The following is a 66,382-nucleotide window of genomic DNA, read 5'->3' as shown; positions in this document are numbered from 1 at the left end:
GATTATGCACAAGTAACATGTCAAATTCCATAAATATCATACCGACTTCTTATATGACATCTTAAAAATAAGAATAAAAAGAACAATGTCCTGAGTAAGAATGGTAGCTTGTGGGATATTCTTCAATTATCATCTTCGGGTATAAAATTATGATGTAATTATAAATATTATACAAGAGATTAATGTAAGTTAAAAGGTCTCTTCGCACAACTGTGTAAAGAACATTTAATATAACAAAAATATATTTATTGTTTAAATATTCATCAGCTCCAATTGAATAACATAGGTTTACATATTCATCATCTCCAATTGATTAACTCAGGTGTGTTTATTACCTCCAATTGATTAACATAGGTTGAAATGGTTAAACCTTGACTATTCCTTGCTCGATTTTAAAATGAGATATACGAGACCCAAAAAACAGTGATTCACATGTGAACATGAAATTTAAATGCAAGCCACTGTTAAACGAATAATACTCGAATTGAACATTCAAGTTTACAACATTACAACATGGAAAAGCTGTATAAGGTGAAATTTTATGCAATTACCGTTAAAAGAATAATACTCGAATGCAACATGTTAGTCAATATTACAACATAGAAAAGCTGTACAAGATGACATAATATGTCAACATCTCATTTTGCAGTATATATTGAATTATTTCATTCATATTTGGTAATTATCATTGAGTAACGCGACCATTTGCTATTGTAAATTACAGCTTATAATTTAGGTCACCTATTTTAGTCATTTAACCTGGTTTGTAATATCTCAGAAGAGTTCAGTCTTGTACCATTGGCGACTTAAACACGTTTAAATGTGATATAAGAAGTATTGCCAGTATATATGATTTCGGAGCTGTCTGTTTGTTGACATTCCTTTAAGTGGTTTGTTAAAATTGGTGGCCGTGTCATTCTAAGTAAATCGATCGAAAAATATTGTACAGGTAGGTGTATTGTTTCTTTATGCAAATACTTGTATAGAAAATATTTACTTACTGGTATGTAGTCATGTTACTATATCCATACAACCTGACTTCGTGTACTGTTGTGTGTATTGGGTGTATATACCCTTGGTCTCATGATTATATGTTTCCTCTGTTCAGTGGAGATTTCTAAAATATCAGGTTATGTTTCAGATATAACTTTATATCTAGTTTTAACAAACATATTTCTTATATACCATCCATAGTCCTCACTTTGTTAAACTGTGAGTTTACATAAACTAGTTTCTGTTCTGGTGCGCATCTTCTCAAATGATTTGATTCAAGATTTTTTTGTTTGATATTTGATTCTGTTTTTTCAAATGAGCCATATTTCTTGGTAAAATTATTTTATAACACAAACCATTTAGATAAAGTTATTTTTCATTAAAAAAACAAAAAACGTAGGTTTACATATTAATTTGATTCAAAACAGGTGTACCTATTCATCACCTCCAGTTGATTAACACAGGCTTTCATAATCATCACCTCCAACTGATTAGCACAAGTTTACATATTCATCATCGCAAATTAAAAGAGGTTTACATATTCATCACCTCCAACTGATTAACACAAGTTTACATATTCATCATCGCAAATTAAAAGAGGTTTACATATTCATTACCTCCACTTGATTAACACTGGCTTAAATATTCATCATCTCTACTTAATTAACATTGATTTACATATTCATCCCCTCCAATTTATAAACACGGATTTACATATCTATCGACTTCAGTTGATTAATTCAGTTTTACAGACAAATCAGATTCTATATTCTAACGTGACACTACATGTATATATCGCCAAATGTAACAAATGAATAACCTTCCAGTGAAAATATAAAAAGGGCAGAGAGAATATAAAGATTTGAAATTCATCTATTTCCGGGTTGCCTCATATCACGCGATTAGTCTTAACGTTATCATTAGTGTGACAGAAGCAACCAACAAAAGGTAAGTACATAATTATTACTACAAGTGTGGTTTGCGTCCATAAGTAAACGTTTTTAAATTATTAATATGCTGAAGATATAGCCAGTAACAAAACTTAAATACAAAACGAAAGTACAATCAAAAACTTCGGCTGGAATTTCTTATGTTTTGTGTGTCATTACACAGTTGTTTACGGGTGACGTTCCTGTGAAGGACAACTTCTGTAAGTATATATATATATGTGATATGACATATGGATTGACCTGTTATAAACATCGGTATCTTTACAAAATCGTAATCATCACCATCATAAAAAGAATCACACTGATTTTAAGAATACGTTGTATATAAAAAAATTACATGTGGTAGCAACTTACCGTGCGTCATCACTTCTTAACTAATCTTTGCAGTTAATGTAATGACATCAAATACTTATCTACTAGTTTCTAGCGTCATTCAAGATAAGTACTGTCTTTTCGAAAGTTAACTGACATTTTTATGTATTTTACACAGTTTTAAACTGTTAGAGTATACAAATAAAACATAATATACAAGCTTCAAACATTTCATGAAGCATTAATAAACCGTATCTATATGCTTGGAACTTCGATTGTCTTTGATTTTATTATTCAGTATGAATGGTGTATGCAAAGCTTACACATATAGAGTATGGAAATTAAAATTAAAATAACACATATTTCATTATCTTACTTTCATGTACATTGCATGTGCATATAAATAGTATACACATAGTTTGGCAGCATTACAAGTTTTTGACCAGTGACGCTGTCTTTTTAATGATATTCATAGGTAAGTATGACTCACTTGACTTTGAAACAATCTATTTTAAGTGCAACTGTTTCCGAGAAAATAACACTAGCCTACGGCTTGTGGAAATTTCCATAAACATGTATATGTACATTTGTTATAAATAGTTTTTGTCATGGCTGATAAGTAGTAGTTGATTACTTGAAATGGCATCTTCTTGGACATAAAGTTAAGATTCAATGAAAAATATCATACGACAGATTTGTGTTAAATAAGCTGTCCCTTTCCACAACTGTGAGAACATTTAGATTTATATAAATGTGTATTTAATGTTATCTATGAGTATTTTTCTTTACGATTACACGGCGTTTACGGTACTTTGTCTTCACTTACTCTTTTCAAATTATCAGATATATGAAAATAAGGAAATTTTTCGAGCACAAAATATATTCTGAAATCGCCTGCTAGCCTTGAAAATTCAAGGCTCTTAGCCTCACTGACGAGTCCTAGAAGGACGAAGTAGCTTTATGGTGTTGGGGAACATTTCAGTATTGCATGATTTCAAAAGTTTCGAAAGTCTCAAAGTGCAGGTAATTAGATGTAAAATATCAGTTACATGTATTTATGGAAAATTTTTTGGCAATACCGTGTCATAGTTCGAACCACCTGATAATATCTAAAACATCTTTTACCCCTTTAGCCATATACATATATGTTACAACCAAAACATCAGTCTTACATGATTCCGGATATCGTGAAGCGTGATTAGTTAAGATTTATCTTCAGCATTAAGAATGACATTATTATAAATATTAATATATTTACGGGAAATATGCAAAATCGCTTTAGAACAAGTATTTTGATGTATGATATGTGGCTTCCGTCATCCAAAAACAAAATTCAAACCAAACTTGATGTTACTTTTATTGTTAGTTACTCTTTCATCTAATTAGTGTCTACAAACTATTGTTCTGTTCTTATACACAAAAAAATATTTGTATCCTTATAAATTTTGAAATACTTACACTCCATCACCAATTCCTCAATATAATCATGAAACTTTGATCAGCAGAATACCATTTTACATAAACCCTTTCAAATTTCTGCTCAATACCAGAGTCGAGACAGAACTTTGAACATTAGATAAAAGAAAGCGACCCATATACATGTAAATAACATCGTCATAAAAAACTTTATAGATACAGAATATATGCAAGGTAATGAAAAAACACCATGCAGCTGTTTAATTCTTCAGATTCTGCAGTGATATTAGGCAGTAGAAGGGTTGAAAGCAGAAATAATACATTGCAAATAAAAATATGAAGTATACAAGAGATGTGGAACGTGTCAACATATCATAACAGGGAATTCCATACAATTAAAAAGTGGAAAGAAGTGGGAAGTTAAAAGCAGTATGAACTGTAAATCAAAAAATGTGATTTACTTAATCCTTTGTCCAAAATGTGGAAGTTTCTATATAGAAACGCGTAACATTACATCGCGAACAAATATCCCACGAAAGATATAGACATCTACCAATCAGCCGACACATAGCAGGATGCAACGACGGCTTTTTCCAAATCTTCCCTCTGTATAATTTTTCATCTGAAACCAATCGAATACAAAGAGAAGCCAAGGAGTCAGAAATTATAAACATTTTAAAACCAGACTTGAATATTAATGTTTAACCGCATTGTAAAGTTTGCAAAATATAATTATGCCCCTTTTATATTATGACGTCATCAACAGATAACATGTTGTGACGCCACACCATTATGTACAGTTACTATGCACCTGAAGATCTAATACAGTGAAAGCGCTAGTGCAAAATGTAACGTCTTTCTTCTTTTGTCAAAAATCATTTTTATTTATATATATAAGGTTAATGAACGTGAGAACAATGTTCATCAAGGAGACTGATCTCGAGGTCTCTCAACCCTGGCAGCTTCTTTGAAAATAATTTGTTTATGTAGCAGTGTAGATCTTTGCCAGTTTAAACACCAACAAACACACTTGTAAAGGGTTCCCCGATTTATTGATAAAACTACATTTATCACCCTGTAACAATATAAAATATAACAATCTTTAGCGATGGCTTTACCATAAATTACTTTGTAGATATCGCACATATACAGCACAATATAAATAGTTTGATAACAAGCCGTTCGCTTATACATGTAGGTATAGAACTATTAAAATTACAAATACTTTAACTAGATTTACAGTTTCAAATATAATAGTTACATGCTATATTGAACATAATTATATATAAAGAATATTGCAAATTTTATCATCCATGTACATACAGAACAGATCGTTAAAAACGCAATAAATTGAATATACATCAGACTTTTAAGAGCGTACCCATTTGTGGAATAGGGCAGTGGAATCACTGTACAGCCGACGATATAGTACTAATAAGTAACAGTAATCTGCATAAAAAACAAACACAATACAGTAAATTAAAAAAAACCATATAGCGTTACCGGTACATATATAAATCCGATCACGATTACACAAATCGAATATACTTTCAAAGGAAGCAAATGAATTAGTAATTGCACAATTAATTTAGTGAAAATTAGTAAATGTCTTACCTGTCAAAATTCCATCCTGTCAGTCAAGTGCCTATGGACAGAGTGCCGAATAGCGCGCCAAAAATTACCAAAATACAATAACGACAAAGAAAACACTGACCATTGGCTAAGGAAAGAGGTACTGACGGGATTATCAGAAACTGACCAATCAAGAAATAGAAATACCTTAAACATATACCAAGGCCAAAATAACGGGAAACGCATATTTAAATTAATAGACGGAAGCTATAACGTATATATGTATTGATATAATAAAAACATGTAATAACGAAATATCGTCTCTGCCACATTTACATATGGATAGTAATGAAAAAGCTACTTCTCCGTCAGCTGTTCTATCTTTTCTTACAACTATGGTTAATGCCACCGAACACATGGTTACAGCAGATGAAACCATCACTCCAAACGCTAAACGACGAGAGTTTCTCATAAAGGTTTCTTCATATCGTAAATCCCCGTCCATTAATTGAAATGTGAATTTCAAGAGGGTTATGAATTCCATTGAAAACTTCGACAGAGGGTGGGTGTACGAAAGCATGTTGTATTAGATTCACTTTCAGAGTGGTAAATGATATCCGTTCCAATCCACCATTCCTAAAGGAATTTGCAGTTTTATATCTAAAATGAAAAAACAAACAAACATAAGTCAATGATCCATAGTTCTGCTGTTAAATCCACACTTAAACATTTATATGACAAGTATGTTATTGTACCAGCAGATAAGGTATTCAATAACTTGAATCTTGTCTTTAAACATTATTACCTTCCCTGTTTAAGAAAACTAGGCTTGCTTGATAACGAATTAATGGTAATTATATTTTAAAGAACTCCAAAGAGCTTTTGCCCAACCATGAACACCTCCATGGACATCAATCCACCAAGCTATATGATAAGCGTGATGATCTTAATCTAACTTCTGTAAGTTTCTTTCTCTTGATAACGACACCCCTGCATCCCCAACCTATAATTTTGTTTACATGTCGTAGTTGATTCGATATTCAAGGGCTTATTGCCAGTATCACGATTTTTCGTGCAGGATATTGACGACTGACAGAAAAAAAAATCACAACACTTGGTTTCGAAAGATGCAGATTGATGAAAATTAAGAGTAAGTTTTACGGTCTTCAGAATGATCTTAATTCAACATGTTCTATCCCTTTGTCGAACAGGAACGTGTTGGATATTTGTTAGCTTGCCCGTTGGTATCGTTCTTGAGTTCTTGTTCTCACCTGTTGGTATCGTCCTTGTTTTTTTTTTTTTTTTTTTTTTTTTTTTTTAACAAAAACATTAATATTGAATGAAAAGATATTTAAACGGACAGAATATAACAATATACCAAACACAACGATTTTATAAGGATAACTATTGGTTACTAATGTTACATATTCTAATAAATATTTGCGTCTGTTTACAGATCTAATCAGTGGCTTCCCCAGTTGAACGTACTTCTCTCATCTGACCCATCCTGATGGTTCAACTGCCGAAAGAAAGTTTCAATTAGTGACAAATCCACATTTTTTAAAATTTGTATGTTTTCTGTTCAGACCTGATACACACATACCCCACCTCCACCCCTTTTTTGGTTCTCAAAATCGAAACTTTGGTTACAGCACACGACCCTTTACATCAAGTGAAGTTATGAAGTCAAGATATCCCTATCCGACGATTAAAAGGCTGGAATTGGAAACTTCAATACACAAATTGTGCTATATTTCCCATTATTGACTAACATAATTTGAACATATTCCGAAACTGATATGATTGAAGTCGTAATCTGTGCACAATAATCATTTCTGAAATTGAATACAAAGTTACCAATGTCCCTATTTTAAAAAGTTGCTTCTTCGATAGATAATCTAAATACAGATTTAAGTACAATTGTACAAATCCCTTTGCATGTTTCTGGAATGCAGACTAAATAAGTACCTTTTATAATCCAATGTGTAATATACAATATATATATTGAGACAACGAACAATAATTAATTAGCAATAATTAAGGACTTCAAACAGATGTTCTCTAAAACATTAACATTAAGATTATGAACGTCTCTATACTTGATTAATCTAAAGCTGCATGATGTTAAGAAAAAAAGAAAGGTTTAAAGGTCGCCTCGCTATTACCACTGGTTTGTAATGCCTATGATAGAATCAATCACACAATCCCAAACAATAACATTTTTCGATAACAGCAACATGCAAAACAATATTCATGAAAGCCTCAAGTCTCGCAAATATTTGTTGGCAATTCTAGACACGTTGGTTTTTAACGTTCATGAATAATTACATGTGATTCGTCTCACATACAAAAACATAAATCAATCTCCCAGACTGACAATTTAATTTTAAGATAACACAGTTTGAACATATGATTTTAAACAAACATTTAATGCCAACATTTCTAACTGTGGCAGTAAATATTCAGCAGTAATAATTATTTTCGTTTCATTTTTCTTTTCAGATGCTTTGAAGAATGCATCATAGATTGTTCTGTAAGTTGAGTGCTCCAAAATTACGCTATTTGAGAACTGTCGGGAAAAATCGTTGTCTGCTAGCCAGTTCTTCTTTCTACGGAATCTTTGACAGTGAGGATCACGGACTGGTTGGTGATAACATATAGGATATATTAGTATATAACAACTTGCATGGTTTTTCCCAGCTTTATTAAATTCTTGTACAAGACATTATTTTTATTTTGACTGCTGTTGCACAAAGAACGGCGATAAATTGCGCCAGTCAAAATCTGCAAGGTTAGAATCACACTTAGCAGACGGTTTTGATTTAAAATAAGTTTAGTTGGCAACAATGTCAGACGTTGCAAATACCAAATTTCCTGGACTGGTCTCGCGAGGTAATACAGCCGACAAAGATGAAAGGCCAGTTGTTATAATACAGAACAATAACGATTTGTTGGAATCAAGGCAAAAATGTATCGACCGAGACTTCTATAAAGCTCCGGGCAGTCTAAGAATAGCACCAGTCGATGCATGTCCCTGCAATAAGAGCATCTGTAAAGAAAGACGTGAGGCCCTGACATTTGAGAGGTACATTCACGAGAAGAATGAGAACAAATTGACATCAGCAGGTTATAGCTACTACTGTTTGAACACTCCGGCTTTCGTTGCGTTGAAATATCATTCGCCTGAAAAGAGAATGTGTACCTTTATGGAAGACAACCGCTGCAATGACAACCAATTCAACGGGAAACTTTCAAACGGAGGTTTTTATTTGCAACCTGAAATTGACCAGCAAGGTAAATCACATATTTTCTTATGCAAAAGTATTGTACTACTTGCTGAATTTCAAAGATTTTTATCTGGATACATCATTAAGTTTAAAATTTGATTGAAGTAATCCTATTATTTTTAACGATATCTGTTATAACATGACTCTTTTATTACGAATATAGAACAATAAAATGAAGACATCTATTCTCTATTTACATCAAAGTTGTATTTTGTGACATGATTTATATCATTTTGGTTTAAGATATGTTTTAATGAGAGATAATAAAACATGCACCAACATATCGATGCTGCAGATCGTAATTTGTGGCTGACATGCTATCGCTGTCCTCTCAGACTTCGGATGTTGGGCGTGCAATATGATCCCATTCGGGAACATGCGCGATGGTTCCCAACATGTGCACACGTTATCAACCAAAAAGGGACGGAATTTATTCACAATGTCCTAGAGGTAAATCAGAATGACTCGTTTTAGTTATAGCAAGGATTTTGTTAATCTGTTAAATTCGCCAAAATATGAAATATTAATTAACGTGTCTCTTATGAACAGAAATTGAATAGTATGTCTGCCATGAAATCTATAGATAGGCAAGGTAGAGTAGACGGGAAATCCGTTTACGAAATACATAAAATTATAATATAATACAAGAAACAACCGATTATACTAGTCTGTTTTGCTAGCAGCATCATTGTATTGTATAATAACTCAAAAACATGTTGTTTAACCTAAGCAAATAAGGCGAAATCAACACGTGTATTTTAATTGCAGATTACAAGAAAGATACAACAACAACAACAACAACAACAACAACAACAAGATGAAGGTAAACATGTGGTTCACTATATTCAAGTCGTTGTCAGAACGTATATTGGAGATAAGTAATCACTTCACATCCTGGTGAATACCTTTGATCGATCAAATTTAAGTTAAGACAATAACACAGACTCTGTAAGAAAGCTAGAATTAAAAGCATGAAACCGTAGAAACAGTCGGAATGACAGTTTTTCACTTTGTCGTCAAGCCAAACAAATCATTTTCAGAAAACTCCAAAATTGTCTACTTGAAAAGAATGTCCCTACAAGGTTATGTTAGCGAATTTCCAAGTCTATTATGAAAATCAACAAACAAACGCAAAACCCAATACAACTTCCTTAAAAACAACAAAAGTATAATTATTCCGTCCTCTGATACGCTAGATTACCAGATAACTTATGGTTTGTATGTCTGCTGGAAGTACCCCATATATAAAATACTGTCAGTATCAAAATTAATTTAAAGGCGAAGGAGAGATACCGTGTTTTTATCATAATACAATTTGCAACGTCTACTTAATCTCAAGATTGATATAAAATTCCTCAATGAATGATGTCATTAGAGTGATGACAAGAATTTCCGAAAACAAAGTAACAGTGACCTTAACCCTAACTAGACCCCGCAACCTTGAACTGATCTATGACATTATAGCCTTTTATAAGAATGTTAGGTTTGATCGAAATCCGTCTGAGAATGAAACCACCAGAATTCTGATCAGGTTTTCTTTGAATAGTAAATATGACATTGCCTTTGACTTTGTAATTTTTAAATTCCAAAATGAAATGGTACTTTCTAAGTGTGTGAAGTTTGATATGATCAAATCCCTTGATGAAAACCGCTAGAGTACTGTCAAGGATATGTGTTACTTTAGGGACAGAAATAACACAATATCCTCTCTCTGACTTGATCACGCGGGGATACGCATTGATAGATATCTTTACATGTAATATAAAACATAATGATCTTGGGATTTGTGAACATCAATCTGGAATTCAGACTGGTGATTCCACAGTTTCACAACTTATCAATATAAACTTATAATACCGTATAATTTATAATATTTAATAAATACATATTGTCTTCTGTGATATAAATAGCTTTTGATAGAATATGGCATCTTGGATTATTGCACAAATTCAAAAGTACTAGAAAGGCAAGTTACATAATCTGTTTAATGTCAGAGATTGTATAAAAGGACGTACATGAGAATAGTACTTTTAGTGTTAGTTACAGTAGAGCCAAACAATTTACTTATCTAACAATAAAAACAAAGGTGTTTCTCAGTAACCAGCTTTTCATTATTACCCAAACATTAAAATTTTAGCTGATATTACAAATTTCTTTGTTATAGTTAACATTAATTTTGATGTACAAAGATTTATTAATGATGATATGTCTTCTTTCCTTAACTGGCAGGGAAGCAATTTCCCTTAATCCTAGTTCACAAATTATAAAAAAGTACAAATTACATATATGTACAGTATTATTAACAAGTTAGGCATATGTACAAAATTATCAACAAGCTCTAAATACGTACAGTATTATTAACAAATGATAATTGTGAACAAAATCAGTTACAAGCATGCACCTCCATGTCTCCTAAAACATGTATAGTCATTCAAAACAAGTTACAATAATTACTTGGATATACATTTATGAATTAAAGAATCTACATTGTGCCCGTTGCGACAGCTAATGGCAACACAGCTACATGTATTAACATTCTATCAAAAGCTGAATCATTCTTGAGTTATCTACAGCGGATTCTGTTCAAATCTCAAAAATAAATGTAACCTTGTTTATTTCTGACATCGTTAATCAATTGCAGAAAGCTTAATTTTTAATACATCAATTGTGCAAAAATACACGTGACATAAATCTTGACAAAAGTTTGGATTATCTGTATGGCACACTTTTACTTCTAACTTCTCCTTGATTAATGATATTATGCATCATGTTTAACACTATAGTATATGTTGGTGTATAAGAATCATAATGTTTCACATTGCATGATATAGTTGCCACTCCTACACTCAGACATACTTAATCATGAAAGTTCAAGGACTTTTAAAGTAATTAATTTATAAGTATAAAGGCGATCAATTTTCCAATTACTAATAATGCTTATTATGTGTGAGAGAATGAGAAATAATCAATCAACAACCCTGCTACTAATCGATAATGTAGATCAATTATCTTCAAGTCAAATAAAATAGCTTAATCATACTGTCCTGCTTTTGTAACCTCACAATGAAACAGAGACTCTAATTGTATATTTCATCTGCAGGCGCATAGTTTTAAATCAGTGTTGTATAATAGCATAATCATTAATTAAATGGTAGTGGAATATTTGTGAATATCGTCGAAAAGGGGAAAAAAACATTCCACATTTAACGGGTCAAATGTTTTAAAAGTTGTTATTATTTAATTCAATTTTATGGATGCAGAGAGCGCCAGTTTACAGGTCAGTGCACAGTAGATTACCAGGACTGGAGAGGTAAGATAAAAATTTTTAGTTTAGGCATCGATAATACACGTGATTATATAAGTGGAGAGATAAACACAAGACTAATTTTTTTTCTTTGTTTGAGGAGAAATGTACTTTAACAGTATGTATGGTATTACCACAAATTAATACTCCATATAAAGATTTTCGATTTTTAAAAAAAATACAACGATTTAAAGTGAAAATATAGACCCCGAAAGCAAACTTGTACCTAATATTTCTTCAGCATCATTTCTCACCACCACCCACCCTCAAAACTGATGTTGAACATCACAATAAGTTGTTTTTGTCTTTTCTTTTCTTTTGACAACGATTTATCTTATAATGGGCCAGTTCAGATAAAAAAAAATTCGGTTAATATGTAAATTATTCTACATCTAGAAAGACACGTTTCAGAAATATAATTACTATGTTCTGTCTTTTTACGTAAATGAAATTAACAGAATACCTGGTATTCAAGTAACTTTCCATTTTTGTATGAACCACATGTAAAATTTCTACGTGTATTTATCTTTTAACTTCCTCGTGTTATTAGCGCTACCTACACGTAAACATGAGAATTTAGACTAAGATATAGCAAGTATGTGCTTTATTAGACGTGGGAACTAATTTGTTTGGTAATCGTCGATGGGTTTCCACTTATAAAGTTGTACATTAAAACATGCATTTTAATAACCATGTAATATTTATAAATCAGATATAAAACAATATATATTACCATAGCAACATTCATTCGATATAGAATAACAAAAAATAGAACTTGGACTGTCGAACCGCTTTAAATTACTTTCCGCTGCAGAATAACTTACTTCTCTAACTTTCATTTTTTAAATTTTTTTACAGGTGGACAAAATTTCAGTGTTATTATGACGCCATGAACATGGACTACAACCAACTTGTATTTTAATTGTGGAGTAGAAACTTTGACATTTCAGTAGTGAACAGAGTTTACCTGTTGATAGGGTCATAACGACAAATTCTACGAGGTTTTGGTATGGTAACCATGTACTAAAATGCGCATCAACTTCTGATTGTTAGAATAACAATACTAATTGAACGACCGCCAGTCGCTTTGGCACTTATCTTTCCATCAGTGTATCATTAATTGATACCGTGGTGTTGTAGATTGTGTAAAACATTGCCTGAATACCGACTCGTGCATGGACCAACAAACTTTCGCGTTTTATAAGGGAGAAATTCTTACTTTTGACCGCGCCTAAAACAAAAATTAAAATCGCGGATAGTTAGAGATGTACAAATCTCGATGCCATACCGTTACGACGACGGCAGCCATATAGCTGTCTATCATGTCTAGCTACCTACTACATATGTACATTGAGAAAATGCTTTCGGTGGTCGTTGTCTTAAACACAAAATGTACTTCGGTATTGACAAAAAGCAAAATGTGGTGAGCCTTAGGCAAGCTACTTTTATCTTTCTGTCCCGAACCAAATACAACTTATAGTTTAAGACCTAAATTAAGTATTCTATTTATTCTGCTTCATATCTTGAAAATTTATATTATTGAAACTTTAACAGTTTGTTGTTCAATCCCTTGTTGACCTGATGTTTACGTTACACTGTGTTTGGCCAAATAACTGCTCCGAGTAAAAATATTGTTCCAATGACTTTCGAAAAATAAAGTCGTTCATTACAACAACTGAAGTTGCTTAATTAGGCTGCAAGTCATATTTTTAATGAATGTTCGATAGATCAGAAAAGTAATTCTAGCAAACTGAAGTACTGATTCCGACAAGTGCAATACTTGTAGGATAAAGAAATCAAGACAACGTTGCGTTACTTTAATCCAAGGACTGGGGACGTTAAACGTCAGGTGTTATAAGATTGAAATATGAGATAATCTCACTACATTGCAGAGAATAGTTGGATCCTTAAAAGACAACATGTGTCCAAAAATGTGAGGTTTTGATTTTGTTTTATTATTTCTGTTATTCTCCACTTTGTTATTTTAGATATTTCTGTGATTTTTTTTAACATAACAAATGTTGTTTGTAAATATTAATCTTTATTACCCCACCATCATCAGATGGTGGACTATTCAAATCGCTCTGTGTCCTGCGTCCGTGGTCCGTCCGTCCGTAAACAATTTTTGTTATCGCTATTTCTTGAGAAGTGCTGGATGGATCTTTCCAAAGTCTCATATGTAGGTTCACCTTGGTCCCGATTTGTGCCTGTTTTATTTTGGGACTGTTTAAAAAGCAAGATGGCCAACAGGCAACCATCTTGGATTTTTCAATGAAGTTTGTTATCGCTATTTATTGAAAAGTTAAAGATAGATCTCTCTCATTTTTTATATGTATGTTCCCCGTGTTCTCTTGTTGTGCCCACCTAATTTTGGGACTGATCAGAAAAACAAAATGGCCGAAAGGCGGCCATCTTGGATTTTGACTAGAAAGATTGTTATCGCTATTTCTTGAAAAGTACTCAATGGATCTTTCTTAAATTTCATGTGTATGTTACCCTCGGTCTCTAGTTGTGTCCAGTTGATTTTGGGTCTGATAGGAAAAACAAAATGTCTGGTAGGTGGCCATCTTGTATTTTAACTTTTAAAGTTTGTTATCGCTATTTGTTAAGAGGAACTGGATGTCTCTCACATTTTATGTGAAAGTTCCTCTTTATTCCTAGTTGTGTCCATTTAATTTTGGGACTGTTCAGAAAAAATAATGGCCGACAGACGGTCATCTTGGATTTTTATTTTGAAAGTTTGTTATCGCTATTTCTTGAGAACTCTTGTATGGATCTTTCTTAAAAATCATGTATGTAGATATACCTTGGTCCTTAGTTTTTAGCCATTCGATTTAAGGCCTGATGAGAAAAACTGAATGGCCTGAAGGCGGCCATCTTGGATTTTGCCTAATACAGATTGTTATTGCTATTTCTTAAGAAGTCCTGAATGGATGTCTCTCAAATTTCATCTTTGTGAACGTTTGATTTGGGACTGATCAAAAGAAATAAAACGGCTTCCAGGCGGTCATTTTAGATTTGGCAGGTGAATATTGTCATTGTTTTTTCTACGAAGGAATGTTCAAATGTCTTATCAATAAGAGCAAAAACATAGAAGAGAAATGAAGGGAAAATATTCAACTTTCAAAGAACAAATAAAGATCAAACAATGATGGGCGCCAAGATCCCTCTGGGATCTCTTGTGTGTTATATAATGAATTATGAGTGATGTGACAGAGACATAATTCTTAAGTCCATACTGGGACATATCATTTTATCAAGTCTTATATTACGGCTTTTGACTTAGTTGACTTAGTCCGCAATGATGATGATTTATATATAAAGTTTGAATGCTGTATTTGTTGTGTTCATAGATACATGTAGTGCATAATGTTTAGCTTTTCTTTTTATAGCTTTTGTCACACTGATACTAATCGCTTGTTATCGTTCAATCAGACTCGTGTTGTTTGCACAGCGCGCGAGACTATTTGTTACGATGTTCGGCATGTTGCTATCCGCCATTACTAAACATTACTAGGAATTCCACTTCTTTGTCATAACTTCGTCACTGATAGTAAACGTGAAATCCCCCTTGCTATAAATCATAAGAAAAATGTTTACAAGTTTTGGTATATATATGACACTGAAATCTGGCACGAATTCTCGACCCACTGTCCACTTGTGGGTATGTATTATAGTAACAAGGGGTGTAACTCTAGAAAAAGAAAAACATATTTCAAAAGTCTTGCAGTTCGAGTGAATATCAAGACATCCCTGATTATATTGGCGAATTGAATTTTTGAAGGGGTGAAATTTAAACGCAGCACTATGATGTAAATTTTTAATTCATTCATTAAAAGTGTAAATGTTTTTCTAAATATTTTGAAATTTATTTGAATGGAAATTTTAGATACGGTACGGTGTACGCTAGTGATCGAAGACATAAAAAAGCGGTTTTTTTTTCAATGTTTAGAAAGTGAACGCCGTGATGTAAATGTAGAAATTCCACAACGTACGAGACATGGCAACATCAAAAGACATGTGTGGATAAGGTAACTGTAGACCGCCACATAGATCTTACGTTTGTTTTCGGCATAGTTATTGAGGTACCCATTAGAGACGAGAGCGTGTTTCAACCTGACAGGGAAATATCTACCTAGCCATTTCTACCTATATTTCCGAATTCGTCAGGTATTCCATTTTGCCAGGTAGTTTTGCTTGCCGACATTTCCAAATAACCTTGACCCTATTAGACGGGGTCTATATATGTAAATAGACACAAATTGTATATAATGTATTGTACTTAATATCACGCCATTAAATATAATCTTGATTATCATGTTTTGTTTTATTTATTTATTTATTTATTTTTAGTTGTAGATTTAAATCTTTTGTTAAGACATTTATCATTGTCATCAGTGAAAGCACTGGGAAGTTAAGCATAGTGGTCTGTGTGACTCTATCACTGAAAGTGTATCACTTTCAATAAGAACATATGACTTTGTGGTGATACAATGTTCATTGCAAAATAAATATAGGAATTGAATGAACGACATATTCAACTTAGCAAAATCATACACGAAAGAAACCTCCAGAGAAAGACTGACCTAGTTTTAACGAATTCCCAGCAAATTATTAGCACTAGAACAATTCACTAAACCTTAATCTACTGTAAATATTTTATTTTTGGTCAGTAAAAAAAAAGAGAAGAACGACGCGTTAATAAAATCAAAGTACTGTAAAGGATTATTTTTGTAATGTACAATACATGTTTATTTAGAAATTTGATAATATGTAGTACATATAATCATTGAAGCTAACTAATCCTTCTTTTTCTGGATTACACAATTTCCAATAATAACACGTTCAGTCTTTCGACTAAATATCATTCATCTACAACTTATGATAATTTGATTATGTCGAGCACTGATTAATATTTGCAAAGACAATATTTGCCAATAAAATACATTCTAGTTAAAATATCACCTTGACTTTTGACCTCGTGACCTAGTTAAGTTCTCTTGGAGTTTTGCATGTACATATATGTATCATATAGTTAAATTCCCATTTGATTCCAGTCAGTTATTTAACCGTAACACATTTATATGATAATTTTCACAGTAAAACCTCAACAGTTTGCTGCTTTCAATGTTTTAGTGGTATGTTCTAGGGCGAATATTCAAGGCCTTCAGGTTATTGTCAAGAAGTAAATTGGTGATATTGATATATTAAGTAATAGTTTATGTGGTCTTTTTTTTTTATTTTGCAAAACTTTGATATATACTTACCACCATATTGTCAAACTGATCCTTGTTAATCAGACAGTATATCATTTGGTAATTTACGCTGTGGTTTTGATATTTTTTCAGATGAAAAACTGAACCCAGTCATACTCCTATGGTAACGACACTAAATGGGTCGTAGCACAGGCCCTATGGACATTTTGAATTATTCAATCCTATTTCATTGGTAGTCATTCAATGTGCTACAGATTCCATCCACTTTTTTATAATTTGGTGCGTGGGCAAAATGTCATTGTTCCTGAGATAGATCCTTTTGTTGTAGAGGGCGCTAATACCTCTCATACGCATCACGATGGGTATTTTTGAAAGCGCATTTTGCAAATTTGCAATGACGATAAAAAGGCTACTGAACGTCAATAATGCACTTCTTCCTTAGCTCAGGGGAAGTCTCAGTATATGTTGCTTTAACATCCGTATTCCAGTATTGTTTTAAACGTAGATTGAACTTAAATAAAGGAATGCATGAGTGCTCGCAAGTGATTAGAGTATCTGTGGTTATGTTATTGAATTAATCAATGACTTCTTTGATTTATTTTTTATTTGGTATCAATAAATATTAAAATATAACAACACGGACTTAGATGTAGATTCTAAGATAACACTAGATAACTATAGTCCTATGAAAAAATGTTTACTTCTCAGATAGACAGTATGGTTTCCTACAAGGAAGGTCAACATCCCTACAACTTTTGAAAGTATTGGATAAATGAACAAAGGCTTTAGATAAAGGAAACAAAATAGACTGTATATATATGGACTATAGAAAAACATTTGATACGGTACCACATAATCGCCTGATCAGCAAATTGCAGTCATATAATTTTCCAGAATAGATAGTTGTCTGGATAGCAGCATTTCTAAAGTCAGATACAAAAAGTGACAGTAAAAGGCGAAGGTTCCAAAAGGGCCGAGGTGACATCTGGAAACCCCAAGGAACTGTACTTGTAATCTTCGTAAACGACCTTCCGAGTGTAGTTGATTCAAACATTTACCTCTTTACAGATGATAATAAGATTTTTAAAGTCGTACAAGACGAGAAGGATGTTACTAGCCTGCAGAAGGATTTAGATCACATGACAAATTGGAGCAACACATGGCTACTTAAAATGCATCCTGACAAGCGCAAACACATCAGATTGTATAATGGAACAGCCAGAGGACAGGAAACATTCACGCAAATCTACCAACTCCAGGGGAAATCCTTGCAGACTAGGGCTCAGGAAAAGGATATCGGAGTTATCATAGACTCGGAATTATCATTTGGTCATCATATAAGCGAAAAAGTAAAGAAAGCCAGCTCCGTGTTTGCATTTCTCAGAAGGACATTTCAGTTTATGGATCAACAATCTTTTATCCCATTGTGTAAATGCTTAGTACGCTCTCACTTGGACTTTGTGGGCTCAGTTTGGGCACCGTACTAGATGAAGCATGTTGATAAAATTGAGCAAGTTCAAAAAGAGCAACTATATGATTAGCTGGCATGCAAAATCTTACCCACAGCCAGAGATTGGAAAAACTGAACCTACCAACTTCAGCCGTCAGGAGAGTCAGGGGAGAAATGCTTGAACTTGTATGACCGGGAATGCTGCAATTCGGTCCAACTATGAGCTGAGGCCACTCAACGCCACAGTCGGTGAGTCAACTCGAAGACAAATTTTCCAAAACGAGCTTCAACTAGACCACGCAAAAACTTTTTTCCATGAGATCAGCATCGATCGGAAACAAATTACCCGACCATATTGTTATTGTAAAAACTGTCAATAGGCGTAAAAATGAGTTAAACTGTTACTGGAAGAACCAAGAACTTTCCTTCAACTCCAGAGCTGAAATAACTTAACTATTGAATTAACTGTATAAGAAACATCGTTTTATGAGAGACATACATAATTTATCTATTTATTGTAGAATCTTGAAACTAAACATGCATTATTGAGTCTAATATACTAATACACTCTTCACGTCCTGAACCGGAAATAAACTTATCTTATCTTATCTTTATCTTATAACATTAATTCTAATCATTATATGAATAATTGATATCTAATTCTAGTTATTGATAGCACATTTCTTTGAAATACTGACGTATAATACTATTATTATTACTGTATTATACGTCCCTGATTATACCTTTTCTCTCTCTCTCTCTCTCTCTCTCTCTCTCTCTCTCTTTAGAAATAAAGATAGAAAGCAGAAAGAACATTTGGTACATAGTTTAATTTAATAATATTATTTGGGCATACCAGTGCATAAACCGAAGTTTTCTATATCTAAAGTACTTACTTTTGTCAATATTAACATTTTTATCTAAAATGATTCCGTGTCTTTTTTACGCTTAAATTTGTGCAGTTTTCTAAGCGCCGCACTTACGGTGATGATTACAAAGCCGGCATCATGGAGGTTTCTGAGAGCACAATATTTGCGGCTGTTCTTGGATTTCAGTGGATTGTATACTTGTGGGAGTCATATCTATCATCGAGACAGGTATAATGATAATATAAGCAAACATATTCTCAGATGTTTACCTACATATCACACAAATCGTCGACAACGCCAGATATCCCCTCTCCTCCCAGCCATATCGCAGGAATTTATTACAAATTACTTACACCAACATATTTGCTCTACAAAGATATATAGTTACGAACTTCAACGAATATGACAGTGATTTTATGAATTTTTGTAAATAACCTTGTTATTACAGTATATAAAATAGCTTATTTCAATTGGGGACGTATATATACGTCCCTGTTTCAATCTAGTATATTCTATGGTTTGTAACAAATCCAAAAGCCTGAAACAGCGTTATTGGGTAATTATATACAGTAAAACCCTCAGGCCTGTGTCAATAGTTCGAGGAATACAGGGTATTCGAGTAATCAGAGGTTGGTCAAAATGTAGATCGTGTGTGAGATATAGTCTGTACCGAGATGGTACGTCTCTGGTCATAGTAAGTAGTAATCGAGGTATTGTAAGGTGGCAAGAAATACAAGTCGATGGCCTTCAGAGTCTTGATATGGAGATGGGCAGGGCAGTTGTCAATTATCATGGCGACTTGACGGTTCTGATGCTGGAATTTCTTGTAGAGTTTCTGGATCCATTCTGTGAAGAGGTCTGACGTCATCCACTCCTTCTTGTTCGATGTGTATTCGGTCGGTAGAGTGTGGATGTTCTTTAAGCATCGGGGCTTCACGGACTTCCCGATGACAAGGAGGGACATCTTCTCTATTCCATCCATCACAGTTAGGCGTTCTTTGCTTTTCTTTCCTCCTTTGCAGGCAGATCCCTTGAAATCAAGTGTTTTGTCAGGCATAAGGTGGAAGAATAGGCCAGTCTTATCGGCATTGAAGACATCCCGGGTGGCGTAGTTGCTGAGGATGGACTTTTGTGGGGTATCCCAGCTACTCATGGCATCTGAGTTCGAGTCAACTGAGTTAGCCTCCCCGCAAACGCGTCAAAAAGAGATATTGTGCCTCTCTTTAAACCGGTTCAGCCAGCCGTTGGCTTGACACTTACTTTCCTCTTCACCCCTAACTTTGGAGAAGCTGATCGAGCTGCCCTCCCAGTATCACTGGGCCCTTCAACACTGGATTGCTCAGCTCTGCCATTAAAGTTAGAAATCATTGTGAGAGAGGTTGTGAATGATTTGTCATGGTAGCGTTATCCTGTAATACTCTAGCGATCTCCTCAACATTTTGACACTGTGGTACTCATAATTACGCTTGTTCAGATAATGACCCAGAGTTACTCTTATTAAAATGCTAATTATCAATTTAAAAACATTTGCATTATATTAATTGAAGTTAAGTCTGTGATTTCGCATATACCCACTCTGATTTTTAATTAATGCTTGTTATCACTAATATCACAGAGAGTAGCGGCGTGTCGGCTTCAGTGACTATTTTTCTATATGTACTGTTTGTTTAGATAGGCCTAATTACGGACACAAAGATATGTGAATCTAACCATAGAAAAATGCGAACACAAACTCATTGTTTAAAAGTGTATAAATGCCCCTTGGGGGGAAAGCCGTTACAACGATACATCAGTAGAAAATTGTTCCGTTATTAGTGTGTCATTTCGTAATTTGGTTTTACTGAAATAAAACTTCCAGTATAATGTTACAATATTATTCAACTTTTTAAGTCACGCTAAAGCATGTGTGTACTAGAAAGGTAATGATAAAATTACTGCATAAGGTGTGAAGTATCAGCACAGGTAGGTAAACCTGTTGTTAATCCCTTAATTGGCTGCTGTCATGTCGCACACCTGTGTAAACACATGGCAGTGATCAGAGCCGATCAGCTCACGTTAACGCAGTCAAGTGTGACACAGGTGGATTACATGTTCGACGAAAACATGGGAATATACTATGGTAATATTAGGGAACGGGGATAAATATGAGTTAGACAAAAAGGGGGTATTCGACGAATAGCAGTTCGAGGAATCCGGGGTTTTATAACGTAGAATATATAAGGAAACGGTAGGGACGGAGCGGGCAGTTTGACAAATAGGGGGTATTTGAGGAATGCAAGTTCGAGTAAGTGGGGTTTTAGTATATAACCACAACTCTGTCAGAACTTCAGACTGTTATATAGTGACTTAATGTAGCCCGTGTTTACAATATTTGGATTGCCAGGTTTATTTTCTCATGAACAGTTAGGGTCATTTTGAGGCAGAGTATCCTCTTAAAATGTAAAAGCTAGTGGCTACCTGAGTAATAACAAATGGGAGGCCAGTCACATGTCATTCCAAAGCAATGAGCATGAAGTGTCTTGCCGAAGTACACAATCACGTCAGCACAGACAGTCCTTTTCTCAGCTTTCTGAGAAACAGAAACCACCATGGTATGGGGTCATCAAACCATGCTTTCTGGATCTGCATTTGACATTATACAGGCCAACGCTTTTACTGACTGAGCTATTTAGATTGGGAACTCCTTTGGACATTCTGGTTGGGAAAGTCATTGGATCAGGATGCACTGAAACTCGAGCATCCTCTCTTTTAAGAGATTTTTTTCTCTTCTGAACTCGGAACGCACGAACCAGATGCTATATTTCACCTATCAAATGTCCAAATTCCGGTGCATACAAGTAATTAGAAAGTCTGTTGTCTAATTTTTGTACAAAGTACTATAACATTCTGTACCTGTACTATTTAATCTTGTCATTGATAACAATGGAATATATTTTATCAGAAAAACACAGAAAACTATATACTAGGAATAGAGATCAGTGATAATTTTACTTTGGCTGGCAATTTTGGCAAAAGGTATTTGCAAATGTATTTTTAACAATAAACTATAACATACATGTACATGTCAGGTTAGTTATTGGGAATATGCCATTTCATCTGTAATTTGAAAAGCATTTAGGACTAATTTGTACGTTAATGTGTCTAGAGTTCAGGGGAGAAAATTGATCCTTCTATAACGAGAGGATGCTTTAACCGATGGACTTAATTCCAGTGCATCCTCTCAAATCCTTGGATGTTCATAACTTCTTTTTTGAATGGAACTCTTTTTCCACCAAGACAGTTATGGTTGTACCTTACAACTGAATATATTATCCATTAACATAAAATTTTGAGGTTCAGCAATTTCAGTCGAATTTTCTAAGTGAATCCAGAATACTGTTTTCAAAATTTTGAGGAGTCCTGTTGTTAAGAGACATGGTGGATTCCCAAAATTTTGCTGAGTCCCACAGGAAAAGCATGAGTACAGAAGTCAAATACCTAAATCTCAAAAATTACTGGTGGTTTGTTTTTCATTTCATAATATATATGCCAAACAGCATTTTATCATTAATGTCACCGATCTTGATTTGGGACGTTGATAACAAAAAATTGGCATTTTAATTTGCTGGGTTAATCACTTGATGACCAGGCAGGGTCATTTTAAGTTGGAGATTTTTTTTTTCAGTAGTTGATGGCTACCTTACTGAACAACATCACATCTTAGGTATATCTTTAAAAGTCATTGCAGTGTAAAATTTTCCATTTCTTACATTTTCAGAGATTTTTAGCTCGTACAGTAGAGACAGTACCGGATAAGTTAAAACATGTGTTGGATCAAGAGACTTTCACCAAAGCACGCCTTTATCAGCTGGATAAAAGTACTTTTGGCTTCTGGCAAGGAGTGTATTCTCAAATAGAAACCACTGTAAGATATTTTCTTTTTCTTATCGTCTCTATAAAACCTGTTATCTACTTGGCAGTGGATCACTGATGATCTGAACTTTCAATTGTCATACCTAAATATTTACAGCATATTTATCTACAGGAATTAAAGGAATTAATTATTAATGTACTTTCTTATTTTTGTGGTCATTGAAATTCAATCTGTCAATAAAGAAATTTTGATATAGCGGACTATATATCCATTAATTTTATCCCCACTTTGACTGATGAAAGATGTATTTGCTAACCTTGTTGTTAATAAAACATTATTTGCTCTTTGGTGTAGCTGATTTTGATTTTCGGTGGGTTTCCATTCCTTTGGTGGTATGCTGGAGAGATAACAAACAGATTTGGATATGGAGCGGAGTATGAGGTACGTGGAAATACATACTAAAAGGAGATATATTTATGATCAGTTTATTGCTGTCAGCCCAGTATCTTGAGACAGTTGTTGAGGTTCTGCTAAGTTCTTGCAATGTTGCTCTTATATGTGTGTCTTTATGCATAAAAGTGCCTTTTACACTCTTGACTTACTTAGTTGTATAAAAGAGCATAATTATACAAGGAAGGAAGAAACAAGTGGTTTGACTATGAATTTCTTAATTGAGCACAGAAATGTGCATTTTCTGACATTAAAACATACTGTGTAGCAGCTGTTTTCTTTATCCACAGATCCTACAGTCTTTGGTTTTTCTGTTCATGACCAGCATATTCTCCACAGTTACCTCCCTTCCATGGACAGTGTACTCAACATTTGTGTTAGAGGAAAAGCATGGATTCAACAAACAGGCAAGTCATTAATTATCTCTAAGGACTCTGTCATATTTGCTCTTTATATTTAGGTAGCTCACCAGCCTAAGTGTAAGTGAAGATTTGTTGTGGTATGGTTTCCGACAACCTTCTGATGTCAATTAATTCCTTTAAACAAATCCTTCTCAATAACTTAGAGATTCAGGAGGTTGATATTGCTATCATCTATGTCTGTAGTGTGTTAAGATGAAGGACTACCAACTTTGTTCATATGAATGACCTTGATCTATTTTCAAGATCACAGGGCTCAAAGATGTTTAGAGTTAAGACTAATTACTCAATAGCTATGAGGTTCTGAGTAATGACATTGGGACTGGAATGACTGTCTACCAAGTATGCTAGAAAGAATTGACCAGTAGGTCATAATCCATTTTCATGGTCACAGGATGTGACATTGACCACAATTTCCTATCAATGAAAAAGGGGTCATGGGTCATGCTGGGGTGAAGGGCTACCACATTAATTTTGTTCAAATAAATTATCTTGAGCAACATTCAAGGTGACAGAGTTCATATGTATCAAAATCTTGAAACAATATCTTTTTTAAAATCAAAGAGATACTGAGTTTTGTTTAATTATTTGTTGTTTAACCTCCAACACATACATTTAAATTGTAAAGAAGGAATATGATGTTTGGAATTAGAAAAAAAGAAAGTTTTCAAAATAAACCTCTTTTTAGCTTTAGAATAAATGAGTGATACATGCCCATTGAACATGTTACATTTTTTTTCTCCTGTACAGCATTGGTCCTTATGAGATTTCATTTAATAAAATTTTCATTTAAATGACTTTCTGTTTTGGAAAGTTTAAGAAAATTTTAATTTTGACTTCTTAAGTGTAGATGGAGCATCAAAAACTGCTGAAGCTCTGGTGAAAAAAATATTTATGATAATAACATGTGGTTTGTTGAAATTGATATACACATGCTATTCCTAGATGAAAGGACTTCGGTGTTTTATAATTGCAAGGGTTCATGCTCTCTAATGATGACATATACATGTAGCTAGTATAATCACACAGTACATTTCATCACTTATTGATCTCGCCTAACAACCTTCGGAGGTAAAAATCCTGAAACCTGGTCTTACTTCCATATTTTTTTTTATTTTGCAGACACCTGCATTTTTTGTGAAGGATCAGATAAAGAAGTTCACAGTGATGCAGTGTATCTCCCTGCCTATTGTATCCGGACTGATCTATATTATTCAGATCGGGGGTGACTATTTCTTCATCTATGCATGGATCTTTACATTCGTAATATCCTTGGTAAGCTAATTGCTGTCATGAATTTAAAAGAAATTATATTTAAAGACCATTGTAAACCAATACAGTTTCAAGATATATTTCTGTAAATATATATTTGTCCATTTGAATTTGTTTTTGAATGAAAGCACTTCAGAAGGGAGATAACTCATGGCAAAGAAAAGTTGTACTATATAATTGTTGTACCACAGTGGGAAATGTGGGTATATTGTTCTTTCTTGTTTAAACAATCAAACATCTTAAGCCATCAGAAAAGCATAATGACAGTGTAGAAGTAGGGCTGGTCTATAACTTATGTTTGCATTGAGATGCAGTTATCTTGAGAACAAAACCCACTGAAACTCCATTTTCTTGAATGTTTTTTTTATCCATTTACAGCTATTGATCACAATCTATGCTGACTATATTGCTCCACTGTTTGATAAGTTTACTCCACTACCTGATGGAGAACTCCGCTCAAGGATTGAAGCCTTGGCTGCCAGCATTGACTTCCCTTTAACAAAGCTCTTCGTTGTGGAAGGTAAAAAGAACTGCAATCACTTGCCTACATCATGTGGGGAAAATCCCTCCCTCCATTGATAGCATACTGTTGTTTAGACAGATATCATATTAATGTGTGATATTGAACAATATGCAGTTATCTGTGAATGACTTTATGGACATGATGAGGTGAAAAGAATAGTAATTAGGAACCAAACCAAGGAATATTGTTATAAATTGAACTGATGTAAATGCTTTTCTTACAATGATGACTGTGATAGATTTGAGTGTTCCACTGCATATTTGCAATTGCAGCATTTTTTCTTTCTAGGCTCAAAGAGATCTGCCCACAGCAATGCCTACTTCTATGGGTTCTTCAAGAACAAAAGGATTGTTTTGTTTGATACACTGATAGAGGGCTACAAATCTCCAGACGAAGAGAAAGACAGAGATAATGAGGAGATGGAAAAGAAAGAAAAATCTGAAGTATGTGATGATATTGATATAAAGGTTTATTTTTAAGTCTAATGGTCAAGTCGTGGATACAAATTCTTTCACACGAGAAATACTTATATACATGTATGTACAGAAGTTGTAGTGACTTTTGTGTTACTGTTATTGTATAACTGTTAAAACACCCGTAACATTTCCACATAGCATTCATTTTCTTTATGTTACTTTTTAACAGGACCCTATATTTCCTACAGTGACATTTACACAGTCAGAATATTTATGAACTCATTGCAGTTACAGAAATTGAATTAACGTCATTCTTCTGTATGCAGTGACTTTGATATTACTGATTTAATTCTTCATAACATAAATTTTTCTTTATGTTACTTAATCTTCAGCATTTATCAATAAACAATCATAATTGTTTTATATGTCAATGAAAAATTTATTATGAGAAATGTGAGCTATCAAAGAGCATTAAGTGTTCATGTTGTACACTGTCTTTAAAGATATCCCTGGAACTTTTTATAATCATTTTGACTCCTTGTAGCAAATCTTATTATGAAATGAAGTCATATTAAGTAATGTTTACATTGGATGACTCTTTACATACATATTGTTCATTTTTTTATGCAATGTACTCATATAAATTTACTTCTATTGTGGCTGGCACTGTTTTTTGAAAGAGATGTTGGAATTTGCCCCTTGTTTACAGGATTCCAAGAAAATCATTGGATGTCATTTCAGTCAAAACTGTGGAAGTTTTATCATATTTTAAACATTTATGTTTTTCATTTTCAGGACTCAGATGAAACTGAAGAGAAAACAGAGGAGAAAGAAGAAAAACAGGGAAAGCACAAGAAACAGGGCTGTACTAATGATGAGATTCTAGCTGTACTTGCTCACGAGTTGGGGCACTGGAAAATGAATCATATCATTAGTAATCTTGTGATAAGTCAGGTAAAATTGAGATGTAGATGTGACAAGAATCTAGAATGGTCAGATTTTCATTTTAAAGAACATTTGAATAAGTTTTTCTGACACTGGACAGATCTCGTTCATGATCATAAGTATATAAGCAATATTCATACGTTTTTGCTATTTAAATACTGGTACCAGTAATTGAATATAAAAGTTCTATGGCTAGTAATGAATAAATTATGTTTCTAATATTTTTACCTGTTTAAAAAGATTTCTTAATTAGGTTGAAATGTCCTACAAAAACTGGTAATAATATTGGCTACAGTTTTCATACATGTTATGTTTAAATTCTTGGCAGGTAAACACATTTCTGTGTTTTCTGATATTTGCCCTACTGATTAAGGAGACAGTGTTGTACACAGCCTTCGGATTTGACAGTCGACCAGTCCTCATTGGGATGCTCATCATATTTCAGTTTATCTTCTCTCCATATCACGAGGTAATTTTCACAACCTAACATAGACTGTTAGTTGTCATACCAGTGTTTTGTGTGTCTTAGGATTCTGTTTGAATTAACATGTAAACTCAAGTATGTACTTGATATTTAGTATGTTCCTTTTTTGTATAAAGTTTGATTTATGGAATGTTAAAAAAGATGTGCTCATCATTTTAGTACTGAAGTTCCATTAATATCAGCTGATGTGTGATGTGGATGAAACCTAGTAGGTTTTTGTTATAATATATCATGCTAAATATGCACTCACAGTAACTCATAAGTACAATTTTACCATTTCTTAGATGCCACATATGGCTGTACTTGTGTAATTGTGCAGAGCATTGCAATTTCCAATTTAAAGAAAAAACAAAATAAAATGATAAAGTGTTGTTCAGCTTGTTCTAAGAAAACGACTTCATTTTGTTCACAGACATGGCACGGTTATGAACTTCTAGCTTCTAATGGTATATTTTGATAAGTTCCTACTGGTAGAATATTATATTATTATTTTACTTACAGGTGTTATCCTTCTGTATGACAGTCCTCAGCCGTAAATTTGAATTTGAAGCTGATGCATTTGCCAAGAAAATGCAAAAGGCTTCAGATCTAAAATCGTCATTGATAAAACTAAACAAAGACAATCTGGGCTTTCCTGTTGTGGATTGGCTGTATTCTACATGGAGTTATTCACATCCCCCTCTGTTGGAGAGACTAAAGGCTTTGGAGAAAACAGACTAATCAAGAAATCAACAAACATGGTACCTGTTCTAAGACATGTGCTTGGCAACAGAGTTTGACATTTGAATTAAGAGTCCATCATGATTTTCTCACTGAATTAATTTCGACATTTCATCTATATATGTCTGGTAGACCATTGCTATTTTGACTACATCTACATCTACTGATTTTAGTTTTTAAGTTAATTGACAAGTTTGATTGACTTCTGTCTTATTCTGCCTGATTTTTTTGTAACTAAATTATATCAATATGATAGTGATTGTTACAAATGAAGCAACCGTATGTCAAATCTTGATATCAGTTACCACCCAAGTTGCAAATTTCTGACTGTTCTTTGCCTTTTAAAAACTTACTTTAATGACTTTCAAAACTATTGTTAGCATCAAAATATCTCCCCTATTGTCAGTTTGGAAAGGCGAAATTGGTGGGAATATTCTCAGCCATATCTTCTTAATATAGCAGGTCAGGATATTCTGAACTGAAAGGTCAAAAGTTTTATGCAAAGTATTAGATAAATACACAGTGTGTATACTGTTCACTAAAAATTCTGTTGTGCTTGCAATTCTATTACTTCTTTAGAATTATTTTCTGTTGATTTTATAACCTTAACAAATATTTCATTCTGTTTGGCTTATAAAAATGCAAACCTGTTATGACACAATGAGGCCTGTACAAACATTTGTAAATAGATCTAGCTAGATCTATAAAGAATTTCTGCAAATTAAATTATAGATGTTTGTTTAAATGGTAATTTGAGGTGTACAATTTCCGTAAGAACATTAAGTAGATGATTTTTAACAGTTTTTGTCAAAAGCATGCTATGAAATCCATAATGGTGTGGAATATTCCTTTAACCAATTGTAGCAACTACGGTAACATTTTTAGATATTGAAATGTTTTTGAGCACTTTTTGATACACCCGTCAAGAATGGGTCGTATTATCTAAATCTAAGCTGCAGTATCTGTTTGTCCGTCTCTTAACTTTGCTTTGTTAGTGCTCTCTTACCTTTATTTATAGGCTGATTTTAATGAAATTTCCCACAAATGTTCCACACTAAAAGAATTTTGCAATTATTCTTAGCAGTTATGTCCCTTCTGTTGGCAATTATAGGCATTACTTGGAAAGTCAAGCTCTCTAATACTAAATTAACTGTGGTACAAGAATCTAAGTGATCTAACATATATTATGGGTTTGACATGTAACCCTGTATTTTCAGAGTAATGCCCTTTTATTGTTTTCATAATGTTTATCTTGTTCAAATATCTCTAGTCTCAGTACTCAGTGATTTATTTTGAAATAGGTATGGCTTAATTGCCATGACCTGAAGTTGTGTTGTAAATCAAATTTTCTTAGGCATGGGACAGGCTTATATTGTTCTGCCTCATGGTACTCTTGTTATTAAGGATGTATGAAACTCATGTTTGACTGAAAGTAGGACATAATTTATAGTAAAATAAATTCTAATATAATATTAGACTTTTGCGTTTTTGATATACACATATTTCATTACCAATAGTTGTACTTTTTACCAAAAGACATTTTGTGGAATTTTTTTTTGGACTACATTTTTTTACCGCATAGTTGTCATCATGATTTTATTTAAACAGCAATATTGACATTTTCTGTTGAAAGGATACTTCTCTTCTGCATTACTCTGGAAGCTTTTCACTTATTTTGTTTGAATTATTACCACAAATAACAGATTTGAAGTCAGTAAATGCTGATTTAGCACATCACTTTTGAATTTTTGAACCCAAATATGAGTACCATATGAGTACCACCCCACCGTTTTTATCTTTCTTAAACCAGGAGAGACAATCCATGATGGCTTTTATAATCTTCGCATCATTATCACTTCCAGGAAAAGGTCCTACTGTATCCAGAATGTAATGATCAGGAAGGGCTATGCCTTGAACTTCAAATAGCTCTGCTTATTATGGCCACAGTAGGATATTCTCTGCATCTTGCGATCAGAAATTTTAGGCATAAAGATATATGTACCTTCAAGTGTGACAGTTATCCACTGGCCAAGAAATGCTTCCGAGAACATATTGTTGTGCTCGAAGTAAAAAGAGTTGAACACTGTTTCCTTGATATGTCCATCTTCAGTTTTACTTAAAACAACAATAGTGTATCCTTGTGGTTGGGAGTGTAAATACCAGTGCTAATAGAGAATAGACAATAACAAAGAATTTTCAGAAACTGTGCTCTTGTCCAGCCAGTCTATACTTTACTATCTGCATCATCCACAGGGGAGAAACGCTGAGAAAAAGACTCCTGCTTTGATAGCTTATGTGATATCTCCAAAAGATCATTGATGCTTTCCTTTGTTCTAGTAGGTAGCTGGGAAGTCAGTATTTCTCTTTCATCAGTGCAGACTTCAATGTTAGGGTTAAGGTCTTTCTCTATGAGATGATATGAACAAGTACATGAGGACCTAGGACACAACAGCTTGGGATGAAAGATGAGTTGGTGTTTTGCACACTTGGGCAATATAGTCGAGTTTTTGATTGAAACTCTTCATACATAGTGTTCATTTCGCATGGGGAGACTGGCCATAAAATAGATCCTCTGTGGATAATAATGGGATGTTTTGCCACATATCTTTATCAACACCAATGTTTTGACTATCAGGTTGTGGCCTTCTTTTCTGATAATTCTTAAAATATCGCCATCTGCTTTTATAACATCAAACAACCAGTTGTACTGGGGAAGTCTTATATTTCTAGCAGATTTCTTGGTTTTAATGTCTCTCCTGAAGACAACTTTACAACCTTCACCTACACATCTACCTGTCATTTTGAGAATGGTACTGTATAAGGTATTTCAAGTCTCTGTCTTGGTAGAAAATGTAGAAAGTAATGTCAAAAGAACAATTGATGATATTGGGGTATATATAATATATTGTTGGTAGATTTGTGGAGTAACTATCGATCATGTAATATATTGTATTTAACATCTAATTATAATTGACATGTGTACATTGAGGTTTGTAGTGTAACAGGGTGTCTTCTATGTACACTATTGTTCAACAAGTCATTAGGGCTTCAACACTTTACACAAATGCTGAATTTTTTATCTTTTGGAAGGGTTTGGGTAAGAGATAAAGCTATCTATATGCTCAATAATTTTGAATGGACTGAATATGGAAGATATACAAAATGTCATTTGTTCACAAAAAATTGACATTTTCCCCACTAAACACATAAAAATGAAGAATATCGGCTGCATAATTATTGTCTTGATATTGGATTTAGTTTATGGTTCAAACTTTCCTATTTCATTAACATAATATTTTTTTTGTTTGTTTTATTACAATCGCCGTTCATAGTTAAGTAATTTAGTTACATTATTAGTTCATTTTGCAAGTGTTTATTAATTTTGATTTAATGTAAAGCCAAGAGAATCAACTTTGATGGCACAAAGCAATGTATCAGTGAGTGTTCTTGAAGGGTGAAAAAGATCTTCAGGCAGACCTCAATGGGAAATTAGCATTGCTGGAAACCCCACCTTTAGATGTACATGTTTCATTAACATTACTGCTTTTTCTTAACATTTTTTTATAATATTTTTGGGGGGAGGGGGATTTTAAGAGTTTTTTTAAATTTGTCTCAAAATTATCTGTCTTGAAGGGGACCATGCATTGACTGTACATATACTACCTTCTCTACATATCATATGTTAACTTTCATGGTAAAAACAAAAGAGCTTGATGTAAACCTAATCTAATCACTAGTGATAACCATCCTGACAGGTCCTTGACTCCAATAAAACAATTTCATTCACAATAATATTTGCCAGTTCATGTATGTTATTACTCAATTGAAAGTTGTATCAGTTTAATGATGATAAATCTCCATATTAGTACAACACATATTACATGTATTACAGTACTATCTGTAACATGTGATTTGTGTCAGGTAAAGTGAAGCCGGGTCACATGAGCTGTATCTCAATTTGCCAAATTTTTAAAGTTAAAAAGACTATAGCCTGTTTCAGAAAACTTTATCTATATTTACCAATGCTATCTAACATGCTGGAAGCTGATATCATGTGAAATGATAGGGATTTTATTAAGAGTGAAAATTAATTTCAGTTTAACATGTTATATCTATACATTAATGTGATACTGAAAAAAAAAATGAGAAAATTAAGCGCTTTATTATCCAGAGCAGATAAAGTGTCCTGCCTAAGAACACAATCATGAGAGCACAGGTATGGTCTATGATCTGGGCTTCCTGTGAATAACAGAAAGGTTGGAAGGTATTTACTGACTCAGTGGATTTTGCTTTTCTAGATATATACTGAAGTTGTATCTGATTTTGTAAAACTTAATTCTCCTGTAGTTTATGCTTTAAGGCACCCTTCTGCTGATAATTTTCATCCTTCATTTATAATGTTCTGTAGCTCGTGTGTCTTTCACGTCATTTAATTCCATAACCAATATCTTCTTGCTGTAATATTTGTAGCTCAGTTCTTTAGCTGACTTTTATTTATTTTTGGATAAGTAGTATTTGATTCTGCTTTTTACACACCATCCTCGGTACTCCAGGGGTTTCAATCAAGTTCACACTCTGCACCCCTAGAATATTTCCTGGCAAAATTGAAGGCACAAGCAAAGTAATTTGTTTGGTCTAGAATGGGTATCAGGAGAAAAAAACTGACCAATCACAGACTGACACACTCTTCTGAAGACTGCAAAGGGAAAATACCCAACCCCAAAGTCAGTACAAGTTTCAAGTTTTCAAGTTTTATTAATCACTCCAGACACACCATAAGTGTGTAACAGGAGGTCAATCATACAGATACAATCAGATACATTGTTTGATATTGTCTGCAAATAATCAGTACAGCATTCCATTTTCCACCTCTAGAATTGTTTGATGTACATCAAAGGATTAAACCAGTCTTCTCTTCTGATACACTAGGTTTCACACGTGGAATCTTCAATTTTGCCATGAAATATTCCAGGGGTACAGAGTCTAACAGTAACCCCTAAATATTAACGATGTTCACATACTGGATTTTACTGTTGAAATATTGAAATGTTTTGAATATTAAAACAAGATCTTGCTATGACTACACCCCCTACCCCTTATCATGGAAGTGAAAAGACATGTTCATTTAGTCAATGTGGTGCATAGGCATATCTTAATTTTTTTAAAATCTTTTTTGATCAGTTTGCTGTATAATAAAACAATTTGTTTTTCCTGATACCATTTATTATATGAAATCAGTCTGAATTATTGTTTTCAGAAATAATAAAGCATTTGACGTATTTCCTTTTGTTTGTGTTCATATCATCTAGTATCATGATATTTACACCATATTTATATAACAAAGTTAATAGGAGAGCGGAGTAGGGTATAGAGGAGATAGGCATGTTCATTTGTCTGTCAGTCTGCCTGTCTGTAGACACAATTTTGTACTACATATCCATCCTAGGATTATGAATGGATTTTAACAATGCTTTGCACACATGCTAAAGGACACATAGTTGTGTCTCCTTTGTTAGGTTCCATCAAGTTTTAACAAAGTTATGACCCTTGATGCTGCAAAGTGGAACAGCCCTTGTTCTAATTATCATGGAAATTGTTAGTATTTTGTATATGTTTGAGAATATTTAATGCATGGATCCAAGCTTCACTTCTGATTAACTTTGGAGGTCAAAGGGTCAAAGGTCACTGATGTATTAGAGTGCAATATTGGCTAATTATATCCAAAATGATAAGTATTTGTCATAAGCATGGATGCAAAGTGCAAAGTAACAAACTGAAATAACCAGTTATCTCAGAATTAGCAGGTATCTTGAATGAGTCCATGATTGGATCTGCAAGTTCTTGTGTTTCCATAAGCACCATTATGTTTTGTCAATTTTTGCCAGAATTTTGGCCATGCACATCCTTTATCAAGCAGTACGGGTGCCAACAGCTAACCATCTCTGAAACCATTGAAATTTTGTTTTCCTATAAATCATGTACATTGGAGTATCACAGGCACTGAAGTAAGAAACAAGATATCCCAGAGGGATCTTGTTGCCCACAATTCTTGACTTTATTAGCTCTTTGAAAGTTGGATCTTTTCTCTTCTTTGTTTTTGCTCTCAATGATAAGAAATTTGAACATCACTTTACAGAAATAAAGATGATAATCTTTACCTGCCAAATCCATTATGACCTCTTGGAAACCATTTCTTTCTTCTGATCAGTACCAAAATCAAACGGGCACAAATCCAAGATGGCTGCCTGTTGGCCATTTTGTTTTTCTGATAAAAAAAGCTCAACTAGGGACCAAGAGGAACCTTTCCATAAAATTTTAGAAAGATATCTGCAGTAATTTGCAAGAAATAGCATAACAAACTTTCGAAGTCAAAATCAAAGATGGTCGACTGTAAGCTATTTTCTCTTTCTGAGAAGACCTAAAATCAAACAAGCACAACTAGGGATCAAAGGAAACCTATATATGAAATTTAAGAAAGATTCATCCAGTACTTCTCAAGAAATAGCAATGTTTGACTGTTAGGAAATGGCAAGGTCCATTTTACGCACTTTCACGTTGGATACCACAACAGAGAAGTCATGTGCACTTGTCTGTTTGTGTATTGGGGGAAGTTAGCGATGACATATTAGCACGCATAGGTCTGCATAATGTAGGTCTTATTACTACAGAATTATTATCTTTTAAAATCTATCTCATTGGTGTTTATGAAGCATATCTGAGTTTTACAATTAAATAATTACTAATGTCAGAATGGACATGGCAAAGACATATGGAAAGCGAGGAACTATTTAAAGAGCATACACAGATTCAAAATCAGCTGAACTGGGAGATATGGAAATCTAGAAGTTCAGGAAGAATAAACTCAAGAGGAACAAGGAGAACATTCACAAATCTGAATGATAATGTTTTCACACTTATGCTTAAGATGTTCATTAGACCAAACTTTGAGTATGCCTCCAGTGCATGGAATCCGTATATGAGCAAGGAAATCAAAAACGTACAGAGGCGAACTACCAAGATCATACCATGACTTAAAAATAAGACGTATAAAAAGTGTCTGCAGAGATTAAATCTACTAAACTTGAGGCACCGAAGCATGCAAGGAGACCTAATAAATGTGTTTAAGATTGTTTCACTGCATCAAGAGAGCATTTCACACAAACTGTCATCTTGATATTCAGAAAATTTCTTTTCTTTCCATGTTGTTGACATATGGAACAGGATAGAATAGATTCGCCTGATATTATACAGTTTGAAATTGATTTAAAAGAGAAGTTGAATGTGATCATAGAACTTTTCTATATGTTAGTTTAAATAATGTCCATTTGACACAGTAAATATCTTATTTGATGTATTGTTAAAATGAGTATTTCAGGCAAAAGTAACTTGGTCATTTTTCATAAATGTAACTGCAACTTCCTACATAAATGTATTATAATCATATTTAACACATATCATATATGTCACTAAATTTATTCAGTAATTTAAGATATATAATTGAAAACGCTTAGTAGAATGTGATACACAATGTACAGTGCCGCTGCCGATCGAGGGAAAATTAACTACATTACTCAATTAATTTTACAAATGAAACTTTGTAAAAAGTGAAGATGGTAAAAAGTATATCGCATATCATATTATGACTGGTCTCTCTAGTGTAGTATATGTAATAATGCCAGAATCAATTATAATGTCTGGACCATAGGGAAGAAAAATGAAAAAGAAAAAGAAAGAAATGGTAAATTCTTCGAAAACATATTTATTCTCCATGCAAATAAAATTATCAAAGTCATTCAAAATGTATAAATTCAATATTCATATTATTGTAAGCACGTTTCTAGCTAAGAGAACCAGGGCGGTAAACTTGGTCGTTCCCAGTTCTTTGCTAAATCCAGTTTCTCGTTAAGATCCTTCATATTGTTATCTTGCTCTCCCATTGATTTTTTTGAAAACAAGTCTGGAAATGTAAACCTATGTTCTCCTCCCTGGAAAAATGAAAATTCACTGACTCAAAACTTGATACAATTGTTATAGGAGAAGACATGACCATATGTTGATATTATCATAATCACAGGTTTTTGAGTGATTTCATCATGTGTATCTGTGAAAAATATACAATTATGTCCATCCAGCTTTCAAATAAATAAGAAAAGAGTTAAAAACATTTATCTCAAATCTAAGGAAGTTGAAAATGTCTATTGTTAAAGATTTTTGATCCCACCGATCCTCCTACCACCAGAATTATGGGCTGAACCTATCTCCTGCCACCAGGTTTATGGGTTTATCCTATCCCACCATCACCAGGATAATAGACTGATCCTACCTCCCCCTACCACCAGCATTAAGGGCTGAACCTATCTTTCCCTGCAACTAGGATAATGAGCTGAACCTATCTCCCCTTACCACATGAATTATAGCCTGATCCTCTCTCGCCCTACCACCAGGATTAACAGCTGTCCCTAACTCCATCTACCAGGATTATAGTGTGATGCAACCTACTCTTACCATATGAATTCATGTTGATCCTATCTCCTACTACCTCTGAGATTTCAAACTGAAACTACATGTATCTCAACTATTCACCATGATTATGGAATAATCCTACTTCCTCCTACCCCCATGATTATGATCTGAACCTATTTCTCCCTACCACTGGAATTATAGGCTGATCCTGTCTTCCCTTAAAACAAGGATTTTTGGCTAATCCTTACTCCCCTTTCACCAGGATTATGGACTAATCCTATTTTCCCCCTCAACCTGGATGATATCCTGATCTGACCTCCCCTATCATCAGGATTATGGGCTGATCCTATCCTTCCTACCGACAGAATTATAAGCTGATCCTATTTTTCCCTACCAGCAGGGGAATATAAGCTGATCCTATCTCCCCTACCATAAGGATTATGGGCTGAAACTATCTCGACCTATCACCATGATTAAGGAATTATCCTATCTCCCCCTACCACCAGGATTGCGGGCTGATCCTAACTTTCCCTACCACCAGGAATATGAGCTGATCCTATTTTCCGCTCCAGGTCCATTATAGGCTAATCCTATCTCCCCCTATCACCAGGATTATGAGCTGAAAAAATGCTTAAAGAAAACAAAACATAGGTTCTAATAGATGCAATTCAAGGAAATATAGTGTTATTGAGTAAGCAGTAAATCTTACCAATTGAACACAAGCAACTTTTACTGGAGGTATCCTGCCTTTCTGTTGTTGTTCCATTTCTATTGAATCCTCTTTAAAGACGTATCCTGATAATGCAACAAAAGAAGTGATGATGAGCTAAACATACACCTTTAAATCCAAAAAATTCAAATCAAAATGCCACATTTCAAGCATGTCACCATTATGTGTTGTATCAGTATTAATCTGTTAACCTGGAGTCAATTTGGAGTTGTCTCCCCATAATGTTTGGATAACCAGATACTGGATTGTAGTATATAGTATATTTCCGTCTCATAGTCAAGGTATATCCACTGATTGTTTGCCCTGACTAACCACCATAAATTGCCATCTTTTGATCATTTAGTTTTTCCTGGTCAGTTCCAAAATCAAATAGGCACAACGAAAGACAAAGGGAAACCTAAACATAAAATTTGAGAGAGATCTATCAGAACTCTTAAGAAATAGTGAAAACAAACTATCAGAGGCAAAATCTAAATGGCTGTCTGTCATCCACTTTGTTTTCTGATCAGCCCCTAAATCAACTAGGTACCAAAGGGAACTTACATATGAAATTTGAAAGAGATCTATGCATAAGTTATGCAGATAACACACTTTCATTATTGAAATCGAAGATGGCCTCCTGTCAATCATTTTCTTTTACAGATCAGTCTCAAAATCGAAAGGGCCAGAGGAAGCTTAGGTATGAAAGATATATGCAGTAGTTCTCAATAAATAGCAATAACAAACTTTACTAGTCAAAATCCAAGATGGCTGTCTGTCGGCCACTTTGTTTTTATATATATATAAACTTTATTTATTTTACAACAATTGCAAAACAAGGTATGTCAACTTATACTGAGCACTCTTGTTGGCCCGGATGTAAGCGCTCAAGGGGTCTTTTGGTGAGAGGAAACCGCAGTACCCGGGGAAACACCCGTGGTCGGACAGGTGACCCCTTACCTTTTCATGTCCGTTCCAGGAATCGAACCCCGTTCGGCTAGGTGAAAGGCGAGTATGTTACCACTGCGCCACCCGACCACCACTTTGTTTTTTTTATCAGTCCCAAAATCAAACAACCACAACAAGGGACTACAGGAAACCTATATATGAAGTTTGAGAAAGATCTATGCAGCACTTCTCAAGAAATAGCAATAACAGATATTGTTCACAGAGAGATGGAGGGACCACGCACATAAGGCCATTTGAATAGCCAACCACCTGATGATGGTTGGCTAAAAACACAAAATTAACAAATTGATTACGAACTCACCTGATTTGCGATATGTTCTCACTTTCAATACATCTACATTATAAATCTTTTCCAGGTATTGTTTAACATCCAATATACTCATTCTGGAAATGAAACAAAAGTATTAATTCAGAAAATTGCATCTGGATTTCTAAATATGTACAGGAAGTCCAAATCAATATGCGATGTGGAAACTATACAAATGTAATATTGCCATATATGAAGCTAAAACAAATTTAATCGAACATAAAAATATCAGAAAAAGAAAACATACATGCATGTATAAATTACACTGGTTCCTATATATTTATCAAATCAAAGTTACTGAAAAGCTAAACATGTTAATAATATATATTAATGTGAGATTACATTCAAAACAATCATACGCTTTCGAAGAAGATAACAATCAACAACAATATTTGGAATTTGGAATACATTGTTCATCCAATCAGTGAAATTTGTGCAAAATGTACAATTCATGAAAACAATTTACATCTTAAAATCAATAGATAGACACTTACATTGGTATTAATTGACCCAAGAGCTATACAACAGATCATAAATAATTTATTTTGCTACCATGAAAACCAGTGCATCAAGTAGTCAATTTTTCCTGAAAAATTAAAGGTCCAAAGTGGGGAGCAGGCACATTATTTTTCTCTCTTTTTCTTTTGGTAAAAAGTTCAAAGATTTTTCTAGGTTGCATAACTGATTTTTAGGATAAGCTGGTATGCATAAATTTATGAACAACAAAAATACATAAAAATTATTAATGTATATATCAAAGCAAAATGTAGATTATGTATGACTACCTTTTGAAACATTTATATTTTCAACTGTTAAGAAAAGGCAGGATTCACTCTATTTTTCACATTAGATATCACAATGGAGAAGCCATGTTTTTGTATCGCCAAAAGTTAGTGTTGCTGTATTAGGATGTGGAGTCTGCATTACATTGTAAGTCTTATTACCTCAGACTTGTTATTTATTAAAATCTATCTCATTGGTGTTTACAAAGCATATCTGTGAGTTACCATATATTGAGACTTTTTCATCATAATAAGGAGAGTCTTTGTGCAATTATCTTACCAAAACGTGTAGGGAAGGACCATTGCTCTTTGACAAAATACATTCTGCGCTTCACATACCAAATGCTTGCAATGTAGAGTTGGGCCTAAGTTTTTGTCAGCTGGCATGACAACTCACAGAGATCATAATTACCTGGTTTGTGCATACTATTTTGTGACAAGGAATATAAAATGAGAGATGCTTAATTCTTACTTGTAATTGACTTGATTTCTTATTAAATCCTATTAAAACCAGAAAAGTGTATGTGTTATATATGATTATTAAATATCTCTCTGATAAAAGTCATAAAACAATTATGGGATGAATTCTTTCTTGTCATTAATTTTGTTCTGATGCTGCTCACAAGTCAATACATGTACATGTGTACCATCAGCGTCTGAAGAAAATTTATCTCTCCGCATATCAACAAATTTTACAAATATCAATATGAAGCTCAGTACAAGGATGTATTGTAATCATATTAACAATACATCGTTTGATGTCTCTAACTTCTTTGAGTACTTTAAGCAAAAGCGTCTGAAGATGAATCACAATTACACCTGATATTTGTATAAAGCCTATAATATGTGCCAAGATGTTGTTCTCGCTAGAGTAAAATCATCATAACTCATTTTACATATATGAAACTGGTAAACATTGTATATGAATGTTTCATAATTGTATTAAGTACATATCTGTTGTTGTCACTTATTTCACTTCTTTAAATATACGTGTACAATTGAGCATGATAAACAATGTATAGTGCAGCCAGTGATCAGGGAAAATTTAACGTTCCATTACTCAATCAATTCTACAAATATCAACATGAAACCTAATAAAAAGGTGTAGTGTGATCATATCTATGATGTTGCTACCTACATCAGAGAATCCTCTGCAAACCATAACAATGTTAGTTCATGATTCACGTAAATATCAATCTGAAAATTTTCATGACATTTAGCGATAGTCTGTCCATTTTTGTAAGTTTTCAGTATAATAGTTGATTGTCTCATAGCGACAGTATGCATGTATGACACTGTTTTGAAAGATGGTAGCATTGTTTATAGCATACTACTGCTGCTAGGGGTCACTGATAAATCATTGGAATATTTTCATCTATCAGAAAGCTAGAATTATTTATTGGTAGTAACACCTAGTTCCAAATGTTTAAAAAAGTCAATTTGCTCCTATGCCTAAATCTATCATCAGTTGGCCATGTCAATTTAATAGTTGTAATTTTTTAAACATGGCATAAAAAATTTGCTCAAGATAAAATTGCTTGTTTATAACCATCAGTTAGTTCAACAAATATCACACCATAATATATGTTATCAACATGTTTTAAAAGATCAGTGATTTAAGTTGCAGATCTAAAGTGTTAGATTAGTTATTTGACATAAAACACACATCTTACTGTAACATTGCCTTTAAATTCATCAAGTGAAAGGTTTCACTTCCAAGTAAATAAAAAATGTAATAAATTATATTTGATATTATAAACGATATAAAAGTGAATGGAATAGTGCTTTTACCAAGTAAAATTTTATATTGAACAACTTATGGATTCTATATTCACAAAAGATTGGCACATATCTACACAAAACTGATTCTGGAAATCACAAGGCCATATCCATCAAAATTGGAAACATCACTGAAGATGCTAGAACTATAACTAAATTAAAACTATGCAATGTGAAGTAATGAATCAAATGACAATTGAATTAAATCTGTTAGTAAAAATTGAGGAACATATCATGTATATATAAAAGGAAATGTTGTATATGAATGATAAAACTCACTGAGGATGTATCTCAAAATGAACTCTGTCATTTGGTAGCTCAAATGTTCTATCCGGGATCAATTTCATCCAGAATTGACATAGAAACACACGATTTTGTGGTCGACCTTCAAGATAAAGAGGATACTTCGGTATAGCTCGCTTCCACAGAGGCCTGAAAAAAAGAAAGATCATTAAACTTTAAGTTACAAAATCTTTCCTATGATTTTTTCTATGAGTATTGCTGTCCATGTGTTGGTATTGAATAATTTATCTAAAATAAAAGTGCAGATCTCGGGCTCCCTTATGTAACTCTTCCAATGACTACAAAATGGTACATGATCCAGAGTTGCCTCGAGCTCCTTTCTCATATGCACAACCAATGATAATTGTATGGTCATTTAACTGTAAACAGTACTCCAGTAGAAGTAGTCTACCAGTCTCTTGAAACAAAAATTTATAAAGAAAGTAGCTTCATGATCAAGATTAAAGTTATTTTCCCTTATATGAAATTACTACAAACCCTTTAGTTACGACAAGTTATGACTTCATTCATTGATATGTAGTAGACATTTGATACATTTAATTTAAAGGGAGTGGGTCAGTGTGGTTTTTACATATATATAGTGTTAATTATTGTCTCTGTCACTCAGATGATGGAGCATGCCTTTTTGACTCAGTTGGAATGTGTATAGCTGATCACTGGAGACCCCAGTTAAATTCCTGTTCAGGGCAATCAGCTGGAGCATGTTTAGTGTTTTCCCTTTTCTTTCACAGGAGTTATATATATATATGATATTTCATATATAAAACATCCAATTCATGTGAACAAGAAAATATATTTTTACTCATCTGGAATAAGATATTTTGACTATGCAGATATTCAAGCACCAGATAAGCAGTTTTGTATACAATTTTATAAAAGAACTCTAAGGACACCACAATACTCGTCCACTGAAAGCAAAGGAAGACTATAATATTGAACGTAAAACCCATAAAGTAAATAAACATTTCAAAAAATGCCGACGAAAATAAAGCATAAAAATCAATCAATCTATAATCTTTCTTTTTATATCAATGCGGAACTTTTTTTTATTTCCATATGAAAGTGAATACACTGTATGTATGCCTAGGTAAATTATACTGTATTATTCATTATTTCGGTCCGTTTCCTCTTTTTAATCAATGTTAAGGTAACACTCTTTTCAGACTTGGCCTTCATCTGATTAAATCGAATTACTTCCCATGTATTGTCCCTAAACCGATGCCTGCAATATCAGTACAGCGAAAATGCATTGTTCGCGATCTCGATGAAAATTATTTATCTACTGAATGAAAAGTGATTTAGTTTAACGTCGAAATTATCACGATTTAAAGGAAACAGAATCTTTTTACAAGGGGTTTGACATGTCCACTGGCATTTCTTTTTCGTTTATTTGTTAAAGTTGTAATTACCTATGCGTGTATCAAACATATGGTTACTCATATCGTCAAGAAACAATGAAATGTTTAAATAGTATTTCGGGTTTTAAAGACAATAAAAACTTAAAAGACTCAGTTATAACACCTGATAACTTACAACAGTCTCGGTACCCTTCCAGCCATACTTTTTATTAGAACTCTCCTGACTTGGAGGAAAGAATCATGTAAAATAGGCGTATTCGATCGGAGATGATATCACTGTACTTGTTTTTACACGTACACAATATCGTGTCCATAGACTTTCTGTGGCATTCACATCATTTAAGTGTTATCATGTCATACGATCACATTTGTACATATAGATACTGAAAAACATATTTGATTTAAACATATTTTATTTGTACAAAGTATACAAGAAGGATTGGGCACAAGTTTTCTAACTTATATAAAGCCCTTTCCTATAAAATTTTACAAAATACATATTAACAAGACAAGACGACATGTTTAAATACAATTATAATATACAAAAAAAACGAGAGAGAGAGAGAGAGAGAGAGAGAGAGAGAGAGAGAGAGAGAGAGAGAGAGAGAGAGAGAGAGAGAGAGAGAGAGAGAGAGAGAGAGAGAGAGAGAGAGAGAGAGAGAGAGAGAGAGAGAGAGAGAGAGAGAGTTTAGATAACTTCATGTAGAGCGGTCTCTCCTGATACAAACAACATACCTAACGTTTGATGAAAAAACACACATATATGAAAATAAAATCGCGCCCTGAAGTCGGACAGACTGAGTCCTGGTTTATGAAACTTGCTGTCATTTAAAGAATTCAAATTTTCCAAAGGGCTCCAGAGGAAGGTCATATCCACCAAACCAAGAATACGTCCAAGAGTATTTCAAATTTCAGAGAAATGCAGTTGTTGCTTTAAGAAGAAAAGAACTAGTTTTAGGTGTTTAAATTGTTTTTACTTATCACTTTTCCCGCGGATCTTGAAACTTTATATGTCCGTGCTTTTCTCCGTTTCTTTTTCTAGTTTGTTCTAAATACTAAAAACATCTCAAACTTGGAGTACTGATGTCCGATGTCCGATATGTATGTATCTGATCTTATATCCGACTACTAGCTCATCTTTAAATAAATAAATAAATAAATAAATAAATAGAAGGTCTTCGTATAATGTTGTAAAATATTATCAAATGTAATAGACCTTAGAGTTGAGTTGTTAAATACTGCTAAAAGGTGAGACAGTGAAACAAAATTCCTCCCTTCCCATATGTGTTTACCTGATAACACAGTATTGTCAACGGACACAGGATTTAGATATTCTGGAACTAAGGTGTAGGCTTGGCACAATTCTCACATCCATTAGCGCATTATGTGTGTAAGAAACACGCGATGATACGCGTAAATAACGAGCGGACTATTTTATATCAGGATAGAAGCGGGTCCATAACAACTTATCAATGTAATTATATTCTTTGTCACGTATCTATCTCTTCCATGTACAACCATTAAACAGCATAACGTTACTGTTGACTACTCATTTGAAAGTAAATTTTGTAATATATCATTGACCAGTTTTTAAAAGTACCGTCTTCGTTTTTTAAATGAATTTACTGGGCAAATTTAAAGTACATGAACGCTTTTTTATGATGTGGTCCGACTTATAAAATGTGGTAATTGTAATATATATGTATAATGTATAAGATAAACGAAATTGTCACACATTTTAAAAACATAAAGGTACATCGGTCATGCACACGTCTTAACTTGTTAGAGTTATGAGACAATGTAAACATTTGAATTCAATATCGGAAAAATGCACAAAACGTTTAATAAAATCACATTCATCAAGACTTTTATGTACTAATCAATTATCCTATATATAATAGGACCCATGCAATAAGGTATGAATTTTCGTCAGTCACATGAAGTACAAGGTATTGTACACTAACCACAGTTCGCCTTTCCACAGGTGAGCGTTCGATTATAAATGACGACACACAGGTAACTACCAGGAAGTGCTATATGACGAAGTGAATGTATTTACTATAAATATACATAACAAACACAGCCCAAGTCAGCTGACCAGCTCGAAGGGAAATTCCACACCGAATTACATTGCTATATAATGTAACAGAACTCCATTATCCAGGTAAGAGTTGTTTTTAATACAGTAGTAGTGTAGTAGCGGTAGCTGTAGTAGTATCAGCCTTAACCACAACTACTAAAACCGCGGTTACTATAAATTGACACAGAGTAGCTGAATTACTCATTCCGTGTGTACGTCACTAACTTGAATATCATTGTTGATTATTCTGGATCCACCCCTATGGAATACCCAGGGTAACTTGTGGATAAATATTGATAAAACTGCCCGGATACTAAAGGATCTGCACAGAAGGATTAAGACCGTCAAGGTGACAAGTTGATAGCAACATACAGACTAAAGTGTTAAACTTTACTGGAATTCTAGAGCATTGTAACATCGGATATATTATGTGAGTTGATAAATCTTACACATACTTGTACAGAATCATATTACAACCGAACGGTTAACTCAGCGGAAGCAGTATACTTAAGATATTAGCTACAAAGAATATGTTTGGAAGTTGTAGATTACTGAAACGTGACACACTCGGTATATTTAAATGTGATTTTTCACATTTTAATTTTACTAGTTAGTAATATTTTTATAATATAACGCATTATTACAGTAACACATTTTGTGCTGTGGTATTATCAGTCAGATGAAGACAAGAGATGCTGTTTGTGGGAGATATTCTTGAGGGTTGTTTTTGTTTTGTTGTATTTTTTGTTTTTGTTTTTGTTTTTGTTTTTGTTTTTTTTTTCATTTCATGACAACACTGCCTAGGCTAGCGATGTCTTTTCAGTTACATTTTGTTTGTAGCTATTATGAATTGTATTTTATTTCAGTTAAAATCTCACCGTTTGATGACTAAATGATTATTTTCATTATTTATTTGGTTTTATTCATGTTTCGATTGGAGAGGCGTTGAACGGAAGACGTGACTACTTTAATGAGTAAAGCTGAACTTGATATACTTGTGATATAGAATAATACGATGTATATCCAGTATAGAGACACGTTCTATTTATATACTTTATTATCTATAATTAAACGTCATATTAAAGTTATATCGTTATGATTCAGAAACCGTGTATAGTATTTATGTCCTATTAAACAAGTGTCTATGCCAGCATGTTATTTCCTGTCCAACGCGGTACCACGTCCTTCACTTTACATGACCGATATATCAGTACTTCTCTACACAGGAGAAAATGTGGTATGTTTATATTTCAGGCTATATTATACGAATTAATGAAGTATGTACCCGTGGATCTGAAGATGAAAACTATTTCTGTTGTATCTAACGATACATGCATTGTTATATGAGAACAAAGACCTTTTTGTGTACTGTGTATATACAATACTTGACACAAAGTATATATACATTTCTGTAGTACACATGCAGATTTTGCACCGTATTACTTAGATATGTATCATCCTCTAGACACTGCCAAACAATAATCAACATCTATTTGTTTACAGATATAGATTATTACACTTCAGCCATCATGTCTGCCACAGGGATAAAGAGAAATGGGAGGAGACAGACCATACCTCTAAGGAAGAGCGACACAGAACAACTTTTTGATTACTTCATGTATCAACAAAAGCTCAAAACTCTTCCGTCGGAACGTGACGTCACAACGGGAGTTCAGCACGTGCTGGAGAGCACCACGACTACCACTACTACTGACGCTGATAAAAATTCATTACAGGTTGAGGACCAGCAACAGTTTAAACGAACCAACAGTTACCGTAAGGCAACTCACAGACTTTCAGTATATGACAATATTGATGACATGGCACCCTCGCCATTTCAAATTACACAGGAAAGAATTTTCAAGAAAGAGGATTACGATAAACGAAAGTATAAGACACTGCCCCCGGAGTCAGCAACACTGAGGAGAGCAAGTCTAAGGAAGAGAAAAGCTTCGGAAGCTCAGATGAACAACAATAATAACAACAAAACTGAAAATTACAATGAAAAATCAACACATCAAATTCAGAGATCTGGGAGTGTAGCGTCCAATGATTCTGATGGAGAGGATGATGTCAGTATCAACACTATTGATAGGAAAAAGAAGAGTGCTTTTCAACGAGCAAAGGAAAGAATTTTACTGACATTTACTAAACAAAAGAAAAGTGACGAAGAAAAGAGTAAGAAAGCAAAAGCCCAAAAGTCACCAAAAAAGAAGACCAAAAGGTATCGTAAGGATAAACAAAATATAAAGGAAGATAGTGTTGTGGTCATGGACGAAAATGGCCATTGTACGTCACACGTGACCCAGACACGTCATGGGGATATTCTGGTCCGTCGGGAGGAGTCTATGGAGGTGAAAGATTGTGTGACTCCGTCGAGTCCAGGTGTCCACTCGGAATCACACACAACCATCACTGATACGCGGGACCTTTCTACCAAGTCTAAACCGGCAGCCATCACAAAATTTCAGTCATTGAGGAGGAGTTTGCGCCGGAAGTTCTCAGATGGTAAGTACTTCTTTGTCACCTTAAATTTAATCGTTGTTGAAACACCGACCTTTGGTGCCCATTTTTTTCGATGGTACGTTTTTTATTTTCAAGAAACAAAACGACACAACAGGACAAGTCTGTCAAAATGGTAATTAGCTGTCTGCATATAGTACAGAGAGAACAAAAACGTTTTAACTATTCCTACACAAAAATATTTCCTGTTCACGGTATTCATGCCAATTTTGTGTCTACCCTTATGTATTATAGGCATAGAATGTTTGGAACACCGTGTGTTACTTTAATGTTTTCATCAGATGAATAAATTAACTTTTGTAGAGATTTAGCAAGCAAGTGCACTATGGCAGTCAATAAAATCCAATACACATACACTAGGACTGGGGTATTGTTTTGTTCACTTAATAATCGATACGAAAAATACCCTGCACTAATTACACAAAAGCAGTCAACCGAGACATTTTTTTCATTTACTTTTCCAAGAATACTGACACCATAGTACAGGATAAAGATCAGCACGCGATACTTTGTAATAAGAAATTAATCTGAGTGATCTTTTACACTATATGACGTATAAAAAGCCCACCAATAACACTGTATATCCACAAAGTGTGTATTGAACCGTAAGGGTTTCATTTATTGATAGACTTTGTAATTCATACCTTGTCCATTTCCCGTTTGCATCAAATTATGTTAAAGAAAACTACATATTGATATCCTACGTAAAATGGATTTTGTTTTGTTTACAAATAGATAGATATTCGTATTTTGATTTGAACCTTGTTGCAGAAACTTTGTATGATCAACAGCAAACACTTCTTTTTTATTACTTATAAATCTTCTTATTTACCTTTCAAACAGCACCTAAATCACCAAGAGAAGAAAACAAACCGGGCCCTAGTCTTATGAAAGCTCCCACCTCCAGTTCCGATCAATGGAAACGCCCAAGTCGCCACGCATCATTATCCTCTCCCTCCAGTCCATGTCCTATGGGCCAGTTCCAGCAACCGCCAAACACTGTCACCAAGGTATTTGAGGCAATCATCTCCCAGGACACCGAGCAAAATGTTTCCGAAAGGCGTCGAACCCGATCTACCACGAGGGCTGGTATCGATGGCCATGGGGACAGGTCAAGACTTCAACTGCAGGGACTGGTCCCATGCCATACCTTTTCTAATTCATTGCCCAGATCAGGAAATTTTGAAGTAGATGTCGAAACAGATACCCACATCAAATATGTGAGGAGCCCAGAGGGTTATATGGATGTTGTGACGGATACGCACGAAAGCATACGGATATGTCCAATGGAAGTTGACGATGTGGAACCTGACTGTCCGAACGATTTTGACAAAGTTGATGGGCACGAGCCAGTCGCCAAGAGGGGTAAGCATTCATAATCAATTTACATACATTTATATATGAACACTGCGTTGTCTTGTAAGACTGTATGAATAAAGCAATTTTGCAAGGTAATAGCATTGCCTTAATCAATAGAAAAAACATATTTTTAAAGAATGAAAGTAAGCAGGTACTCTAGAAATTTATTTCACTGCAAATGCATAGATCAATCCTTTATTTTCAACTATCTGAATGATACTTGTTTTCCATACATTTCCATATATGTATCAGTCCACATTTAAATTAAAGTGTTTTCTGTTTTGGAACAGGTCGTGGGAGCGGCCGAAGACGGCTGTTATCAGGAAATGATGTGAATTCGATCCCATTTGATGAACTCTCACAGGAGCAAAAAAATAAACGCATTGAAAGTGTGGCCAACCGTCTTGCAGCCATTGCTGATAACTACGTTACAAGGGCAGAGAGTAGCCAGTCGGATAATGAGTGTCAGTCCCCGACCGGTGTTCATTCGGGGAGACAAGCACCAGGTAAGTTACACCGTACCACACATTTCAATTTATATTCCAGATGGGTCTGTTTAGAGAAAAGTTTTCTGGTAGATAATGAAGAAGTTGGAACCCATAATCATGAACATCAATTTTGAGACGTTGTATTTCCACGTCCTTCATGCTAACTCCGATTTCAGAAAGGGAAATAATACTCATGGGTTGTTTAGATATGATAAGACCAGACTGGTTAAAAATATTGTTTATTCATTTCCTTGCAGTTACTATATCTTAAATTCATAGACAAAAATTGTGTGTAAAGTTAAAAAGTCCATTCACATATGTCTTTTGTAGAATCCATTTACTTCCTTAATTAAACACGATATATATTAAGGTATATTTATCTTATTTTATCTTCTGAGTGGTCTGTTATCTATAATTATACTCATACCGTTGTAATACCATTGAATCGTTTTGGTTTTATGGAATGTGATTTGACCGACCAGTATTTTCTCTTACCATTGGATCCGTTTTGGTTTTGTGTTACATGCATAACATTTCTAACAGTTTTTGAGAAGAATAGTTGTTAAATGAAATCTTTGTTCTATTGCCATTAGAGAGGCTTAATTCAATCGAGAGAGACCTAATCATGGAGTTACGGAAAGAAGGAGATCGTTTATCAGAGACAGTAAGTGTAAAAACTTCTACAATGTAACCCTATCCAAAAAGTCATTTGTCATAACCGGAAATCTAAATATTCAGTATTGTATACCAATAGCCATTTTAACTTTCATTTGCATCAACCTTCTTTTACTATATGTTTGACGTTAAATGTGCCATGCAATAAAAGACACCACCAAGAGGTGCTGATTACTGAGCTTTTGGGACAAATGTGATCATTGCTATGCTTTTTATGTGTAATTCCATGATCGTATTGTTTACCAAAATCACCTTCATGTGGGAAACTTCAACCAGTAAATTGAATCGCTGAATCTTAACTGATATGGACAATACCTTTATTAACTTGTATCAAATGTACTTTTCACAGATTAATGTACCATCCATTGTCATGCCGATAGCTATGCAATTGGTACAAGAAACTGACCAGTATAATCGCTTCACTAAAGTTGTTGAATCCTCTCTTGGTGGTACTGTTGGCTGGCACAATGTTGCCATGTACTTCTATGTCACCAAGGCTGCTGTACATATGGCGGGCGCTGGTGGAGCAGTGGCGCTCAAGCTCAAGGACATGGCTCTTCAGTACTTCTCTGACAAGTTTGCAGGCTGGATAACAGACAGGGGAGGATGGGTAGGTTTTATTGAAGTCATATTTCTTGGTTGAGTGTAATGGTTTGATAAAACATTTGCTTAAAAATTAAGAACTTTCAGAGAAATTATGAATATAAATTATGTCAGGTTTTGAAAAGAAACCTGCATATATGATGTGTTTATTTCGTTTGTTATGTTCTGAAAACAAACTCTTTACATTGTGACAGGACTCGGTTTTGGAGGAGACAGATTCAGAACTGGATTGATGTCGTAGAAGCAAACATAGAGGACCTAAATCTATGCAACACGTACGTGGGCAGCTTGCATTTCTGCACGTGAATCCAAACCTTGTGCCGGTCAAAGTATTCAAGGGCCCCTCATTTGAGTTATCCAATTGCAAATCTTCCAAAGGTTTTAGCAGATGGATATTCGGAAGGATTGAAATGTTTTAACAGAAAGGCTTTCCTGGAAGTTACCAAAAATAGGAATGACACTTCGATCATTGTCCCTAATTCTGTGAGTGTAACTTTCTGAGGCGGAGGTAGAGGTTCGCGATCTTAATTTGTTTCCATTAAGATTTATGACAGACTTGTTTGACTGATAACATCGGTTTACACCCATATGAGCAGAAAGCATATTCTGTTGTTATCTGTGTTCTGAATTGCTAATGGGGAAAATGTTTCAATTTGTGAGGACTGTAAAAACTAGATGACACTGTCATCGCAGGACAACCAGAGAAAGTTGTAAGTATTTCCATCACTGTATTCGACGTTGCGCCCTATGCTAAACCGGAAAGATGATTCACGTCTGAGAATTAATTAGAAATTGGGTGTATGCTGTATTTGAAGAAATCTTGAGATCAGATTGGTTGTCATTTTTTTGTAAGCGATACACACGCTATTTTTCCATCGTGCTACATTTAACACTTAAATTATTCGCTGAACTGTTTTCATCTTATAATTATTATTTGCAATTTATTTATTTTGTGTTGGTGAGACTAGCACATTTACATTTGATCTCTTTGACATCTTTGATGTGATAAGTGATACCATGTTTGATCTCTGGCAAAGGTAATACTAGAATGAGACATGATTCATTCTATATATCAATTACACGCACATCATGCTTATGAAAAACACATACATAAGCTTTAAGTCGTATTTTACTGAAGCAGTTACCAGTGTGTAACAAGATATACTACTTATGTAAACAATCAAATCTTAACTTCATTGCTCAATTGTACTTGGGGTAAGTGCCTGGATATTTATGTCCACCTTATTTTATAGCGACAACTATCGGCAACTAGATTTCTAACCGATAAATGGAGATCTTGATCTAAGGACGAAATATATGTTAAACATCACACCACTGTATTTCCAGGCTTTGTCATTTATTGATAAAAAAGAAGAAGTAGGTATTACTTTAGGCGGACTGTGTGCAATAATCTCATTTTAAAAATGAGATACAATTATATATTCTTTGAGCCATTTTTTTTATATTTTTTGCAATAAAAAAAAAACATGTATATTTATGATAACACAGTGTTTTATTAATAAATGTATATCATCATTCCTATTGGATAGTTTGCTGTGATAAAAGTCAATATTCATTATTTTGTGAACTTGAACAGGTGTCGCTGTTTGGACGCTTTGTCGGCTTGTGATCATTCTATTTTAAATCCAAATAGTCCCTTTTCTGTGTTATGACATTAAGAAATTGTGTTCCCCGGTTAAAGTGTATTGATTTATGTACATGCCAATTTACAGTTGAGCTATCACCTTGACGGTGATAGTTTTATCAACATATCGGCAGATATGACGTCATTTTGAAGTGACACCAAGGTTAGATAGTTTCTCAGATTGAGGATAAAACATGCACGGACACCTGTCGACTGTATGACGTGTTTTGTCTTTTTTTGGAAATATAATTTCCATTCTGTTAATTGTTTATTTAAGCTGTTGTACGAATCACAAACGTGATTTCCTATGCTTTAAATATTGTAACCTAGTTTTGTTGCGTTATCTGTCAAGTAATGTCTATTTTAAGAGTGATATTTAAATTTGAATTCCATTTGATGTTCTACTTATGTATTAATACATTTTTATATGATTTCTTCTAAACATTCAAAAGGTTCAGCTGTTTACAATGTATATTGTCAAAATCAATATATATATACAATGTATAAAAAAAATCTCACGTCTTTTATTGTTTATACCACAGGTTTTTATAGTGGTTCACTGACACTCAAGAAGGTGGACAATGAACTACGCAGAAACGTAATCAAACGTTACTCATCGCCCTAAAGGGATAAGTCTTATCTGTACTCTGCGGTTTATAGATTTGTTAACTTTACATTATTTAAAGATGGTGCAATGGACACACAAGTGAATAACACCTTCAGATAAAAAAAGTAAGGTAAATTAGAGCCAAACAATTAATTTAGCTGCATCGTACAGCTGTTTCAGTGATGATATGGGTCTAAATTCCTAACCCTAGATGCGACTGAAAAAAATCAAAATTATCGAAAAAGTCAACATCTAGATGGGAAGGTGCACTGGTGAATTTTTCATAGTATTTATCTTACATAAGACCTCAAAAGTGAAAACTAAATAATTTGTACTTCAGGGTATCGTAAATAAATATTCTTGGCTTCATTTTATGTTATCATCTCTATTTCTGTTCACTAGATGATGTGAACACCACAGCACGTGTTTGAAACTTCCAGTGTTAACGTAAATGCATTGAAACTCCAGGGACACTTCAAGGACGAAATATCTTCCAATTTATGTGTTGTTTTCACTTATTCTACAATGTCACACATCATTCTACGGATATATATAAATCAAAGAACAATGAATATAAGGAACAAAATTTCTCCTTTCTGGTAGTCAGTGTTGATTGATCCATTGTTAATATAAAATTACGGAACATGTTTTAAAATAATCCGAAAACGATTATAAAGGAAAATATTCTATTTCTTTGTGTTATATAAACCTGGGCTTGTTTGACGCACGTTAGTTTACCTGTTGATCCCAGTTTTAATATATTGTTCTCATATGAGAACATGGCATTACTTACTTGAATTGATAAAGATTAACATGGGGGAATATCTTAGATGAAGCAGAAAACGCGTTTTCTTCTGGAACACCTGGTCTTATTCTCCTTGTACGCGTACGCATATAAATCTTTCTATCGTTTAGATTTACCCCATGATTATGATGAAAATGTTCACAAGTTTGTTTTTTCCAATCCGTTTCAATATAAATACACCTTTCATATTTACTTATATCTTACGCAGACTTTGAGCGCAAAGTCTCTGATAAACTGATACGACAGCTGCCTATATACGTATTTCAGTAAATCTTAGATACAGTGAGTCACCCAGGGACCCCAGTATCATACAGGGGATCTACCAAAGTGTAGATGCCAGGTCGTGGAATAAATTGAGAGCACTTGGCGCATGGTCGAAAATAAAAACTGCATATAGAAAGCAGTTAAGAAAGGCAAAAAAGGAGAGCCTCCGATTTCACGAACCGAAAAAAAATTCTAAGCCACTGATCATATGTTTTGTTTATCCTGCAACATTGACTGAAAATTCGGACCCTCAAAATTTTAAATGTTGTTGACAAACAGTCCGAAGTGTTTATATTGTGTCGATGTTATGTTGAATTAAGCGAAATAAAGAACGCACAATTAATTTCTCCATGTGGTGTATGAAAATTGTTCACTACACGAAAAAAATTCTAATGTAGTACTTCAGTAAATTAAAAAGTATTTCCAACAAATTAAAACAACTGTATTACTTTGTAAATGTATATGTATAAACTGTAAATAAATGTGGCATTTGTATTCCAACAATGGAAGCGTCAATTGAACGGTAATAAAAGATATATATCAAATTTGTCACACCTAGTAGCTATGTCGTAGGTTTTGTTTTAAGTAAAGATTACACATGTCAGTTTTATTGATCACAGTAGACGTACAAATTTGGCGAGGATTTTTTTCGCATTCAAAGTATTGCGCTAAAATCTGATCGCGTTATTTACAGTTTTTGTAAGTTGTTGATATAGTAATCAATGTTCAAATTATTCTTATGTTTAAATTAAATCTAATTGAACTCAGTATAAACATTAATAGGAACACTCACTGAAGTATAGAAATGTTACATAATATATCTCATGTTAACTGTATTTTCCCAGCTTGGGAAGTTAGCTTGGTATATTAAAATAATCAACATACGATCAACGATTTCCATTATTTGGTTATACATATACACACACACTTGTTCAGACACAAGAGTAAAATAAACTGTATTATATCATTACAGTTTGATTTGTCTGGTAATGCTTTCACAAACCAGTATGCTCTATGATTCAGGCATGACTCGGCGAATATTTTCTCTACTTGAAAAATTTCAAAATCTTACTTTATTTATAAATTAGGATATACTTATATATCGTTATGTTACTGTTTTTGTGGTGATGGTACAAAGTAATGATCACGAGGTGTCAATTTGTGACGTCTGGACACGGGTTATTTTACTTCACGATCCAGACAAATATACGACACAACACAATGATTTGGTTGGCGAATAAAGCATTGTATTTGTAAGAATGACGTATTTGGGGTTCCCAATGTACGGACGAGTGAGTGATACATTCTATTTTTAGACATTAGTTGTGGGTATCATTCATTTATAGTGAATGAATGGGATATTAAGTAGTTCAGCTATATCAAGTCATTTCACTACATTGTTAATTAGACTTTTAAAAACCATGCATGGCACGGGTTATTTATCTCCAAACCACTGCTGTATAAATTCTATGAATGAAATAATTAAGATTACATAATTATGCTTTGAGATAAGAGTTTAAAAAAAAAAACACACACACAAATTGAATATTAAAAATCTTTTATGTATAACGTTAGAAATGAAAATCATTCAAATTACTGGAACTAATCAAAAGTTAAAACCGCCAATTTTCAGTATATATATGATTGTATTGTTTATGATTGTTTTGTTTGTAGGGTTAGATTTCCAAAATTCCCTTAGAATTCTAGACTTTCGTCAACACAGCTTCTAAGAACGACGAATAAAATGCACGCTTTACTAGCACGTTTACAAAAGCATAACAAATAAATTCTAGGGTAGGGTTTGACGAATTTAGATAATTCCGGATGGGATCAACTTTACCATCTCTGAAAAATAATTATAGTTGTCAAAGGTATAGCTGGTAATCTGATTTGTATTCGCTATTTAGCGAGAACCTTAATTGATATTTTAAAATGAACCATGATCTCAGGACAACCGTGAAACATTCGCTCCTTAAAATCAAACAAATCTGTAGTACACTTACTAGTGGAATATATTGCAAAAATATTTGAAATGACTGCATCATTTCATGATTGTTGGAAAAATTATGTGATATTTACAACTACAGAATGATTTTAAGTTCCTTCCAATTATTTCATAGTTCACTCGTAAATGTATGTCTTTTAACGACTTTTCAACCGAACTACATTCCACAATAATTATCCGTTTACAGCTCATTAATTTTTAATAATAACAATGTACATAGAAAACCTATATTAAATATGATAAGTCAAAATATGATTATCTAACTTAGTTTAGCTATCGTCAGTGTGTCAGATAATAAACTCTTGCTGTTTTTCGTTTGCCGTTTAAAGGATGAATACATGTATGTTTATATCATCTAACGCCGTGTGCGACAAATAACAAACAACATTTAATATTCATTCAGAACGTTTAACAGCAAATTAGAATTTCCAAACACTTTAATTAAAGATTAAAATAAAAATGATGTCAGTTTCAGCATTCCATCAGCATTATACTGCTTATTTATCGACCAAGGACAGCTGCACAGTTATCATCAGCCTACATACCTCAGTGGTTACTGTCAAAACAGATTCAAATCAATAACTACCCGGCAAATCAATTCATTTGTACGAAGAGTGATTCATCAAGAATGTATGAATACAGAGGAAGCACTTAATCTGAAAGGATAAAATATCATACCCTTGGTCCTAATATAGAAGCTTATAAACTACTTAGAGTTAACATATATATCACTTATTTGATACGCTCGATTACAGATAATCGTGTCATTGTTACATACTAGAGTACTTCCAGTACACAAGTACACAAGTAGGGTATATCTATGTATTACTATATAGCTTAAATGCTACATTACAATGTAAACAAATTTTATCGCTAGAAGGGAAAACAATTGCATTGGACACAAGTTATTCAACGCGGTGTACGTACATCCATATGATATACACTATAACTATACATTATGTATAAGACATATGTCTTACATAAAAACATCATAACGATATAGTAATAGTATTTCTAAGAGAACAGAAATTACCTCGTATTTTTATGGAGTTCATGTTATGTCTTCATTTCAATTTGTAAAGTTTTCATTTTGGTTATTGCTCAATAAGACACTGCCACGTATGATTTGTTGTGCTTGGTTCACGTGTGTAGGTTGTTTACGTTTACCAGTCAGAAGAAACATTGTTTATCACCGTGTTATACGGATACCTTAAACTTCGTTGCACGTATTCAGATAACTGTTTTTGTCATAGCTTTTTTAGAATTCCATGAATTTCCATGTTATGGTATAAGAAATGTAGATTCATCCCCCCAAAAAATGATATTTATATTATATAGACCATTAAAATTATCTGTATAATCATAGCATGAATTGCATGAATAATAACGCATATAGGGCAAAGAATACTGTCAATGGTTGTATACCAAGTAGTACTTTTGTGTTATTTTTGGGTACAAAACGTGTATATCAATAAGAAAAATTAGGATACATAACAGAGAAGGGCTTAACACTTGCTTCCTTATTTCTTAATGTTACGTTATCATAGCAAATCACTATTTTCTTATATGCCGGTTACGTATGATTGAGATTTAGATATAGATTTGGTGTTAAATCATATACTTTTATCGAATTTAGTTTATTATTCCAAGAAAAGATCTAAGGAATGTTCTGTGCATGTGTTATTTCACCTAAAATGGTCTGCTATACTTGACAAAATTTACTTCTTTCTACTTACATGTGAAAAAACACTGTATATGGTCATTAAATGAGAGGTTAATACATAATCAGCTTGTTATCCAGAAATTTGCTTCACAATTTTACTTGAAAAGATTTCAGAATGTTACTTTCGTGACTTACGTGATAAAAAGGGACCAATATTGTAAAAAAAAAAACACACACACACACACGCACACACATACAAATGAAGAGCATCTTTAAATACAAATATAGAGTTAAATACAGCTGAGCCAAACAGTGAATAAAACTGCATCATACAGCTGATCTGTCCTTCTAGGACTCGTCAGTGATTCTAAGGCTTTTCTTTTAAAACCTACGAGGAGACTGAGGTAAATCAGAAACTGTGGGATAATACCTAGGCGTGGAGGTTAACTAGCCTCTAACTGAATAAAATTTGTTATTTCCATTTATTTGATAATTTTATAACACATACATGTGTATATTCTGTACCGTGCCACTTTCCGGATGGAATTAGTTTTCATTACATAAGACTCGTTTCCTAAAACCTCATACAATGTATAAAATTGTAACACTTTTAAGATCCTATATATAAGAATAATATAAGTTTCTTTTACTCTGGACATTTTGACAGACGTTTCAATGTCTTTCCTGGTGTGGAATCAATGGACTTTGTGGTCACCTAAGGGCGAAACGGACATACAGCGGGGTATATGATGTAATTCATCTGTTAAAGCAGAATTAATACTGTTCAATACCGCCAAATATTATATATATTTTATATCCTACAAAAGCTAGCCGTTTACCAGAAACAGTACATATTTTACCAGTAACAATCTTAAAAGTTTGAGACAAAGTCGCTGTCAAGTGGATGTAAAATTTTTGAGTATTATGCACTCATGAAAAATTACTACACTGCTTTGCCTGTCCTGATCGTATTTAAATGTTAATTTAAAATCCCTTTCATGGACTGTGTCATGTATCCCCATAAAAGCAATAAACTGAATAGAATCTGTACTGTTATCTATATGACAACAACGGTATTTAGTTTCCTATTACTAGGCCAGTTCGCTGTTTTACGTTCTCCCTGGTATTTTCCATTTGCATTGTTGTAGAATGAGAAATACAAAAACTATTACAATGAGTTGAAAAAAATCAATGTCATTGCATAACACCATGACTGTGTTAAACTAAACTCATTCTTCCGTAGATTTAACCTCACTTCTCACACGTAATCAATATCTATGTGGATTTTACGTGACAAGAATAAATGAAAATATACGTGTGCAGTTAATTTACCAAATTATACAATTACATGTCTATAGAGATCTTTAAACAATGGTGTAAGGTTATACACTTCATGTCTCTGTCTTATGTAATCCTTTTGTAACAGAGTTGAAGTGACGTTGTTTATGTGGGAGTTCTTATTACTTAACAAAAGGCAGTACACCACAATTATGGTTTTGAGTCCTCCTATCTTTTAACATTACGGCGATCTGAAATGCGTAAAGTATTTATAGCTAGTCTTTATTGCCATGATTCTTCCTCCTTTTTTCCTTTTTGAATCAAGCAGATAATACGCCTCGTTGTCTGTTAAGATACATAAAACAAGTCAAGAAAATACCAACGTTACGACATAATCATAATCCAAACTCAAATTCCAAACTAGGATTAAATATTTATAAAAGAAAAGTATACACGGTGACTCCTGAAAAAGTACAATGAGAACAAGACCATGTGTTCCGGGGAAGAGTAAATGTCTTCTTGTTCATCGACGACATCCGCCATGTAAATCTTGGTAAATCCAAGTAAGTAAGGTCATGTTCTCAAACGAGAACGATTTATACAACAACAGAACAAACAGGCAAACTAACGAACATCAAAAAATTATCCTAACAAAATTACATGTATTATAAAAAAATAGAACAAAATACGTACAAGATAAACTCATAAACGGTATTACTTCCAAAAAAGTTAAATATTCCGTGAAGATAATGACTTCTACTGATGATGATGTTGATAATGTTGATGGTTGATGATGAGGATCTTGATGATGATGGTTGATGATAATGATGATGATGTTGGTTGATAATGAGGATGTTGTGGTTTGATGATGATGATGATGATGATGATGATGTTGATGATGGTTTATGATGAGGATGTTGTTATTTAATGAGATACAGATGATGACGATGGTTGATGATGATGAGGATGAGGATGATGATGTATGGGAAAGTGTGTTGCACATGTAGATGTCAATATCTGTGAAAATTATGAAACTTTTCAAAAATAAAAGAAATAAAAAAAAAAAAAAGTAGAAATAAATTGTTTACTGAATAGTGTAATAATATCATTTAGAGGTGTGACATAAAATGATAGCATACATGTACATATAATGAGATAATCCTTGTGATAAATTTCTCAGTACTATTGTAGTTATAGTATATGAGGAATTCACCTCGGCTTACTGCCACGCTGAACAGAACCGAGACTTTCAGCTTTTACCTGTATTTAAAGTATATTGGACGGGCAGACCTTGAGTTCATCTGACCCCATATATCAATGATACACTGCCTTGGCTATCATTATAGTCATTGGCAGTTTGAAAAGAAAACAAAAAGATGATTCGTAGTTCTGACGAGTCCTAAAATGATTTATATAAAGTTGTATGGCGCAGTTTTAAAAAATGTTTTGGTCCACTGTGTCTTATCATAAACCTGTACTAAAAGGTGTTATTCTCTTCGCGTCTTTTGTACAATCCTTCAATGTGACCATACAGCTTACTTTACTGAATAGTACATCTTTCGTATGATACCTATATATCTATATACCCTTATTAATAATACAGTAGTAGTGAATCCACAAATTGCGAACATCCAACAAAACACTAAGCGAGCTTAACATATAAAAATGTATTGCTTTTTTGTATCACACTACAGAGAGGTCACGGGAGTTACGAGGTTAAACCATTAACCTGAAGCTGTATAGTATAAAACTATACCTGTACTTAGATATGTGTATTAGGATGTATGGGAAATAACAGATGTGGTTCGTGTATATTCCAGATTGTCTCTTAGATAAAGATAGTTGACAAACTACCTTTTTACACAACTCTAACTTTTAAAGTTTTTCTGACATTTTTGTTGACTTGCGTGTTGTTTGTGACCGGCAATCAAATGTTAAAGATAATTGATATATTCATCAGGACTTTTTGTCTTCATCTAATGTGTGCCCGTAATAATAGATAATCCCATATAACCACATGTAGTTGGTATACTTTACACAATAGAGAAAGGTTCCCATGATGACTAAACTCTGTTAGGAATAATGACGCCCGATGTGATGGTGACTTTGATATCTTGTACAAACCAATTTTGTGGTAATCGGAACCATTTCCTACTGGCGGTCTCATTTAACACAATCTTTAATCCACAGGGAAAATATGATCGATACAAAGTTTGTGATGAATAACCAACAGTAAATTCATCATTTTCATGATATAGACTTACTGACTACTATACGTATTGTAAGAACAATTTCCTGCGAAATACCGACAGAGTTTCTACTGAAGAAATTACTATTAATTAATCCGGAAAACGCATTTAATTATTTTGATATGAAATAATTCACACCAAAATGTTAACCAGATATATAAGATGCGTCATTTGATGTAAAAATAACTCAGTTTGTGGGATTTATTACTGAGACACGCTGTATCTGGTGAAGAAAAATGAAGTACACATGTATTAAAACTAATCGCAGACAAACGTCACATTAACGCTTAATCTATTTAAACAACATAGGTTATATACATATAGGGTCGAGACAACAGATAAATAACAGATAACAGGGAACAAGACAACACAGGGTGGAGAGACTTTGGACAGAAACAATAGAGGCTATATGATCTTAGGATCGAGAAAACAGAAGTTATAGACACTTAAGATCGAGCAAACAGAGACTGAAGTGACTTGATAACGAGACAGCATAGGTTAGAAAGACTTCAGATCGAGACAACACAGGTCAGAGAGACTTGGGATATAGATATCATAGTTCGAACGACTTCAGATCGAGACAACAGAGATTAGGGAGACTTGGGGTCTTAGAGAAACTTAAGATCGAGAGGACAGAGATAAGAGAGACTTAGGAGAGACCAGAAATCTTTCTAATAGGTACCTGCGTCTTTTACATAAATTGTCATATTGGGAATAAACCCTTGAATATGGAATCAACAGAAACTGAGGGAAAAGTCAGTGGCAAAAATTAATATTAGCTACAAATAACACAAACAATTGTCTTCTCGATATTTGAGAGATATATCATCGTATATCTTATTTGTTAGATAGGAAGCACTGAAGATCATGGTGACCCACGCAAACAATGAAGACTAAATCAAGAAAACGAAGAATTATACCAATATTTAGCACCGTTTCAGGCCTTACCAGGAACGAAGCCCTTATCCGATAGCATTCAACGGATAGTCAAGACTACTGTGTGACCCCGTATGATTTGATAGCATTGATGGGTCATTAAGACTACTGTGTGACCCCGTATGATTTTATAGCATTGATGGGTCATTAAGACTACTGTGTGACCCCGTATGATTTTATAGCATTGATGGGTCATTAAGACTACTGTGTGACCCCGTATGATTTTATAGCATTGATGGGTCATTAAGACTACTGTGTGACCCCGTATGATTTTATAGCATTGATGGGTCATTAAGACTACTGTGTGACCCCGTATGATTTTATAGCATTGATGGGTGGTTAAGACTACTGTGTGACCCCGTATGATTTGATAGCATTGATGGGTCATTAAGGTGTGACCCCGTATAACTTTATAGCATGTGTGACCTGTGTGACCCCGTATGATTTTATAGCATTGATGGGTCATTAAGACTACTGTGTGACCCCGTATGATTTTATAGCATTGATGGGTCATTAAGACTACTGTGTGACCCCGTATAACTTTATAGCATTGATGGGTCATTAAGACTACTGTGTGACCCCGTATGACTTTATAGCATTGATGGGTCATTAAGACTACTGTGTGACCCCGTATGATTTTATAGCATGGATGGGTCATTAAGACTACTGTGTGACCCCGTATGATTTGATAGCATTGATGGGTCATTAAGACTACTGTGTTACCCCGTATGATTTTATAGCATTGATGGGTCATTAAGACTACTGTGTGACCCCGTATGACTTTATAGCATTGATGGGTGGTTAAGACTACTATGTGACTCTGTATGATTATATAGCATTGACGAGTCATCAAGACTACTGTGTTATTGTTATTATTGTGTTGTCGGGACTATAAATATTGTAAAATTCATATGGACCTGATATTGTTTCTGAATTGTTTATTCCATTCAGCGACCCTATTTTGTGGAAACTACCAGATGTGGTTATATTTATAATGCTGTTGTCCCGATACCCTCTACACACCCTGTGACACACCCATCTATCTCCAGATTATAGTATTCTCGCCTACATCTATATCTAGACATTGGAAAAACCCACTAATACCACCCATCAACACTGCAGCAACAGCAGCGTGAGAGCTATCAAGTATGCTTAGCTTCACAAATTCAAACGTAAATATGAACTGTATGAGTATGTTCAAAATCATCCTTCAAACTCATTGAAAAACAATCACTTTTCCTTGCAGCATTTGTTTGTTTTTTGTTTCAATTTTTTTTAAATTTATTTTTTAGATTTAAATGAAAACTTGATTTGAAAACATTACCTTGATTTGTTATTAAGCTATCAAGCTATGATACAACTTCATTTGACGGCACAGTTTCTGACCCAGCACAGCTGGCACATCAATACTGCATAATTGATGGGGTTGTACAGTGTATTCCGTGTGTAGTAAACACAAGGTTTGTCGTATGTTTACTGTCGATAATGCTTCATCATAAGTGTGACACAGAACACAAAAATTCCACCAATTTAAAATATGTCGTTGTCTTTGACTGACAGATTGGAAAGGTTGAGATGATAACGCGATGACATCAATACCTGATGATATCAATCATAGCCTTGAAAATTTGTGATTGCTCTGATTCGAATTCATCATGAATGAAAAGTTGTAAGTTTTTTTCCTGAATCTTAACTACGTCGCAATTGTGTACATTTATTTCTTAAAAGAAATTTCTTCAGAAAATTTCGATTTTTTTTTTCATGCGACTAATTTTGGTTAATCTGTATATATGATTTCTGAAATAGATGAAACTTTTTCACAACATACTTCCATAAAAACGGTTTTCTATGCATATCATTTTTTATTTCCAAAGTCATTTATTCCTATTTTGAAAGAAGTGTAGCACAAGACACATGAGATTTTTAAGAACCTTTTAACGTCCCGGATTACCTGGGATAGAAATTTCCTTGAACAGCTGTACGTTAGGGAACATACATGTACAAAAATACACATCGATGACCGATAACCTATCCAGTTTACAACTGCCCCAGGGTCAGGTTTGAGCGTCACGTGCTATGTCAAAGGTCAAATGTTCTATCCAACGTGGCAAGCAAAAATGAAAATAAAACCAGCCAAATTTTGTATCATTTCGATTTTCATTTACATATTCATGATAGATGAACAATATAAAAGAAAGAGAAAAACGCAATTAATGAATCAATCTTGTAAGCGTTTTCATTTTAATTACACATCAACTACGTAAGATCAAAAGCCCAATATGTTTACGTTTCTCTCGGCTGGGAGTTGTGGCGTGCTCCTGTAATCCAGCTACTTGGAGGCCGAGGTTGGAGGACGGTTTGAGGGTGGGGGCACTACCCTCCGGTGCTCTGTGTCGATAGGGCGTCCACGCTAAGTCTGGCATCAATATGGCTACATCGGGGGAGCCCAGTGTGACCAGGTTGTCTAAGGAGGGACGAATCGGCCCAGGGTGGAAACACAGCAGGCAGAAGCCCCCGTGTTAGACAGTAGTGGGATCGCGCCCTTGAATAGGTGCCGGTTGGTAGCCCGTCCAATACAATTGGACCCAATCTTTTTTTTTCTATTTTGTTTGCTTGTATATTCATATATCTATTTTTTTTACTCGCTTTTCAATCTTACAACTTACAGTTGTAAGTATTGTTCTAGAATTTATTAGCTTTAAATACCTCCTACACTAGAGATAAAGATGTCTTGGAATATTAGTTTTTATCGTTACTACTAAAACAAGAGTTTTTGCAAGAATCAAGATTTACTTAATCACTCAGGTACACTATGGTGTGCGACAAGAGGTCAACATACAATACAATCATACAATGATTTATAGACGGCGACACACATACAACCATCCAATACTATATATTACATTAATACAACACAATCAAAACAAAAATTTACACGCAGACTCCTGAAAAAGTACAAGGAGAATAAGACAATGTGTTCTGGAAGAGTAAGCGTCTTCTGCTTCATCGACGACACGTGCCATGTAAACCTTGGTCAATCCAAGTAAGTAATGTCACGGTCTTAAATGAGAACAAGATATACAGCAACGGAATCAACAGTCAAACTAACGAGCATCAAATACCTCCAGCTTCAGGTCGCCAAGCCGGCTGCCCCTACCCTCCGGTGCTCTGTGTCGACACACGCATTAAAATCGTAGCATTTTATTGGACACAAATAAAAAAAGTCCGAGTCAAAAAGAGTAATTTCCTGTGTTGTAGAGAGAGTTAAACATCAGAGTAACCTTGATTCTAATATCAGTACCATAGTATAATTATGTAATAACATTTTGCCAAAACCTGACCACATTTTAAAGCCAACAACGACACGATTGGGAATTCCTCACGGTGTTCTTTGAAGAGACACGATAAAAATACCGGAAAGTGAGATTCACAAAGAAGGAAATAATAACTTTATTTCCTTTCTGATGGTGTATGATTGGGTTAGATGTGTTAAGAAAACAAGTGAATGAACAGGAAATTATACTTATCATTTAACAATAATTACATCATATATAAGGATCTATATCAATAACAATGTTTATATATATATGTTTAGTAAACAATAATTATGCGGATACTAATTAGTTAACAATAGTTATACAGATAAATTATTGATAAACAACAATTAATCTATTTAATAAATACTAATTATACGGATATTAATTAATAAACAATTATTATAAGGATATTGATTGATATGAGTATGAACTAAAACTTTTACGCAAACAATTTTTAAAAAGTAATCGTCGATTACAGTGAGAGGTTTGCAATATGAACTTTTGTGGAAAAACACCACGGTGATTTCTGTACATTGTTGTGTATGTAGGCAGTACCTGGAAACCTTGTGGTCGCGAAGAATTACTCACTAACAGGACACCGTGACTATGAGTCGACACGGAACCTGCCTCACGTGCATGTGTACGTAATGAACACCCATGCCCTCGTGTTCCGTCGCGTTCATGTACCCGGCAGATCTACATATTGTAAAAATACCTGGCCAATCAAAATAATTTCCTTTTTATGTATAGTCGTAAAATTTTGT

General features: G+C 33.9%; 3 protein-coding genes across 3 annotated transcripts; 2 read left to right on the top strand and 1 right to left on the bottom strand.

Moving 5' to 3' along the window:
* Positions 1-19,507: 19,507 nt before the first annotated feature.
* LOC132549331 (CAAX prenyl protease 1 homolog) lies at positions 19,508-33,731 on the top strand. Its single transcript, XM_060213257.1, has 10 exons — positions 19,508-19,597; positions 23,127-23,273; positions 23,577-23,663; positions 23,963-24,079; positions 25,214-25,366; positions 25,742-25,883; positions 26,175-26,329; positions 27,098-27,256; positions 27,576-27,716; positions 28,233-33,731. Exons 1-10 carry the CDS (start codon positions 19,508-19,510, stop codon positions 28,449-28,451), a joined length of 1,410 nt encoding a protein of 469 aa, XP_060069240.1. The 3' UTR covers positions 28,452-33,731.
* Positions 33,732-36,190: 2,459 nt separating this feature from the next.
* LOC132549339 (large ribosomal subunit protein uL23m-like) lies at positions 36,191-43,335 on the bottom strand. The gene is made up of 5 exons (XM_060213270.1): positions 43,297-43,335; positions 41,740-41,892; positions 38,894-38,976; positions 37,624-37,709; positions 36,191-36,436 (listed from the first exon to the last, which is right to left on the bottom strand). Exons 1-5 carry the CDS (start codon positions 43,320-43,322, stop codon positions 36,293-36,295), a joined length of 492 nt encoding a protein of 163 aa, XP_060069253.1. The 5' UTR covers positions 43,323-43,335; the 3' UTR covers positions 36,191-36,292.
* A 3,366-nt stretch (positions 43,336-46,701) lies between these two features.
* LOC132549326 (uncharacterized) lies at positions 46,702-52,947 on the top strand. Its single transcript, XM_060213249.1, has 6 exons — positions 46,702-47,709; positions 48,568-49,089; positions 49,374-49,589; positions 50,165-50,235; positions 50,596-50,856; positions 51,044-52,947. Exons 1-6 carry the CDS (start codon positions 46,731-46,733, stop codon positions 51,080-51,082), a joined length of 2,088 nt encoding a protein of 695 aa, XP_060069232.1. The 5' UTR covers positions 46,702-46,730; the 3' UTR covers positions 51,083-52,947.
* The last annotated feature ends 13,435 nt before the right edge of the window (positions 52,948-66,382 follow it).

This window comes from Ylistrum balloti, unplaced genomic scaffold (genome assembly GCF_031769215.1).
Source record: "Ylistrum balloti isolate Yb309-2 unplaced genomic scaffold, AGI_CSIRO_Ybal_v1 Utg370054, whole genome shotgun sequence".
Taxonomy (NCBI): Eukaryota; Metazoa; Mollusca; class Bivalvia; order Pectinida; family Pectinidae; genus Ylistrum; species Ylistrum balloti.
Note: the sequence above shows the minus strand (reverse complement) of the source record. Positions and strands in the feature narration are given on the sequence as shown.

Bases quoted from the DNA above. Each gene is read 5' to 3' on its own strand.
- LOC132549331 (XM_060213257.1), top strand. From the start codon at position 19,508: ATGGAGGTTTCTGAGAGCACAATATTTGCGGCTGTTCTTGGATTTCAG. The intron at 24,080-25,213 runs GCAAGTCATTAA...TTTATTTTGCAG, and splicing joins AGCATGGATTCAACAAACAG to ACACCTGCATTTTTTGTGAA. The intron at 26,330-27,097 runs GTATGTGATGAT...TTTCATTTTCAG, and splicing joins AAAAGAAAGAAAAATCTGAA to GACTCAGATGAAACTGAAGA.
- LOC132549326 (XM_060213249.1), top strand. From the start codon at position 46,731: ATGTCTGCCACAGGGATAAAGAGAAATGGGAGGAGACAGACCATACCT. The intron at 49,090-49,373 runs GTAAGCATTCAT...GTTTTGGAACAG, and splicing joins CGAGCCAGTCGCCAAGAGGG to GTCGTGGGAGCGGCCGAAGA. The intron at 50,857-51,043 runs GTAGGTTTTATT...ACATTGTGACAG, and splicing joins TAACAGACAGGGGAGGATGG to GACTCGGTTTTGGAGGAGAC.
- LOC132549339 (XM_060213270.1), bottom strand. From the start codon at position 43,322: ATGGCTGGAAGGGTACCGAGACTGTT. The intron at 38,977-41,739 runs GTGAGTTTTATC...TTTCATTTCCAG, and splicing joins CATTTTGAGATACATCCTCA to AATGAGTATATTGGATGTTA. The intron at 37,710-38,893 runs GTGAGTTCGTAA...TTGCATTATCAG, and splicing joins GAGAACATATCGCAAATCAG to GATACGTCTTTAAAGAGGAT.